This window comes from Phyllobates terribilis, unplaced genomic scaffold, assembly GCF_046119375.1.
Source record: "Phyllobates terribilis strain yellow unplaced genomic scaffold, ASM4611937v1 Scaffold_8__6_contigs__length_399053987, whole genome shotgun sequence".
Lineage (NCBI taxonomy): Eukaryota > Metazoa > Chordata > Amphibia > Anura > Dendrobatidae > Phyllobates > Phyllobates terribilis.
Genome location: NW_027362768.1, coordinates 168155936 through 168214776, shown reverse-complemented (window position 1 = coordinate 168214776; position 58841 = coordinate 168155936). Strand labels below are relative to the sequence as shown.

The 58841-nt window shown below is 46.0% G+C and overlaps 1 protein-coding gene across 1 annotated transcript; it reads left to right on the top strand.

The window, feature by feature from the left end:
* Positions 1–11253: 11253 nt before the first annotated feature.
* On the top strand, positions 11254–58087 carry TIE1 (tyrosine kinase with immunoglobulin like and EGF like domains 1). The gene is made up of 23 exons (XM_073643683.1): positions 11254–11782; positions 16760–17059; positions 38685–38795; positions 40708–40863; positions 40954–41085; positions 41587–41727; positions 42143–42271; positions 44603–44748; positions 44845–44989; positions 45528–45686; positions 48941–49078; positions 49519–49806; positions 50162–50452; positions 51844–52037; positions 52718–52928; positions 53854–53964; positions 54453–54643; positions 54942–55055; positions 56145–56215; positions 56303–56343; positions 57061–57157; positions 57242–57341; positions 57678–58087. The coding sequence occupies exons 1-23, from the start codon at positions 11722–11724 to the stop codon at positions 57747–57749; spliced, it is 3399 nt and encodes a 1132-aa protein (XP_073499784.1). The 5' UTR covers positions 11254–11721; the 3' UTR covers positions 57750–58087.
* Positions 58088–58841: the final 754 nt, after the last annotated feature.

Here is a 58841-nt window from a genome sequence, read left to right as displayed (position 1 = left end):
AATGGCCAATGCAGCCTCTTACACCCTCCCTCTCTTATTGACAGCTACAATTTCCCAAAAAACCCAAATACTTTCAGTTGGATGTCCCGCATCCAATAACTCTGTTAAAAGGAACATATTAAAATAAAAGAAGTATAAAAACATCTCCAATCAATATAAAAATGTAGAACATGTTATCAAATTGGGATAATTGTACACTTTTTTTCTAATTACATCAATATTTTGAGAGATAGATTTAACTATTCGTCCACATTTTCCACCATCATCTCCTAAAAAGTGAATAGAAATTACCCATTAATATAGATGGATACGGTTTCAAATCTCACCAAGGAAAACATTTGCAATGAGTTTGTATGTTCTCCCTGTGTTTGCTGGGTTTCCTCCGGGTTCTCCGGTTTCCTCCCATACTCCAAAGACATACTGATAGGGAATGTAGATTGTGAGCCCCTATGGGGACAGTGATGGTGATGTCTGTAAAGGGCTGTGGAATTAATGGTGCTATATAAATGAGTAAAATTAATAAAAATAAATAAATACGTCTGCAGATGATCAAACACCTAATACAAGGTAATAATCCTTTACCTTTAGTTGCAGCAGACTGGCATTGTGTACTATACCCAGGTCTACAAAAAATTTTTTTTTTCAGGTGCCAAGGTTTTTTGAATGGATTTAGGGTATTTTGAGGTTGATGAATTCAAAAATCCCATTACTTTTGCTGAATTGGTCCAATTTTTTGAAATTATTTATCCATGAAAACAATGTATTACCCCAATGCGACTTGTGTGTGATAACAGATGCAATAGCTTTTGGTCTTTTGATCTTTTGACTCTTTAACAGTGTCTTAGATAATGAAATATTCCATATAGTTATTTTGTATTTCAATTTGAAGGCTTGCAATGCTATAAAAGTGACTTTTTGAAGCCAGAATTCTACTGTAATTAGTAAATTAACTATTAAATATCTCAGAAACTAGAGCCAAACTGGCAAAACCAAAGTCATATTCTTAATCAGCATCATAAACTTAAAGTGGTTTTCCACCAGTGCAGCTGCTCCCTGCCAGCGGCGGGCAGGGAGCGATCCCTGCAGCTCCGCTGCTGACTGGAGTAGAATGGCAGCGGAGCTGAAGGGATTCCTCCTCTGCTTCCTCCCTGACCCAGGCGCGCACAGCTTGATGGAGGGAACGGGCAGAGAGGTGAGTGTTATTTTTTTTGTTTGTTTTTTTACTAATACACTAGGGAGAGGTCCAGGACAATGAGGTGTGGTGGGGGAGACAATGATGGAAGTGGGGGACACAATAATTGGGATGTGGGAGATGACAATGATGGGGATGAGGGAGAACAATGACGGAGGTGGGGGAGAGCAATAATGGAGGTGGGGGAGATGACAATGATGGATGTGGGGGACATGACAATGATGGATGTGAGGGACATGACAATGATGGAGGTGGGGGAGATGACAATGATGGGGATGGGGAGAACAATGATCAGGGGGGGAGATGACAATGATGGAGGTGGGAGATATTACAATGATGGGGATGGTGCAGAGTAATGATGAGGATGGGGGAGAGGACAATTATGGAATTGGGGGAGATGACATTGATGGAGGTGGGGTAGAACAATGATGGAGGTGGAGGAGAGGACAATGATGGAGGTGGGGGGTATGGCATTGATGGGAGTGGTGGAGAGGACAATGATGGAGGTGGAGGAGATGATATTGATGGAGGTGAGGGAGATGACAATGATGAAGGTGGGGGAGATGACAATGATGGAGGTGGGGGAGAGGACAATAATGGATGTGGGGGAGAGGACATTAATAGAGGAGGGGGAGAGGACAATGATGGAGGTGGGGGAGAACAATGATGGAGGCGGGGGAGAGGACAATGATGGATATATTTTGATTGGTGCATGGCTAATAGTATATTAATGGCGGGGTTCATATCTGTATTTAGGGGCGCAGTGCGAGGGAGACACATGTATGTATACAATATATGTGACCTTGTTATTTTTAGGGCTGCGTTGATCATCATGACAAGACGAGTCGTGGCTGGGACATGTTGACATGAAGGTCTGACCAAATGGAGAAGAAACAGAAAATGGCTCTAATCAGACAAGACGTCAGCGGTAAGTACGTAGATGTAAATTTTATTCTGCATCTGCACTGTATGACTTGGAATGATAATGTTGTCTGTAAAATCCCTTAGGCCACATTCTCACATTTGTGTGAAATGTCCGTGAGCGGCGATATTTTTTTATTGGATGGCACACGGACTCGTAGAGTTTTCTGGGTCCATTCACACATCCGTGAAAATCAAGGATCTGAGAATGAGATCCGTGAGGGTCAGAGAATGTCCTGTTCTGATCTGATTTTGAGGATCAGAATAGGACATGCTCAATGCGTTTGTAAAAGCAGGAAGCACACTGGCACTGCACAAAGATACATGAATGTAGCCTTATTATGTATAGCAGAGTCCCTTAGTATATACTGTACTCACTTATGTATAGCGCCATCCTTAGTTAAATAGTTTCCTCTTTTATTATGTATAGCACTGTCCCTTATTACGTACCATCCTCTCTAGTTATACATGGTGCTGTCCCTTATTATATAGCTTCCTTTGCTGTTATGTACAGTGCTGTCCCTTACATAGCGTATCCTTATTTTTTTCAGTCAAAGCGCCCTCTTTTATTACATAGTCATCTCTTGTTAGATATAAGATGAGTATGACTGCTGAAAAGGCAATATCTGACCAGAAGACCAGTCCATTAGCCTCCTCCATCAGAAAAGAAACTTTCCCATGCTCCATCAGCCGACATTGCATTATATATCTAACAAGAGAGGACAGTATGTGATAAAGAATAGGGCAATATAGATTATCTGATATGTAAGGGATGGAGCTGTACATAACAAGAGAGGGCACTGTTTAACAAGGGACAGCAATATACATAATAAAGGAGACTATGTAAGACATATATATTGTGACAGAGTCACTGGTATGATATATGAGGGAGGTATGTCACGCAGGTTGCTAGTCTATGTGAACTGAAACCAATAAACTTTCTGCCAGCATGTTATATGCTGGGGGTTAACTCTTTTAAAAGGTGTGGTTTTAATGGTAATGACATAGAGATGGGAGGGAAATCATTCCCCATACCTCCACTACAGGGTGTGGCTGAGCAATGTTTAAATGTTCAGTCCTGTTTTTTTTCTCTGTTGTGGTTTGGAGAGGCAAGGTCTCCAGACTGGGAGAGCTTCAGCTCAGGACAGAGCTGAAGGCTGGGATTACAACCTGTGTGGGCAAATCCCATGCTCATATGGACTCTGCTATTGTTTATTCTTTTGTTTTGTCGTTTTGCAAGTAAGGCTGTGTTTATTTTGCTAACGTGCAGAGCTTTATGCTGTTTAATAAAGCCTGAAGAGAAAACCCGGGTTCCCGAGTCTACTTCCAGAATTGGCCGTGCGAGTTGTCTTGCCACAGTTGGTGTGAGAGTGCGTGCAAGATTCCAGGAACACGTTTACCTGCCGCAGAGACTGGTGGATGTCCTGGGTGAAGGCCGCCAGCCAGAGAAGTCCAGCAGCCAGCCAGAGAAGTCCGGCAGCATGGATTAGCTCATTAAGCACCTGGTGCAGAGCCAACAACAGATGCACCATCAGCACTTGCAGAGCCAGCAGCAGCACCAGGAGACGACCAAACTATTGCTTCAACAGATCCAGTTGCAGCAAAAGGCACAGCAGCAGCACCAGCAGGAGCAGCAATAGCAGATACAGCTTCTGGCGGACGCCATCCAGAGCACGGCAACCGCCCCACCCCCAGGGCAGACTGATGACTCCCACGTCAGGAAGGTGGTAAGACGTGCCATGCAGAAGATGACCCCCGGGGGTGATGTAGAAGCATTTCTGACAATCTTTGAGAGGGTGGCAGATCGGGAGAGACTTCGACCAGAACAGTGAGCAGAGGTTCTGGCGCCATATTTTTCGGGTGAACCCCAAAAGGCATATTACAACTTGGCACTGCAGGATGCCAAGGAATATGCCAAGCTAAAGACAGAGATTTTGGCACGCCTGTGAGTGAATATGGTAGTGAGAGCCCAACGAGTCCACCACTGGGCATATGCCAGCGACAAACCCCCTCGCTCGCAGATGTTTGACCTACTGCATCTTGTTCAGAAGTGGTTGCAGCCAGAGTCTTCCACCCAGATGGTGGAGAGGGTGGTCATTGATAGATTCATGCACTCCCTTCCCAAGATGGCACAAACCTGGGTTGCTCAGGACGATCCCCAGAATGCAGATGACTTCATCGGCCTGGTAGAGAGGTACCAGGTGGTTGAGAAATCCCTCAGGAAACCAGATATAGTCACTTCTCCGTACTGAGATATCCAAAAGGGGGTGGGTCTAGAGCCATCACTGGGGGGCGTCCCACTCCCACTGAAGGTGCCACAAGGACTGTTCTTAAAGATATAGTTTGTTGGCGGTGTCACAACCCTGGACACATAGCCGCCAGGTGTCATATGTCCCTCGAGCCCATAGACTGCAGCCTAGGCAGACGGGTCTCCTATTATGCTTATCCAGCCTTCAGTGTGGACTGTCGACCCGGCGAGGGGTCGCAGGCGTGAGCCGTATCTGTGAATGGAGTAAAAGTGTTTGGACTGTTGGACTCTGGGAGTCTGGTGACCTTAATCAGAGCTACCCTTCCCCACCAGTTGATCCCTTCCAAAACTGTGGGCATTCGGTGCATCCATAGCGATGCCAAGGACTATCCCGTGGCCAAAGTGACAGTGGGAACAGACTGTGGTGCCCAGTCCCACGAGGTTGGGGTGGTTAAGGACCTGATACATCTCGTCATACTGGGCCATGATTTTTCTTTATTTTGGGACTTGTGGGGGAAGGGAACTGGACTAAGTGGCGTGGGCAAAAGCTAGGTCCCTGGAGAAGAACCCCCGACGAAGCCTCAAGTGGATGAGTTCCCACTGTGCGTCCTTGCCGGCGATGAGGGCGAGACATTGACTGAGGAGGCCGATAGATATGTCCGGAGAGAACTTTGGAACTGCTCAAGTTCGGGACCTGACCTTAAAGGGGGCGTTTGACCAGGTTACTGTATGTAATTGGGTTGCCCAAGAGGCGGGGGCCGATACCAGGTTCCCCCACTTTGCAGTTCAGGGGGAGTTGCTATATCAGGTGGCTAAACTAAGGGGCGGTGAGACAGTGGAACAGCTGTTAGTGCCGGGGCCATACAGACAGAGGGTACTGGATATGGCCCATTCACATGTTCTGGGGGGACACCTAGGGGTCGAGAAAACTCAGGAGAGGATTTTAAGAAGATTTTATTGGCCTGGGTGTTACTGAGAAATTCTTAACTATTGTAGGTCCTGCCCCACCTGCCAAATAACCACTCCCTCTCCCCACTTCCGTAGTCCATTAGTGCCACTGCCGGTGATAGAGATCCCCTTTGAGAGGATTGCTATGGACCTAGTAGGGCCCTTAGTCAAGTCAGCCCGAGGCCACCAATATATTCTGGTGATCATGGACTATGCGACCCGGTACCCAGAAGTGGTACCGCTAAGGAATTCATCAAGTAAATGCATAGCCAGGGAACTTCCCCACATCTTTGCCAGGACCAGCCTGCCGATGGAAATCCTGATGGACCAAGGAACCCTATTCATGAGCAAGGTGATGAAGGAGCTGTGTAAAGTGCTTCAAATTATCCAGCTGCGAACCTCCGTTTACCATCCACAGACCGATGGCCTAGTGGAGAGCTTTAATAAGACCCTGAAAGCGATGCTCACAAAGGTTGTCAAGAAGGATGGTTGAGACTGGGACTACCTGCTTCCGTCTCTACTTTTTTCCGTCAGGGAAGTTCCCCATGAATCCACTGGCTTCTCTCTGTTTGAGCTCCTGTATGAACGACATCCGCGAGGGCTCCTGGATATTGCTAAAGAAACCTGGGAAGCCGAGATTACACCACACCGGAGCATGGTTGAACATGTTGCCCAGATGCAGAAAAGAATAGCAAAAGTGATGCCGATCATGAAAGCGCATCTCCTCCAGGCGCAGGAAGCCCAGGCAAGGGTCTATAATCAATCGGCATGGCTGAGGCAGTTCCAGCCCGGGGACCGTGTTTTGGTGCTAATCCTTACAGTCGAGAGGAAGTTCCTGGCCAAATGGCAAGGTCTGTACAAGGTGGTGGAGAAAGTCAGCGAAGTTAATTATAAAGTCCACCAGCCGGGCCGAAGAAAGCTGCACCAAGTATACCATGTGAACTTGCTCAAGCTGTGGCGGGACCGGGAACTGGTGGAAATTCCTTGCCTGGCAGCCGCTCCCGAAGGCAAGGTGGAATAGGTCACTATAGCAGAGACTCTATCTCTGGCCGAGAAGCAATAATCTCGAGAACTACTACAGTGAAATCGGGAGTTGTTCTCAGAGTTGCCGGGGCATACTCAGGTGGCATACTCAGAGCATGACGTGCTGATAGAGCCACATGTAAGAGTGAATATGAAGTCGTACTGGATTCCGAAAGCCTGCCGGGAAGTGATCTCCAACGAGGTGAAGAGGATACTAGACCTCGGGACGATAGAGGAGTCAAAGAGTGGGTGGTCGAGCCCAATCGACCTCGTGCCAAAACCCAACAGAGAGTGGAGGTTTTGTAATGACTACCGCCGGCTGAATGAGGTATCCAAGTGTGACGCGTACCCAATGCCCCGCGTCGACTAACTCATCGAGAGGCTTGGACGGGCAAGGTACATCACAACTCTTGACCTGAAGAAGGGCTACTGACAGATCCCCATGTCCCAGACGGCCAAGGAGAAGACAGCTTTCTCGACACCTGATGGGTGCTTTCAATACACTCGGATGCCATTCGGACTACAGGGGGCCCCAGCCACCTTCCAGAGGGCTATGGATCGGATCCTAGCCCCACATAAGAAGTATGCCGCCGCCTACCTTGACGACATTGTAGTCTTTAGCCCAGACTGAGCTAGTCATCTACCTAAACTGCAAGACATTCTGGATGCGCTGAGAAAAGCGGGATTTACTATAAATCTGAGAAAATGTGCTGTTGGGAAAGAGGAGGCCAAGTACTTTTGCTATGTTGTCGGGAGAAGCAAAATAAAACCGCAAGTCAATAAAGTGGAGGCAATCCAGACCTGGCCGCAACCGCTCTGCCAGAAAAGCGAGTAAGAGTGTTCTTGGGAATGGTGGGATATTACCAGCGGTTTTTCCCAAATTTTGCCATGATCGCCGCGCCACTGACAGATCTTCTAAAAGGCATCAGGTCAACCATGGTGAAGTGGACAGAGGAAACAGAGACCGCATTTCAACTGTTGAAGTCAGCACTGTGTAAACAGCCGGTCCTGGTCACACCAGACTTTAAGAAAGGAGTTTGTGGCTCAGACGGACGCTTCAGAGGTTGGTCTAGGAGCCGTACTCTCTCAAGAGATAAATGGGGAAGAACATCCCATTCTCTATCTGAGCCGGAAGCTTTCGTCCTGTGAGAAAAACTACACAATCGTAGAAAAGGAGTGTTTAGCTATAAAGTGGGCCTTAGATACAATAAGATACTACCTACTAGGCCGGAAGTTTAAGTTGGGGTCAGACCATGTCCCATTGAGATGGTTGAGGGAAAAGAGGGGTAAAAATGCCAGGGTAACTAGATGGTCCCTAGCTCTTCAAGACTTCAACTTTCTATAGAGCATGGGCCCGGGAAGTTACACAGGAACGCTGATGCCCTTTCTAGAATTTCCTGTCTGGTATCGGAAGGTGCCCAAACCTCCGGCTTTGGGCAGAGCGGGGGGAATATGTGACAGAGTCACTGGTATGATATATGAGGGGAGGTATGGGTCACACAGGTTGCTAGCCTGTGTGAACTGAAACTAATAAACTTTCTGCCAGCATGTTATATGCTGGGGGTTAACTCTTTTAAAGGGTGTGGTTTTATAGGAATGACATAGAGATGGGAGGGACGTCATTCCCCATACCTCTACCTCAGGGTGTGGCTGAGCAACGTTTAAATGTTCAGTCCTGTTTTTTTTCTCTGTTGTGGTTTGGAGAGGCAAGGTCTCTAGACTGGGAGAGCTTCAGCTCAGGACAGAGCTGAAGGCTGGGACTACAACCTGTGTGGGCAAATCCCATGCTCATATGGACTCTGCAATCGTTAATTCTTTTGTTTTGTCATTTTGCCAGTAAGGCTGTGTTTATTTTGCTGGGGTGCAGAGCGTTATGCTGTTTCATAAAGCCTGCAGAGAAAACCTGGGTTCCTGAGTCTACTTTGGGAAGCGGCTGAGCGAGTCGTCTTGCCACTATATATATATATATATATATATATATATATATATATGTAGCTTTGTCGCCATAAAAGGAGGGAGACCCAGACACATTTCTTGCACAGGGGTCCCAAGCTGTCAGTGTCCGCTCCATGTAAAGAAAAGTATCAGCCATGGTATTTTCCAATACCGAGCCCTGTGGCTCCCATGGGTAGAGATCTAGGACTAGGAACCGTTTGTGTTTTTGGCTCATTATATCCTGGGAATTCCAGAATACGCAGAGCTCCACGGAGAGTCCAGAAAGAAACAAACCTTACTATATAGAGAACTCTCCATTGTGTCCACTAGTGATTTGTGTGTGACTGTGGAGAGAACAATCTCCTCCATGATCTCTGTGCTCAGACTTTACCTCGCTCCATTGTTCTCTATTTCCCTGGTTCTCTGACACATTTTCCGCTCCTTCTAGGACACAAGATCCATCCAAACAAAAACTGAAAAGGAATCCCAGAATCAAAGTTCCCCTGCCCTTCTGCACCGCAGACTGACGCCCGTGCTGTGCTGAAGAGACCAAATACCATGGCACAGACCGCCCTGTATTGTATATTATTTAATAGGAGATGATCGTCTGAGTGGTCATTACACAATGTACAGAACTGCACTGTTCTCCTCCAAAATGCTCACATCCCGCCACTGCCGGAGGCGATAGCAGCAGATCGGTGGGGGGCAGGTGTCAGACCCCCACCAATATTATATTAGGAGGGCCTTGTTTACCACTCTATCATAAAGCAGCATATACGGTAATGCGTCTAATACACAGGGCTATGTATACAGTGAGCGATGAGAGATGTACAAAGTGACTCCACCAGCAGAATAGTGAGTGCAGCTCTGGAGTATAATACAGGATGTAACTCAGGATCAGTACAGGATAAGTTATGTAATGTATGTACACAGTGACTCCACCAGCAGAATAGTGAGTGCAGCTCTGGAGTATAAACAGGATGTAACTCAGGATCAGTACAGGATCAGTAATGTAATGTATGTATACAGTGACTGGGAAAAGCACAATGATCTGCACCAGTTACTGTCATATTTACATATGTTTAATTAATATCTGATGAGCGGTCACTCTGGTATGGGACAGCTGTGGCTTGTCTGGTATTAGATATAGGTGGATGTGTGACATAACAATATACACTGCTCAAAAAAATAAAGGGAACACTCAAATAACACATCCTAGATGTGAATGAATGAAATATTCTCATTGAATACTTTGTTCTGTACAAAATTGAATGTGCTGACAACAAAATCACACAAAAATCATCAATGGAAATCAAATGTATTAACCAATGGAGGCCTGGATTTGGAGTCACCCCCAAAATTAAAGTGGAAAAACACACTACAGGCTGATCCAACTTTGATGTAATGTCCTTAAAACAAGTCACAACGAGTCTCAGTATTGTGTGTGGCCTCCACGTGCCTGTATGACCTCCCTACAACGCCTGGGCATGCTCCTGATGAGTCTCAGTATTGTGTGTGGCCTCCACGTGCCTGTATGACCTCCCTACAACGCCTGGGCATGCTCCTGATGAGGCTCAGTATTGTGTGTGGCCTCCACGTGCCTGTATGACCTCCCTACAACCCCTGGGCATGCTCCTGATGAGGTTGCGGATGGCCTCCTGTGGGATCTCCTCCCAGACCTGGACTAAAGCATCCGCCAACTCCTGGACAGTCTGTGGTGCAATGTGACGTTGGTGGATGGAGTGAGACATGATGTCCCAGATGTGGTCAATCGGATTCACGTCTGGAGAACGGGCGGTCAGTCCATAGCTTCAACGCCTTCATCTTGCAGGAACTGCTGACACACTCCAGCCACATGAGGTCTGGCATTGTCCTGCATTAGGAGGAACCCAGGGCCAACCGCACCAGCATATGGTCTCACGAGGGGTCTGAGGATCTCATCTCCGTACCTAATGGCAGTCAGGCTACCTCTGGTGAACACATGGAGGGCTGTGCGGCCCTCCAAAGAAATGCCACCCCACACCATTACTGACCCACTGCCAAACCGGTCATGCTGAAGGATGTTGCAGGCTGCAGATCACTCTCCACGGCGTCTCCAGACTCTGTCACGTCTGTCACATGTGCTCAGTGTGAACCTGCTTTCATCTGTGAAGAGCACAGGGCGCCAGTGGCGACTTTGCCAATCCTGGTGTTCTATGGCAAATGCCAAACGTCCTGCACGGTGTTGGGCTATGAGCACAACCCCCATCTGTGGACGTCGGGCCCTCATCCCACCCTCATGGAGTCGGTTTCTAACCGTTTGTGCAGACATATGCACATTTGTGGCCTGCTGGAGGTCATTTTGCAGGGCTCTGGCAGTGCTCCTCCTGTTCCTCCTTGCACAAAGGCGGAGGTAGCGGTCCTGCTGCTGGGTTGTTGCCCTCCTATGGCTCCCTCCACATCTCCTGGTATCTACTCCATGCTCTGGACACTGTGCTGACAGACACAGCTACCCTTCTTGCCACAGCTCGCACTGATGTGCCATCCTGGAGGAACTGCACTACCTGAGCAACTTCTGTGGGTTGTAATGTAGACACCGCCTCATGCTACTGTACCTCTAGGGGTGAGAGCAATGGCAAAATGAAAAAGTGACCAAATCAACAGCCAAAAAGGATGAGAACAGAGAAATGGTCTGTGGTCACCAGCTGCAGAACCGCTCCTTTATAGGGGGTATCTTGCTAATTGCTGATCATTTCTACCAGTTGTCTGTTCCATTTGCACAACAGCAGGAGAAGTTGATTCACAATCAGTGTTGCTTCATAACTGGACAGGTAGATTTCACAGGAGTGTTATTGACTTGGAGTTACATTGTGATGTTTAAGTGTTCCCTTTATTTTTTTGAGCAGTGTAGTTTTTTCTCTGGTGTGGTGGGGTTGGGGGATGTAGCCTTTGTCATCTTCTCTTCCCAGACTCACTACATTGTGATTTCCTATACTCTGAGGCCTTTGCACAGTGTTGAGCTCCAGTGTTTCCTGTGCCTCCCTCCTCTGTTACGCCTTTTCCTATTTCCATGGCCAAATCCCAGAAATTTGTGGAAGACCGAGGTGAGCGAACGTGAGAAAGTCGCAAAGAGTAAATCAGAGGGCACAGCTGGCGACGACTGCTTCTTGGAAATTTTTTGGGATTGGTCCTAAGAGCTGACTATCTATGGTGGTGGAGGCAATCATGTGAGAAGGGTGACCCAAGGCTGGATACATTGTAACGAGCGATTGATTATTGACGTCATCTCTCCGGGATCTGACTGTTATTGTTTTTTGGTTTGGATGGAATTTCTGGGTTGATATTTTTGGAATATTTTCGTGGATCTATTTTCGGGTTCTCTGTCTGGAGAGAAGACACGATGTGGATGTGGCAGTGATTCCTGGACACGTCGACGACACCGGGAGATTCTAACCTCTGGATCGGATTTAGGACAATGCTGAGGCTGTTCTATTCCCTCATTCTTGTGGTCGTATCTTTATTTTCCAAGGAAACAGGTAACATTGAAGAGTTAATTACACGCCAAATAATTGGGGGGCACTTATTAATCTCTGACCTCATGGGGAAAAGAACAACATCGAGAATTGTATTTCAATTTCTCATCAAATTCAGGAACCCTGTTTAATGCCAGTAAATCTCAACAGACCCTAATTTAGTCCTGCTCTCACTGCTGACTGTTTGCTACAATGTATAAATCTAGATAATCCCATGTGACCTCAACCCCAAACTCAGATCTGTCTCCTGAACTCAAGCTCCTACCTAAACATATACATTGTAACAATCTATATAATCAGAAATGGTTTCCAGCCTCTAGATATAAACTATACACAAGTACATGTATATTAAACTTTCCACTCACTGGCAACAACCAGAGACCTTGAAATGGCGAATATTGAAAAAATAAATGAACAAATTTCTAATAAACCTTACGACATCTCTGCTTGCTTTGAGTGAATATAAATATTCATTATTTATATTCAAAGGGCGCAGTTCACACATAGCGTTTTTCTTTTCTGTGCGTTTTTTCATGCAGAAAAACAAAGTGGTTTACAGTAGAAGCAAAAATGAATCATATTTCTAAAATCTCATTCACATGGTGCAGTTATTTCCCTGAGTTTCTTCTAGCTAAGGTGCGTTTTTTTTTTTTTTTTAAACTGCAAGCAGGTCAAATCTTTCAGCGTTTTTGCTGCATTGTTTACCCACTACGTTAAAAAAGCCAGAAAAACAAACCAAAAATGGATAAAAAATTGCACTGACTGTACTCTGCATTTTTCAGGCAGAAAAAAAACGCATCAAAAATCCTATGTGTGAACATGCCCAAAGGGTTGAAAACTACCCTGACTCGGATTTGTTCCAGTGTATCACTCAATGGAATTCTCTGATGAATGTTATGTAAATAACACTGGATTGGGCAACGCTGTACATATCTGTGTGTCAGTTACTGATCCTTTTCTGCTTGCAATCACTATTTCATCTCAGTTAGACCCAGAAGCCAAAAATCCATTCCTTTTTTTGTAGCTGAGGGGTGAACTGTCTATTTAATCTCAGATCCAGAAGCCAAAAATCCATTCCTTTTTTTGTAGCTGAGGGGTGAACTGTCTATTTAATCTCAGATCTAGAAGCCAAAAATCCATTCCTTTTTTGCAGCTGAGGGGTGAACTGTCTATTTAATCTCAGATCCAGAAGCCAAAAATCCATTCCTTTTTTGCAGCTGAGGGGTGAACTGTCTATTTCATCTCAGATCCAGAAGCCAAAAATCCATTCCTTTTTTTGTAGCTGAGGGGTGAACTGTCTATTTAATCTCAGATCCAGAAGCCAAAAATCCATTCCTTTTTTGCAGCTGAGGGGTGAACTGTCTATTTCATCTCAGATCCAGAAGCCAAAAATCCATTCCTTTTTTTGTAGCTTAGGGGTGAACGGTCTACCAGTGTAGAAAGCCGCTGGAAGTCAGGACGGCCACGTTCACACGTTCAGTATTTTACATCAGTATTTGTAAGCCAAACCAGGAGTGGGTGATAAATGCAGAAGTGGTGACGTGTCTCTATTATACTTTTCCTCCCATTGTTCCTCTCCTGGTTTCGGCTTACTGAAATAAAATACTGACCAAACACTGAACTGTGTGAACATGGCCGCAGAGATAGATTTATGCTCGTCTTTAGCTCACAGAGGATTGCCCATGCTGATACAAGTTCCTCCATTTCTGCTGACACACTGTAACAACTTCCAGCTGTATAAGCAGGAGGTTTTGTGTCTGTATCGTTATGTGATCTAAAATAACATGTTTCCACTCACTGACAACAAGCAGAGACTTAAAAAGTGTAACAACTTTCTAACATACTTTAAAATCCTCAACAAGTAATCTGCTTGATATGAGTGAATAGAATAAGTGAGGCTTAAAACCTGTCATCATGACCTTTCCTAGTCTGCTCACACAGCTGAGGACTTGTTACAGTGTATCAATGTCGGAAATCCTCAGTGAGCAAAAGAGGAGCATAAATCTATCTCCTACCTTGAATTCCAGTCTATTCCGATACATTGTTACTACCAAACAGGATGGGAGGTTTTATCCAATTTCATCCAATCTTCTAGATGGTATTTGGACTGTTTCCAGCACTGATTGCAAGCAGAGTTATTGAAAATATGGGGGATTGGAAATAGAAAGATCATAAGGTGGTAGAACATTTTACAATATATTGATTGGTCTTTATTTAAACAGATACCTAATGGAGTCTAAGAATACATTTCTGTATATTTTACATTTCTTTTTTTTTTTCAGGATTAGGAAAAGCATGGCTACCTTCTTCCAAAACCCTTGTTTACAGGTTGTGTGTGCTGTTCCAGCTCAGCTGCATTAAAGTGAATTACACAGAGCTGCAATACCACGCATAGCCTGTATACAAGGGTGGTGCTGTTTTTGGAAGAAGATAGCCACATTTTCCTAACCTTGCACAACACCATTATTTTTTCATTATTGTAAACAGGCAGGTGTCATATTAATAGATGTTCTGAATTATCAGATTACCAGATCAGATGATGCTGATGCTCCTTTTCATGTATAAGGCCATGCAGAGATTGGCACATACATACACAGCTATTTCAGGTTGATAGGAGAAATTCCCCGCTGCTGCAAAACAGATTAATTTATTGTTCCCTGTTATCAGCAATAATAAGTGACATTATAAGCCAATGTTGGGAGTTCTTGTAAGGCAATTCTGATCTGAAGATGTAAATTAGCTGCCAGTGGCAGTGAATAGACATGGGGTCTCCTGTATCTCTGGGAATTTACCAGTACTGTATGTCAAATAGTGGGGTCTCTAAAGGAGGAGGAGTTGTGTCAGTCATATCTGGACCTAAGGCCAAAGGGAAGACCTTAAAAATAACTGTACACAGCACATCATAGCTGGACTTCAAGCTGCGTCTCCAGTGTAAAAATATACAGATCATCTGATTACAAAATAATAGAGGCTCACGGTAGATCCTGCACAATTATATATTATTCATATACATAAATATTCTACATAAAAGTTACATCATTGTGAAGACACATTACATTACTTACCCTGTATATATCCACCAGCAGAATAGTGAGTGCAGCTCTGGAGTATAATACAGGATGTAACTCAGGATCAGTAATGTAATGTATGTACACAGTGACTGCACCAGCAGAATAGTGAGTGCAGCTCTGGAGTATAATACAGGATGTAACTCAGGATCAGTACAGGATAAGTAATGTAATGTATGTACACAGTGACTGCACCAGCAGAATAGTGAGTGCAGCTCTGGAGTATAATACAGGATGTAACTCGGGATCAGTAATGTAATGTATGTACACAGTGACTGCACCAGCAGAATAGTGAGTGCAGCTCTGGAGTATAATACAGGATGTAACTCAGGATCAGTACAGGATCAGTAATGTATGTACACAGTGACTGCACCAGCAGAATAGTGAGTGCAGCTCTGGAGTATAATACAGGATGTAACTCAGGATCAGTACAGGATAAGTAATGTAATGTATGTACACAGTGACTGCACCAGCAGAATAGTGAGTGCAGCTCTGGAGTATAATACAGGATGTAACTCGGGATCAGTAATGTAATGTATGTACACAGTGACTGCACCAGCAGAATAGTGAGTGCAGCTCTGGAGTATAATACAGAATGTAACTCAGGATCAGTACAGGATAAGTAATGTAATGTATGTACACTGATTACACCAGCAGAATAGTGAGTGCAGCTCTGGAGTATAATACAGGATGTAACTCAGGATAAGTAATGTAATGTATGTACACAGTGACTGCACCAGCAGAATAGGGAGTGCAGCTCTGGAGTATAATACAGAATGTAACTCAGGATCAGTACAGGATCAGTAATGTAATCTATGTACACAGTGACTGCCCCAGCAGAATAGGGAGTGCAGCTCTGGAGTATAATACAGGATGTAACTCAGGATCAGTACAGGATAAGTAATGTAATGTATGTACACAGTGACTGCACCAGCAGAATAGTGAGTGCAGCTCTGGAGTATAATACAGGATGTAACTCGGGATCAGTAATGTAATGTATGTACACAGTGACTGCACCAGCAGAATAGTGAGTGCAGCTCTGGAGTATAATACAGAATGTAACTCAGGATCAGTACAGGATAAGTAATGTAATGTATGTACACTGATTACACCAGCAGAATAGTGAATGCAGCTCTGGAGTATAATACAGGATGTAACTCAGGATAAGTAATGTAATGTATGTACACAGTGACTGCACCAGCAGAATAGTGAGTGCAGCTCTGGAGTATAATACAGGATGTAACTCAGGACCAGTACAGGATCAGTAATGTAATGTATGTACACAGTGACTGCCCCAGCAGAATAGTGAGTGCAGCTCTGGAGTATAATACAGAATGTAACTCAGGATCAGTACAGGATAAGTAATGTAATGTATGTACACTGATTACACCAGCAGAATAGGGAGTGCAGTTCTGGAGTATAATACAGGATGTAACTCAGGATCAGTAATGTAATGTATGTACACAGTGACTGCACCAGCAGAATAGTGAGTGCAGCTCTGGAGTATAATACAGGATGTAACTCAGGATCAGTACAGGATAAGTAATGTAATGTATGTACACAGTGACTGCACCAGCAGAATAGTGAGTGCAGCTCTGGAGTATAATACAGGATGTAACTCAGGATCAGTACAGGATCAGTAATGTAATGTATGTACACAGTGACTGCACCAGCAGAATAGTGAGTGCAGCTCTGGAGTATAATACAGAATGTAACTCAGGATCAGTACAGGATAAGTAATGTAATGTATGTACACAGTGACTGCACCAGCAGAATAGTGAGTGCAGCTCTGGAGTATAATACAGGATGTAACTCAGGATCAGTACAGGATCAGTAATGTAATTAGAGCTTTTTATATTTGGATTCAGAGCTGACATCGACTTTGTGTGACTTTGTGTCTTGGACATTGCAGGAGCTATATTAGACGTCACACTGGTGTCATTTACCTCATTTACCTCTGAGCTTCGAAAAGGGGATTTCTCGTTATCATGTGTCACCGGGGAGCGGGATATGAAGAGCTCAGATCTGCGCATTGAACGAGATAACAAGATTGTGCTCATCCCTCCTGGGGAACCATTCAAGATTAAATCGCTGGACAAGGAGCTGCACGCCAGCGGATTCTCCAGGAATGCTCTAGTGGGCGTCTTCTACTGTACTGCTCGGGGGCCGTCTGAGCAGACCAAAATACTGTACCCGTATAACAGTCCATACGGTAAGTGCAAGAACGGCGAAGAAAGCAATTAAAGGGCATCTCCAGTCATAAGTGATGAAATGGTGGGAATGGTGCCGGAAACATTTCTTGGATACATGTCAAATATCTTGTCTGTACATATTCATAATCATTTTATTTATGTGGGCTATCACTCCCATCATTCCTGAGCACAGATTTCATGATCTCTTAATTATAGGAGCAAAGTGCTTGTGTTCATTGGCGCCCCCTGCTGATTAATGAGCATGAGTGGGGGAAGGGCATTGACAACCACCATCGGTGCATTCAAATACATGGCTTGTCCATAAATTGGGTCTCGAATTGCAGCTTCAGAAACTCTGAAATCCCCCTAGGGTGATTAGGGTTGAAGTGCTCCACTAGACTTATTCTGTACAATTTTCATGTTATATGATGTTTTCTCCTGCAAATGCATAGTAGGATATAAGATGGCAGCTTCGCATCTAACACTCGTACCTGACAGTGGGGTCGGAAACTACCGTCCACTTCCAAGGGCAGAATTATGATGGCAGCTCTGGATGTGAATATGAAAGAGACTCAATCTGACACTAAACAGTAAGACAGAAGGAAATGAAAGCATCTGCAAAACTCCTCAACTTTCTATGGCTTTTATTATATACAGAAAAAGTTTGCAACTTTGTGTCTCAAGTCCTCTCCATTTATAAAATCTCTGCTTGTTGTCAGGGAATGAGAGCACTCTTGCTTTATGCCCAGTAGTTGAAAACTTGTCCTGAATAGTGTTGAGCGATACCTTCCGATATCAGGAAATATCGTATCGGATTGGATCGGGCCGATACCCAAAAAGTATCGGATATCGCCGATTCCGATACCGGAAACCAATGCAAGTCAATGGGACACAAATATCGGAATGAAAATAAACCCTTTCTTTCCTTGTAGGTTAATTCTACATGAAGTAAAACAACTAAGAATAATGTAGAATGACATGAAAAGCCGGCAATTCATCAGCGGCATACACCGGTACCCGACAATTTACAACAGAAAGAATAGAGCATCACACATAGATTAGATAGATAGAAACATGTCAGTCACATATATATGAAGTACAGTGACAGTGCTGCTTACTGTACTTGTCATTTAGTGTAAAGGATTTATTAAAAAAAATATTAGTGTTTTCGTGCACCGTCTCTTTAAAAAAGCCGGCCGGCAATTCAGCAGCGGTACCCGACAATTTATAACAGACAGAATAGAGCTTCACACATAGATTAGATAGATAGAAACATGTCAGCCACATATATAAGAAGTACAGTGACAGTGTTGCTTACTGTACTTGTCATTTAGTGTAAAGGATTTATTTAAAAAAATAATAGTGTTTTCATGCACCGTCTCTTTAAGAAAGCCGGCCGGCAATTCAGCATCTGTACCCGACAATTTAGAATAGAAAGAATAGAGAATCACACATAGATTAGATAGATAGAAACATGTCAGTCACATATATATGAAGTACAGTGATAGTGTTGATTACTGTACTTGTCATTTAGTGTTAAAATAAAGGATTTATTTAAAAAAAAATTGGCGTGGGGTTCCCCTTAATTTTAGGCTCTAGCGGAGGTTAAGCAGACAGCTGGGGCAAATGTTTGAAGCCTGGGAAGGGGGTAATACCCACGGAGCTTCCCAGGCTACTAATATCAGCCCCCAGCTGAATACCTAGCCTTTACTAGCTATTAAAATGGGGGAACCCCCCAAAAAAAATAACGTGGGGTCCCCCCTAATTTAATAGCTAGCACAGGCTAGGCAGACAGCTGGGGGCTGATATTAATAGCCCAGGAAGGGTGCCATGAATATTGGCCCCCTCCCAGGCTAGAAACACCAGCCGTCAGCCGCCCCAGAAATGGCGCATCCATAGGATGCGCCAATTCTGGCACTTAGCCTCGCTCTTCCACGCTGCCCTGGTGCGGTGGCAGGGGGTAATAGGGCTGGGGTTGATGTCAGCTTATAATGCCAGCTGACATCAAGCCCAGGTTACTAATGGAGAGGCGTCTATAAGACACCCCCATTACTAACCCCATAGTCAAAGTTAAAAGAAAACACAACACCCAGAATAAAGTCCTTTAATTGAAATAAAGACACAATCCTTTATTGTTCTAAATTAAACCATACTTACCATCACGCCCATTCCAGCTGAAGCCAACGATCTCCTGCAATAAAAGTAAAATAATAAAGCAACCTCATCCTTACCTTTCCATGGTTCCCACGACAGCTTCAGCTCTGCTACATCGAGATGACAGGCTGGACCGCAGCAGAACGCTGCCATCCAGCCTGTCATCCCGCAGACACTGAGAAGCGCAGGCATGCTTGCGCTCTGCAGTGTCTGGCTGTGACGGCATAAAGATGAGACGAGTTCATGTCCAATGAACTCAGCTCACCTCATGCACGTCACTGACAGCGTGGGAAAATTCTCATGCTGAAGTGCTGAGTGCAGGAGAATTTTCCCACGCTGTCAGTGACGTACATGAGGTGAGCTGAGTTCATTGGACATGACCTCGGCTCATCTGGATGCCGTCACAGCCAGACACTGAGGAGTGGAAGTATGCCTGCGCTTCTCAGTGTCTGCGGGATGACAGGATGGATGGCAGCGTTCTGCTGCGGTCCAGCCTGTCATCTCAATGTAGCAGAGCTGAAGCTGTCGTGGGAGCCATGGAAAGGTAAGGATGAGGTTGCTTTATTATTTTACTTTTATTGCAGGAGATCGTTGGCTTCAGCTGGAATGGGCGTGATGGTAAGTATGGTTTAATTTAGAACAATAAAGAATTGTGTCTTTATTTCAATTAAAGGACTTTTTTCTGGGTGTTGTGTTTTTTTAAATACTTTACTAGAAATTCATGGTGGTCATGTCTAATATTGGCGTGACCCCATGAATTTCGGGCTTAGGGCCAGCTGATAATGCCAAGCTGGCCTTAACCCCTTTATTACCCAGTGAGCCACCGCACCAGGGCCCTGGATGAGTTGGGTACAGCGCCAGAAGATGGCGCTTCTATGAACGCGCCATTTTCTGGGGCGGCTGCGGACTGTAATTTGCAGCGGGGGTGGCCCAGAAAGCTTGGGTCTCCCTGCGCTGCGGATTCCAGCCCCCAGCTGCCTAGTTGTATCTGGCTGGGCACAAAAATAGGGCGAAGCCCCACGCATTTTTTTTTTAAATTATTTCATGAAATTCATGGAATAATTAAGAAAAAAAGGGCTTCCCTATATTGTTGTGTCCAACCAGGTACAAATAGGCAGCTGGTGGTTGGGGGCAGCCCATTCCTGCCTGCTGTACCTGGCTGGACACAAATATAGTGCGAAGCCCCACGTCAATTTTTTTTTAATTATTTCATGAAATAATTTTTTTTAAAAAAGGGCTTCCCTATATTGTTGTGTCCGGCCAGGTACAAATAGGCAGCTGGTGGTTGGGGGCAGCCTGTTCCTGCCTGCTGTACCTGGCTGGACACAAATATAGGGCGAAGCCCCACGTCAATTTTTTTTAAAATAAATCCTTTATTTTAACACTAAATGACATTTGAGGAGTTAATAAAGATGCAGTCCCTAAATTATTATTTATTTTTTAATTAATTTTTCCCAAAACTTTTGACGTGGGCTTCGCCATATTTTTGTATGCCAGCCAGGTACAGCATCCAGCTTCTATGAACGCGCCATTTTCCGGGGTGGCTGCGGACTGCAATTTTCAGCGGGGGGGGGGCAGAAAGCTTGGGCCTCCCTGCGCTGCAGATTCCATCCCCCAGCTGCCTAGTTGTACCTGGCTGGACACAAAAATAGGGAGAAGCTTCAAGTATTTTTTTTTTTAATTATTTCATGAAATTCATGAAATAATTAAGAAAAAAAGGGCTTCCCTATATTGTTGTGTCCAACCAGGTACAAATAGGCAGCTGGTGGTTGGGGGCAGCCCGTTCCTGCCTGCTGTACCTGGCTGGACACAAATATAGTGCGAAGCCCCACGTCAATTTTTTTTAAATCATTTCAGGAAATTCATGAAATAATTAAAAAAAATTGATGTGGGGCTTCGCCCTATATTTGTGTCCAGTCAGGTACAGCAGGCAGGAACGGGCTGCCCCCAACCACCAGCAGCCTATTTGTACCTAGCCGGACACAACAATATAGGGAAGCCCTTTTTTTCTTAATTATTCCATGAATTTCATGAATTTAAAAAAAAAAACGTGGAGCTTCGCCCTATTTTTGTGTCCAGCCAGGTACAACTAGGCAGCTGGGGGCTGGAATCTGCAGCGCAGGGAGGCCCAAGCTTTCTGGGCCCCACCCGCTGCAAATTGCAGTCCGCAGCCGCCCCGGAAAATGGCGCGTTCATAGAAGCGCCATCTTCTGGCGCTGTACCCAACTCATCCAGGGCCCTGGTGCGGTGGCTCACTGGGTAATAAAGGGGTTAAGGCCAGCTTGGCATTATCAGCTGGCCCTAAGCCCGAAATTCATGGGGTCACGCCAATATTAGACATGACCACCATGAATTTCTAGTAAAGTATTTAAAAAAAACACAAACACCCAGAAAAAAGTCCTTTAATTGAAATAAACACACAATTCTTTATTGTTCTAAATTAAACCATACTTACCATCACGCCCATTCCAGCTGAAGCCAACGATCTCCTGCAATAAAAGAAAAATAATAAACCAACCTCATCCTTACCTTTCCATGGCTCCCACGACGGCTCCAGCTCTGCTACATCGAGATGACAGGCTGGACCGCAGCAGAACGCTGCCATCCAGCCTGTCATCCCGCAGACACTGAGAAGCGCAGGCATACTTCCACTCCTCAGCGTCTGGCTGTGACGGCATCCAGATGAGCCGACAATGAACTCGGCTCACCTCATGTACGTCACTGACAGCGTGGGAGAATTCTCCTGCACTCAGCGCTTCAGCGTGAGAATTTTCCCACGCTGTCAGTGACGTGCATGAGGTGAGGTCATGTCCAATGAACTCGGCGCACCTCATGCACGTCACTGACAGCGTGGGAAAATTCTCACGCTGAAGCGCTGAGTGCAGGAGAATTTTCCCACGCTGTCAGTGACGTGCATGAGGTGAGCTGAGTTCATTGGACATGACCTCCGCTCATCTGGATGCCGTCACAGCGAGACACTGAGGAGCGCAAGCATGCCTGCGCTTCTCAGTGTCTGCGGGATGACAGGCTGGATGGCAGCGTTCTGCTGCGGTCCAGCCTGTCATCTCGATGTAGCAGAGCTGAAGCTGTCCTGGGAACCATGGAAAGGTAAGGATGAGGTTGCTTTATTATTTTACTTTTATTGCAGGAGATCGTTGGCTTCAGCTGGAATGGGCGTGACTGTAAGTATGGTTTAATTTAGAACAATAAAGAATTGTGTCTTTATTTCAATTAAAGGACTTTTTTCTGGGTGTTTGTGTTTTTTTTAAATACTTTACTAGAAATTCATGGTGGTCATGTCTAATATTGGCGTGACCCCATGAATTTCGGGCTTAGGGCCAGCTGATAATGCCAAGCTGGCCTTAACCCCTTTATTACCCAGTGAGCCACCGCACCAGGGCCCTGGATGAGTTGGGTACAGCGCCAGAAGATGGCGCTTCTATGAACGCGCCATTTTCCGGGGCGGCTGCGGACTGCAATTTGCAGCGGGTGGGGCCCGGAAAGCTTGGGCCTCCCTGCGCTGCGGATTCCAGCCCCCAGCTGCCTTGTTGTACCCGGCTGGACACAAAAATAGGGCGAAGCCCCACGTATTTTTTTTTTTTAATTATTTCATGAAATTCATGGAATAATTAAGAAAAAAAGGGCTTCCCTATATTGTTGTGTCCGGCTAGGTACAAATAGGCAGCTGGTGGTTGGGGGCAGCCCGTTCCTGCCTGCTGTACCTGACTGGACACAAATATAGGGCGAAGCCCCACATAATTTTTTTTTAATTATTTCATGAATTTCCTGAAATAATTTAAAAAAAATTGACGTGGGGCTTTGCACTATATTTGGGTCCAGCCAGGTACAGCAGGCAGGAACGGGCTGCCCCCAACCACCAGCTGCCTATTTATACCTGGTTGGACACAACAATATAGGGAAGCCCTTTTTTTCTTAATTATTCCATGAATTTCATGAAATAATTAAAAAAAAAAAAACGTGGAGCTTCTCCCTATTTTTGTGTCCAGCCAGGTACAACTAGGCAGCTGGGGGATGGAATCTACAGCGCAGGGAGGCCCAAGCTTTCTGCCCCCCGCTGAAAATTGCAGTCCGCAGCCGCCCCGGAAAATGGCGCGTTCATAGAAGCTGGATGCTGTACCTGGCTGGCATACAAAAATATGGCGAAGCCCACGTCAAAAGTTTTGGGAAAAATTAATTAAAAAATAAATAATAATTTAGGGACTGCATCTTTATTAACTCCTCAAATGTCATTTAGTGTTAAAATAATGGATTTATTTAAAAAAAAAATGGCGTGGGATCCCCCATAATTTTAGTCTCTAGCGGAGGTTAAGCAGACGGCTGGGGCAGATGTTTGAAGCCTGGGAAGGGGGTAAAACCCACGGAGCTTCCCAGGCTACTAATATCAGCCCCCAGCTGAATACCTAGCCTTTACTAGCTATTAAAATGGGGGACCCCCCCAAAAAAAATGACGTGGGGTCCCCCCTATTTTAATAGCTAGCAAAGGCTAGGCAGACAGCTGGGGGCTGATATTAATAGCCCAGGAAGGGTGCCATGAATATTGGCCCCCTCCCAGGCTAGAAACACCAGTCGTCAGCCGCCCCAGAAATGGCGCATCCATAGGATGCGCCAACTCTGGCACTTAGCCTCGCTCTTCCACGCTGCCCTGGTGCGGTGGCAGGGGGTAATAGTGGTGGGGTTCATGTCAGCGCCAGCTGCCATGAAGCCCAGGTTAGTAATGATGGGCGTCTATAAGACACCCCCATTACTAACCTACAAAGTGTTAAAAAGAAAAAACACACACTACACCCAGAAAAAAATAATTTATTTGAAATAAAACACACAATTTTATTTAATTCTTAGTTTACTAAAAATAATAGTTACCTGTCCACGTTCCTGCGCTGATCTCCCATGCACAGCTGTCACATCTGGAGATGGTGACAGCTGTGCATGGCTGCTGTAAGCTCACGCTGCCGGGAACACGTCCGCTCCCGGCAGCGGGAGCCACTGACTGAGGTCACCGGAGTGCATTCAGTCAGCGCAGCTCCGGAGACCTCCTTTACGGCACTGCTGTACCGTGGGAATTTCTCACTATACAGCAGGGCCGTAAAGCAGCTAACCGGAGCAGCGCTGCCTGAACTCCGGTGAACCCGCTTATGCTGTCATTCTAGCGGCGGCAGCGGTTCAGAGCGGTCACATTCTATGTGGCTGCTCTGAACTGGAGATCTTCGTGGGACACTCGTGGACTACTACGGAGGGGTAAGGATAAGGTTGTGGTTTATTATTTTATATTTTATTACAGGAGATCGATGGCTTCGGGGAATTAGGTGTCTTGGTGAGTATAGGTGTAGTTTTTTATTTTTTACTTTATTTTAGGTGGCGATCGGCGGGGACAGGTAATGTATGAACTAATTTCTTTTAGGTAACCACTGGCCACCAATGACGTGTATTTAACATTTATTGGGGACACAGTAGGGCAATTTAAATAGCAGGATCAGTCTGATGGGAACTACTGCTCCCATTGAGCTGATCCTGCTGGCAGGAGTGGACGGGGGACAGACATAGGCCGATGGGAGTAGTAGTGTCACATCGGCCTATGTCTGCCTGCACGCACACACCCGCACACATCGCACAGACACCCCGCACACATCGCACAGACACCGCGCACACCCGCACAAACATCGCGCACACACCCCGCACACACACTAATCATGACGGGTCTGGGAGGTGAGGCTGACCTGTGCGGCCGTGGGAAAGTTCATGTGAGTTCATGCAGTCAAGCATGAACTCACATGAACCCTCTGAGGGCACCGCGGCGACTTCAAATGAACAGCTGATCGGCATCACCTGATACCTCAGCTGTTCATTTGAAATAACCGGCGGGAAAGCACAGAACGGGAAAGCCGGCGGTGAAGTCTTTTCACTGCCGGCTTCCCCGCCCGGGTCCTTCACTCCCCGCTCCTTGGAGCTGCGCTCCCCGCCCGGTCCTAACTTACGATCGGGATGGGAGGTGGCGAGGGGAGCGGAGGATCGGGGTGGGAGGCTGCGGGGAAGCAGTATGGGGCTGTGTGATTGTTTAAAAGCCGGCGGCTTTATACCGCCCGCCGGCTTTTAAACAATCAGGAGAATTCTCCCCCGCTGGGATGGCATTCTGATGACAGGCTGGATCGCGCTGCCATCCAACTTGTCATCCTTCACAGACACTACAGAGCGCAGGCATTATGGGAACTTCCGATTCCGGTATCCGATATTGTAAAAGTATCGGAATTAAGTATCGGAATTCCGATACCGCGAATATCGGCCGATACCCGATATTACAGTATCGGAATGCTCAACACTAGTCCTGAACGAATACTTCTCACAGCAGAGAATTTATTGCAATTGTATCTCCTCTATACTATGTGATCAGCAGCACAAATCTCTCTCCTGTCCTGCCCATTGTTACAATTAGTGAAGGGCAAACACTTAAATGCTCGGGTGCTTGATGCTCGGTAGTCGCTACTCGAGCATTTTTCCGGCATCCCCCCCCGGCGGTCTGCAGAGGGCCTAAAAATTGCCCAAATCAACAAATCAATGGGAACAGTGCTCAAATGACATGGGAACAGCATGGGGAAGACCCCTGGAAGCATTTCTGACTCCCAGGTCACTGCTGTCAAAAACGTTGTCAGAGTATTACATCACTTTTACGGACTCAAAATAAAACACACAAGACAAATCCAAAATGGATTGTCCTGGGAAATATGTTAAGGAACATTTTTTTCCAGGTTAATGACTTGTATATAAGGCAAAATAAATAACCAAAACCAAAAATGCTTCTCCACACCTTGGGCTATGTTCACACGTAGCGTTTTTGATGCGTTTTTTTACTTTTGCATTGCTTTCAACCAAGACAAATGCATTCACCAGGAAATTTCATTTTAACATTTTACAACTTTTATCTGGCCATGTGGCGTGTGACACATCATCAGACACATGCATACAGTGCTGAAAAGACATGGGAACAGCATGGGGAAGACCTCTGGAAGCATCTCTGACTCCCAGGTCACTGCCTAAAAGTGTGCTCATCAGAAGTGATCCATGGCGCATGCGAAGATGCCTCCCGCCATGCACCTGTCATTGCAGACTTGCAACAATCACCGTCCACGTCCTTGTCCCAGTGCAGCGTTCAGTTGTCCCTACCCCATTCCTTGGAATGCAAGAGCAAGTATGCAGCCAGCCACCCACCCACCCACAGGCTGCAATACTATACTGCCAAATTTTTGACAGCTGCTTGCACTTGAAATGTGGCCTTTTAGGCTCGTGGAGGCAGAAGCTGTCCACAACCTCATGGTGGCGGCCGCGTGTCCATACTCGGTCCCCAGCCGCCACTATTTCTCCCGGTGTCGTCTCCTCCTTCCACAAGCACGGATCCCATAACATTACCCGTGCCCTCCCCAGCGCACTTACTAAGAAGTACCGCCTAACCACAAACACGTGGTCAAGTGAATGTGGCCAGGGATGGTACGGAGCCAGTCCACATTCAAAATGCAGTCATAGAGTGTCCGGGAACCTTCCCACACACTTTTATTAGCCAGGTCTGCTTCTCGGCAGAGTTGGACGGGCCCACCAGAGAACCGGAGACTCCTCCGGCGGGCCCTGGCTTCTCCTTCAGGAGAGTTCATAGGGCTGAAGTGAGGCCATGATGATGATAGAGGCCACCATCTGCTTAGTTTTCTGTTACTTGGAATGCAAGCGCAAATATGCAGCCAGCCACCCACCCACAGGTCGCAATAGTAAACTGCCAGATTTATGGGCAGCTCTTTGCACTTGAAATGTGGCCTTTTAGGCTCGTGGAGACGAAAGCTTTTTACAACCTCATGGTGGCGGCAGCCGGGTGTCCATACATGGTCCCCAGCTGCCACTATTTGTCCCGGTGTCGTCTCCGCCTTCCACAAGCACGGGTCCCACAACATTACCCGTGCCATCCCCAGTGCACTTACTGGAAAGGACCGCCTACCCCCAAACACGTGGTCAAGTGAATGTGGCCAGGGATGGTACGGAGCCAGTCCACAGCTTGTCAGTGAGTTGTATTTCACCACAGCCATATTTTTTAGCTCGGTGAAAGGACTGACTTTTGGGAAACCGTATCTACTCCGGCTGTCATTTCTCAGTCAGCAGGTTCCGCCCATTGTCACACATGACCATGCCTGGCTGTATGTTTAGTGGTGAAGCCACAGATCAGGCTGCTGTGTAACAGCTTTCTACAGCTCTGCAGCAGTGGGCGGTTTGTCACCTAAGCATTTAGCATGCTATTTTCAGCACAGCCTGTTGCTACTTGGCCAAGGCAGTGCTGTAGTGCTTTCAGCAAGTGACAGATGTGGTCTTTCGGAGATGGAGGCCGAACCGGAGGAGGAGGTGCAGGAGCTGAACAATGTGATTACATTGAGGTTACATTGGCGACTCTGGTTTTTATACTAAAGAAAGATCCTACTGTGTATTTATTTTTTTACGTTATTTTTTAAGACACATGCATTCACTGGGAAATGTCATTTTAACATTTTACAACCTTATCTGGCCATGTGGTGTGTGACACATCATCAGACACATCCTGTTTCATTTATGATGGAGGGACTCTGAAAGTCATAAACCTATTTTTATAGGGCCATCAGGTGGCCCTTGCTATTCTTAAAGGGCCAGCAGTCGCCCCTCGCTATTGTTAGAGAGCCATCAGCCGGCTATGCTTTGTTTTTCCCATTATTAACAAGTGTGTCTTGTAGCACCCTGAGGATTCGGCTGCTACAGGGGTATTGCACCTCAAGCCAGAGGTGTGGTATTCCACTCCCGGGTAAGGATGGAGTGTGGAACTGAGCTCAGTAGGCTGCATGCACTACATACATCCCATTTCCGGGGGACAGATCAATGGTACTCCCACTAGGTATATGTGCAGGTACGACAGTGTCTGTCCCTGGCTGGAGTGGGAGGGGGGTGGAACATCCCAGTAGTGTAGGGGCAGATAGGGGGAGCAGTCTGGGTAATGCTAGGAGCTCATTGGGTGCTGGTCACCTGAGCTCACACATAGAGGGAGTATATAAGGTGGGAACCATCTTAGATCAGGGTCAGACAGGCAGACAGTTACCAGTCAGTCTTTTGTAGAGGGTCAAGCAGTCCTGAAAGAAGAGAGAGAGGAGAAGAGAAGGACCCAGAGGGGAAGAAGAGGGAACCCCAAGAGCCCAAATACAACCAGAAGGGTGAAGGGTTGGCACAAGGGTACCGGATCCCAAGCTGGTGGAGGGCACTAATCCTCAGCCAGAGACCGGAGGTTGTGGGCAGGATCTGCCACGACCCCCCACTAAATCCACTGCGAAGGCACACCAAGTATAGGGTCAGGGAACCCAGAGACAAGGGTTTTACCAACAAGAGGCCCGAGGGAGCCGGACATAAGTGGATCCCTGGTGGGGAAGGCCAGAGAAAAGGAACGTCAGAGAGGGAGCTCAGGATCACGCTCCAGAATTACCTGGGGGTTGGCCGAGTCCAGGACCTGGTGGACGCAGCACGGCTCGGGCGGTCACTCAAGGCCGGAGTGACCAGCACAACAGCAGTAAGTAAAAACCCTGAACTGCACAGCCCGACTCTGAGTCTTATTACCATCCTCACTGCACCACCACAACCACCACCCTCTACAACTGACCCCCTGAGGCTATACCCCTCCCGTTGGGGGTTATACTACCAGAAGCTGCACACACACCACCAGCCTCAGCGGACCCTGCTGCAGCGGCGGCCGTATTGACCGCAAATCAACGGGTGGCGTAGTCGACACTAAAGAACATCCAGCAACATCTGTAGGACTGCCACACACTGAGCTTGACACCCTGGGCACGGACCGGGTCACCGCCACTCGGAGACTACAACCCCCATCTGATCCGGCTCCGGGTATCCCCCAAACAACACTGGCCCAGGGGGCGCGTCAACTTTGGCGTAGTCGGCAGGATAACGTGCCCGCAACAACCGGGTACTGCGTGCCTGAAGAAAAGTTCACCGTTACCTCAAAAAGAAGTCTCCCGCCGGTTCCGGAGGGTCCCCGCCAACGGACCCCATCACAGGTCGTTTCCCGCCGGTTATCCGCCATTTGCAGCTTTTTCCCGCCATCCATGGAGTTTCCCGCCACTGGGAGACGATTCCCGCCATTTCCAAAGATTTCCCGCCTTGGAAGAGCGGACGCCATTATGGGCGTGCCAGAGGGTGGCAGAAGGCCACCTCCCATCGTGGGCCAGGTCGAAGAATGGCGCCAAAAGCGGAAACCGCGCCCACCAACAGAGACTGTGATGCTGGAAGTGTCCATCAGCGTGAGAGAACTGCCCCTGGAACTGACAATCACAAAGTTGCCCCGGGACCACCCTCAGTGTGGGCGGAGACGGAACAAAGAGAGCGAAGATGGGTGCAGCCTGGAGGAGTCTGGAGAGAGCGCACCCGGAGACAAGAAGTCTGGAGAGGAGTCCAGAGAAAGCGTACCCGGAGATGGAGGGAGAGACAGGCAGCACCGACCCAGTGGTCAGGAGCCTGCTGCAAGCAACAACCCCACTAGGCTTAGTGGAGATCCTAGCACAGCTCCCCCGAGACCGGGAGTGTGCACAGACCGCGCTGGAGGGCCTCGCACGGAGGATGGCCCAGGTGCAGCAAGACACGCTGACGGAGTGGAGCCGTGAGATGGCCCAGCAGACCGGAACCCGTCAGCGGAGCACGCCACCCGAGACGAGGAGACAGACCGCCTCTGAGGATGGTGCAGGAGGAGTGAAGGCCGGAGACGGCGCCGAGAAGGGAGCTGGACAACTGGAGGCAGGTAAAGGGGACGTCACTACCCCGAGCCGAGAAACCGTGAGCCTGCCCCAGCTCCCCGTCGCAGAGCCCGAAATTCCCCCTGCCGTGCCCGTCGCTGCATCGTCACCGTGCCGGACTAGGCCTCAAGTAGAAGCCGCGGCCGCGACCCCTGTGACGTCATACGCCTCGACCCTGAGCGCGGCGAAGCAGGAAATACCATCGGCCTGGTCGCAAGGTCTAGTACCTCCGGGCGCCGCAATTCCAACAGCGCCCCCTACCTCCGCGGAGCCACCGGCCTGGTCGCAGGGCCGAGTACCCCCGGGCGCCGCCGTCCTTACGGTGCCCTTTACCTTTAAGGTGCCCCAAGCCTGGTCGCAAGGCCTGGTCAACCCGGGCGCCGCTACCATCAACGCGCCCTCAACATCTCGAGTGCCGCACCTTGGCGAAGATCTATTTGCCCAGCACACGTGCCCGGATGGGCAGCCCTTTGTATGGCCCCAGGAGTACTACCAACTGGAACTCCAAAGAGCAAGGCCCCTGTGCGAGCCCCTGATTCCGGCTCCGAAGCCCGTCAGGAGAACCCCGCTCCCGCTAGAAGAAGCACAATTCGAGTGGGACCCCACCGGAGGAGACCTCATGGGGTTCACTCAAGAAACGCGGGCAGCCGCAGCAGAGCGAGTGGAGTGCTGCCGCCAGCAGTTGGCAGCCTTCGAGCAAGAGCGGAAAGAGAGGCGGATCCGTGAGCAGCGGCTGCAGGAACAGAGCGCAGGGCAGAAGAGCCGGACCAGGAGGAACCCCCGTGCAGCTCATGGTCCCCGTACCACCGGGACTGTGATTAAATTCAACCTGCAGCATGGGTGGGGCTTCATAAGAGACCATCATACCCCCGGCGACGTCTTTGTAATCCGCAGAGACGTAGAAAGCCATCTGCCGGAGGGACACAGAGGTCGTGACCTGTACGTAGGGGACGAGGTCACGTTCACCCGGCACAAGTGTGCCAAAGGACCCTACGCCCTCCATGTGCATCGCCTGACGGAGGAGGAGCTGCGGTGTGAGGAGGAGCAAGAGGACCCGGACGGGTGTGAAGACAAAGAAGGAGCAGGAGGACGCCGTCGTTAAAGTACGGTAAAGAGACTGTACATAGTTACCCGTCAGGGTATATGCCATGCTGCTAACTTAAAATATAGTCCCCGTTGGGACCAGCAAATTGAACTGTTAACCCGTGTGTCCCTTAATCCCACTGACCGAGGACTGAGAGCGGTCATTCCTTCCTTATACCTGGCCGAGGACTGAGAGCGGCCACTTTCCCCCTGTATATAGTTGCGCTTTCTAAGGCGCCCCCTACTGGTTTTATAAGGAAACCGTTTTTCTACAAGAGACTGTCGCACTTTACCCGGTCACAAGTCGCACCGTGGCCGGAGGAGCAAGAGTGTTAATATATATATAATGTTTTATATGTTATTGTTGTTATGAAAATTTGTATGTTTGATGTTTTTATTCTCTTACAGCCCAAGGACGTGCTGTGATTTACCAGGGGGGAATGTAGCACCCTGAGGATTCGGCTGCTACAGGGGTATTGCACCTCAAGCCAGAGGTGTGGTATTCCACTCCCGGGTAAGGATGGAGTGTGGAACTGAGCTCAATAGGCTGCATGCACTACATACATCCTATTTCCGGGGGACAGATCAATGGTACTCCCACTAGGTATATGTGCAGGTACGACAGTGTCTGTCCCTGGCTGGAGTGGGAGGGGGGTGGAACATCCCAGTAGTGTAGGGGCAGATAGGGGGAGCAGTCTGGGTAATGCTAGGAGCTCATTGGGTGCTGGTCACCTGAGCTCACACATAGAGGGAGTATATAAGGTGGGAACCATCTTAGATCAGGGTCAGACAGGCAGACAGTTACCAGTCAGTCTTTTGTAGAGGGTCAAGCAGTCCTGAAAGAAGAGAGAGAGGAGAAGAGAAGGACCCAGAGGGGAAGAAGAGGGAACCCCAAGAGCCCAAATACAACCAGAAGGGTGAAGGGTTGGCACAAGGGTACCGGATCCCAAGCTGGTGGAGGGCACTAATCCTCAGCCAGAGACCGGAGGTTGTGGGCAGGATCTGCCACGACCCCCCACTAAATCCACTGCGAAGGCACACCAAGTATAGGGTCAGGGAACCCAGAGACAAGGGTTTTACCAACAAGAGGCCCGAGGGAGCCGGACATAAGTGGATCCCTGGTGGGGAAGGCCAGAGAAAAGGAACGTCAGAGAGGGAGCTCAGGATCACGCTCCAGAATTACCTGGGGGTTGGCCGAGTCCAGGACCTGGTGGACGCAGCACGGCTCGGGCGGTCACTCAAGGCCGGAGTGACCAGCACAACAGCAGTAAGTAAAAACCCTGAACTGCACAGCCCGACTCTGAGTCTTATTACCATCCTCACTGCACCACCACAACCACCACCCTCTACAACTGACCCCCTGAGGCTATACCCCTCCCGTTGGGGGTTATACTACCAGAAGCTGCACACACACCACCAGCCTCAGCGGACCCTGCTGCAGCGGCGGCCGTATTGACCGCAAATCAACGGGTGGCGTAGTCGACACTAAAGAACATCCAGCAACATCTGTAGGACTGCCACACACTGAGCTTGACACCCTGGGCACGGACCGGGTCACCGCCACTCGGAGACTACAACCCCCATCTGATCCGGCTCCGGGTATCCCCCAAACAACACTGGCCCAGGGGGCGCGTCATGTCTCCTATACTGTTATTGCGTATGCAGTGACTGCAAGGGCTGACAAAAATTTGGAGGCACTCCAATGTCCCGTGCAATAGACGTAGAGATCAGAGAGCCTCCTAAAAACAATGTTCCCATTATTAGGAAGTGATTGCCAATGTAGTGAAGCAATGGCTGCCAAAAATTTGGAGGAACTCCAATGCCCCTTGCAAGAGACGTAGACGTCAGAGAGCCTCCTAAAAACAATGTTCCCAGTATTAGGAAGTGAGTCTCCCATAGTGTTTGCCTATGCAGTGAAGCAATGACTGCCAAAAATTTGGAGGAACTCCAATGCCCCTTGCAAGAGACGTAGATATGTTGATATGGTGGTGAAAGAAACTGTGTTTGAGTTTATGTTACACTGCTATCATTCAGTGGTGTTGAGAAGTCTGGCCCAATCCAGCCCTTGTTCATGTTTATAAGAGTCAGCCTGTCAGCATTTTGAGTTGACAAGCACATGTGCCTATCGGTTATAATTCCACCGGCGGCACTAAAAACCTGCTCTGACAAAATGCTAGTGGCAGGGCAGGCCAGGACCTCCAAGGCATAGAGAGCGAGTTCATGCCATGTGTCCAGCTTGGATACCCAATAATTATAAGGTACAGAGGAATCACGGCGGACGTTGGTATGGTCGGCAAGGTAATCCCTCACCATCTTCCGAAACTTTGCACTCCTTGTGAGAGTCCTCAGGGCCTGTGCGATGGGAGGGTCTGAGAAAACTGTCCCAGAACTTTGACAGTGTTCCCCTGCCTCTGCTGGATTGCATTTGTGGCTCTCTCGCCTGTACTCCTTGGTTGTCCAACGAACTGTGATCTCTGCCACCAGTGTTTTCAGATTGGATTTTTTTTAACTAATTCCGCAACAAGGGACTTCTCGTACTGCCCCATTTCATTAGGCCTGTCCTGCAAAGGAATAAGAGACATAAAGTTCTCCCTGTAGCATGGGTCTAGAAGCATCACCAACCAGTAATGAGTGTCACACAAAATTTGGACAACGCGAGGGTCACGGGAAAGGCAGCGTAACATAAACTCAGCCATGTGTGCCAGACTGCAAAGAGGCAAGACTTCTGTGTCCTCACCAAGAGGACAACTGACCATGCTCTCCTGCTCATCCTCCTCTTTCTCCTCCTCCCTGTCCTCAGGCCATCCACGCTGAACAGACGGTATGGCAGTTGTGCAGTTAGTACCGTCTATAGCGCAGGAAACTAGCTCCTATTCTTCCTCCTCTTCCTCATTGTCACCCAATTCACGTTGGGATGAGATGAGGCTGGGCTGTGAGTAATCACCCTGTATGGTTCCTTGCTCCATCTCATCGTGCTCCGTCTGCAATGCATCCTCTTTGATTGTGAGCAGAGAGCGTTTCAGTAGACAGATAAGCGGGATGGTGATGCTAATTATGTCATCATCGACGCTCACCATCTTTGTTGAGTCCTCAAAGTTTTGGAGGAGGGTACAGATGTCTGACATCCAAGCCCACTCCTGAGGTTTTATGTGAGGAGTCTGACCTGAATACCGACGGCCTTGTTGATGCAGGTAGTCAACAACTGCCCTCTTCTGCTCATAAATCCTTCCCAACATCTGCAATGTAGAGTTCCAATGCGTGGGGACATCACACACCAGTCGGTGAGCCGGAAGCTGCAAACGCTGCTGAAGCATGGCAAGAGCGACGGAGGCTGCAGCTGACTTTCTAAAATGGGCACACAGGTAGCATACTTTGACAAGCAGATCTGACAGATCCGGGTGGGTTTTGAGAAACCGCTGAACCACGAGGTTAAGCACATGTGCCAGGCATGGTATGTGTGTGAGTTCGCCTCACCTCAGAGCCGCCACCAGGTTCCGGCCATTGTCACACGCGACCATGCCTGGCTGTAGGTTCTGCCGTGTCAGCCACATATCTGCCTGCTTTTTCAGAGCTGTCCACAACTCTTCAGCATTGTGTGGTTTGTCACATAAGCATATTAGCTTCATAACAGCCCGTTGCCGCTTCGCCGAGGCAGTGCTGCAGTGCTTCCAGCTTGCGATTGATGTGGTCATTTCGGAGATGGATGCTGAAGAGGAGGAGGAGTTGCAGGAGCTGTAGAATGTGGGGGCAACCCTGATTGATCCAGGGCCCGCAATCCTTGGCGTCGGGAGGATGTGTTCCATCCCAAGGTCTGACTGGGTCCCAGCTTCCACAATGTTAACCCAGTGTGCCGTCAGCGAGATGTACTGTCCCTGCCCACAAGCACTTGTCCACGTGTTTAGGTGGACTTTCCCGGTAACTGCGTTGTTGAAGGCACGGCTAATGTTGTGGGACACGTGCTTGTGTAATGTGGGGACAGCACACCGGGAGAAATAGTGTCGGCTGGGAAACGAGTACTGAGGGACAGTCGCCGCCATGAGGTTGCGGAAAGCTTCCGTCTCCACGAGCCTAAAAGGCAACATTTTGAGCACAAGCAATCGCGAAATATGTAAATTGAGTAGTGTGGCCTGTGGGGCGTTAGCTGCGTATTTGCATTTGCATTCCAAGAACTGGGGTATGGACAACTGAACGCTGCGCTGGGACAAGGACGTGGACGTTCTTGCTGATGGTGCTAGTTGAGAGTGTTCAACGACAGGTGCAGGGCAGGAGGCATCTTGGAATGCACCATGGACAGGGGATTGGCATTCACGCACAACAGTGGAACAAGCAGTGATGTCACCCACAGACACTGTTGCTGGACCCTGGGGTTCGGCCCATTTAGTCAGGTGCTTTGCTGGAATGTGCCTGATTATGCTGGTGGTGGTCAGGCAGGTAGTTTTGCTACCCCTGCTGATGCTGGCCTTGCAGATGGTGCAAATGGCCTGTTTGGGGTTATCTGCAGAGTCTTTAAAAAACAACCAGACCCGGGAAGACCTAACAGTTGTACCGGCAACTTCCGTTGTGTTGATGTTACAGGGAACGGTTGCCCGCCTTCTGTCTGCAGCCACCACACTGCTTGTTCTTGCCTGTTGTGGTGCTATGCCTCCCTCCCCCTGTGTGCTGCTGTCCTCGCTCTGCATGTCACCTTGCCAGGTTGGGTCAGTAACTTCATCGTCCACCAATTCATCTTCCACTTCTGCACCCTGGTCCTCCTCCTGACTTTCTGGCAATTGTGTCTCATCATCATCCACCTCTTGTGACAGTTTCCCACTGTTGCCTTCATGTGACCGTGGCTGCTCAAATATTTGGGCATCGCTACACGCGATCTCCTCTTGCCCCGCTTCAAGTGGACCGGGCGAGAGGCCCGAATCTATAAATGGAAAAGTGAACAGCTCTTCAGAGTGTCCAAGTGTGGGATCAGTTGTCTCTGGGTACTTGGCATGGTGGGAGGAAGGAGGATCAGGGTGAGGAATATGCGGTCCAGACTCACGGCTACTGAGACTTGACCGTGTGGAAGACAGGGTGGTGGTGGTGGTGGACGCTAAGTGACTGGAAGCATTATCTGCTATCCAACCAATAACCTTTTCACACTGCTCTGTGTTCAAGTTCTGAGGTCCCCTATTAATTGGGACAGGAAGGTTGAGCAAGAAGATGTGGGTGTTTGTTGTGGCACAATTTCAGCTTGCCCACGGCCTCGGCCTCATCCTCTGCATGCACCATCTTCACCATCACGTCCACTTCCCCGTCCCTTGCTCATTTTAAATGGAGGACAATATTTTCCACGTTCACTATAAATGGCTGGATTTGAACCGCAGTGATATGTGATCCGTGTGATGGAAAACCACAGTTTTAAATAGCTGGCATGTAGGTTACTATTTTTCACAACGACCTGGTGTCAATAACTTCACTGATACACTGCAACAAAATTTAAATGGTGGCCTGAAATGCCTGAATTTGGAGCACACTTATATGTGATCCGTGTGACGGACCAACCACAGTTTTAAATAGCTGGATTTTTAGTGCTGTAATATGGAAAGGATCTGGCTGTATTCTGAAGTGCCAACAAGCAAATGGCGCAGAAAAACGGTGTTCTCTGGATTGCTTTTAAAGCAAATAATCAGGATTAAGATCCAAAAAAAATTATTCCTGGCCCCTGAGACCTGGGGCTACTTCTACAAATATCTGTAAAAGCACCAGCAGCAGCAGCAGACAGAACTGGAATGAACCCTCTTGCTATATGCACTGCAGGCTGCCACATACACTGCCTGCCTGCCTACATACACTGCCTAACACTGATATCTATGCACATGGATTAGTCCTCAGAAGGACTTTTAGTTGAGATGAATATGTGTATAATATATTGTGGTATACCTACACTAACTAAGAAACAAGCAAATCTCTCCCTAGCTCAGCAGCACCTCTCCCTACACTGTCTGATCCGGAGTGACTGTGACGAGCATGGCGGCGCCAGGTCTGATATAGACCTGATGACGCTGTGCGACCAGCCAATCACTGTAATGCCACAACCAACATGGCTACGGCATTACAGTGAGTTGCAGGCAATCCCTGCATGTTCATTGACTCTCTAAAGAGAGCCAAACATGCAGTGAGGAGACCCGAGCTCCCGCAGAGCAACCCCGGAAATACTTGACGAGCGCTGAGCATCTCGAGCAGTGACATGCGAGCACCGAGCAGTAGCGAGCATGCTCGCTCATCACTAGTTACAATGTATCAGTGCAGATTGGAAACCCTAAATTGTGAAAAGTATTATGGCCGGATGAGTTTTGAACAGATTTCCCTAACAGCAAGCAAAATCCTTGTAAACAGGGATGGATTGAAACACAAAGGACCACATTAATTTGGAAGTTTCTAGCAGTGTTTGATGCAAAACGGCACAAACAAAATGGTTGCAAATCGTGAAATTAGATAAATGGCTCCAATTTTTTCTCTTTTTTGGAAAAGGAAAAAATAGTCGGTCTAGCCTCTGGGCAGTTGTTGTGGTCTCCAAGTTTAAGCCAAATTTATTAAGTAGAAGTTTGGCAGTTGCAGATTTCATTTTCTGACTCTAGGACAATCAAAATGTGCCAAAATTATTAAAGCACACCGACTTTCTTTTATCTTATACTAGAGTAAGAAGCAGCGCAGTTTATAACTTTTCCAAACTTGTTGTGTCTCGTGCTGTATTTTGAAATTACTTCTTTAGTGATAGTATTCATGCTTCTTCTATTCCTCCAGAGCTGAAATCCTCCTGTCACTGATTGTGTTTGCTTCCTTCTGTACGGTAGCGGTGATCTTATCGCTTCTCTGATAAATGCAGTAAATAACTAAACTCCTGGGTTCCCAGGAAGAAAAAAAAACGAGTGAAACGTTTAATTGATGGCGATTAATTTGCAAGGAAGCAACTTTTGCTTTACGGGAGAAATTCTCTGATAATTGTAAAGAGCAGGAAAGGAAAAGAACGTGAGATAAGAACCCTGAGACTAAAGAGAGAAAACAAGGAAGTGCCCAGAGAATGAGACGTCTGGAGCTTTTAGATTATTTGGCTTTAAAAATATTGAAAGTGTTTAAAGGGAATCTCCACTTTTATCATGTTGTTTTATGACCAGGATTCTGTGCGGATTAATTCCGTAATAAAATTTTAATTTGATCCGACTCCTATTTTTTTTTTAAAGAGAAATCTAAATCCCCTGTATAAACATAGAGAGCAATGCTAAAAAAGGTTTCTACCCTCAGTCACCTCTAGGTGGAGTCTCAGAATGCGTGTTAGTTGGAAATGTTGTATGCAGTGAGCTCCCTCTAGTGGTGACTGCAGGTAGACAAAATTTTATTATTTAAATTCTGAAACATGTGTTCCTGTCTTAAAGGGCCCTTAATGCCAACCAAGCCTCATGAACAGGAGATAAGCAGTGGTTGGATATGTGTGTTGCAGGTTATCCCCAGGGCTAAAATGTAACCTGTGTGATCTTAGTTCCCCAATTGGTGGATGCCAAACTTCATGTAGCCTCACTTCTTGACTCGTAGTCACCAGTCCCAAGTAATAACTTCTGTGTTTTGTCTTCAGCCGATCTAATTCCAGTTTCAGTGACGGTGACCGTCAGCCTGAACCAAGATGCGCAACTACAAGCCAAAGTCGTAAAGCCATGGCACCCAGACATCTTATGGAAGTACAATGGTGGGTAGTGGCATCTGCTATGTTTTATCTATGGGACAAAACCTGAGAAAAATAATACGGCTGAGGGTTAAAATGTCCTACAGCCAGGAAATGCTAAAGGGGCACAGAAGCAGCAGAGGTACCTAGGTCCTACTGCTAAAGGGGTCCAGAGCCTTCTCTACCCCATAAGACTCCAATATTACGAATGGTGGGGTGTGGACATCATACAGATAAAACAGTGGATTCCAGGAGCTTCACAAAACTATATATCTGTATCTAGTGTGTATGAGTATATATCTGTATCCAGTGTGTACGAGTATATATCTGTATCCATATTATATATGGCTCCATTGTATCAGAGGAAAGTCAAACCAACCATCAATGACTGCTCACTGTTCAATTAGTCATCAACCTAGAGAACATAAGAGCTTGTTCTCCACATCAGCCCGGACCACAAGTACAAAGATTGGCCTGAAAACTTCCCTTGAGTCCATGCTGGTCATTAATGGTCATCTCTGGCAATCACATCCAAGTGTTCACCAGCTGAACGCTCCACATCCATAGAGCCCAGACCTCCCTCCAGAAGACCTCCATCCTCTAGCCATGGACCATCTATCCAGAAATTCTTACTTATAATGACGGAACATTGTGGATAGCGACGCTATTTCCTCACTAGTGAGAATATATTCTGGTATCACTTCCATGTTCACTGAGGGTCGACCACCATTCTAAACCTACAGAATACCAATATAATGTCTCGTCCTCGTTGTATGGGGCTTTGCAGGGAGAAGTCTCTGCTACTCGGCGCATACATCGTATGTGGGTAAACCAGAGATGCCAGACTAAACACAACACCTATGCTGATGGGAAGCAGTAGAGGACAATGGTGGCGATGGGTAAACATGACTGGCCCTAGACCACCAGGGATATCCGCTTTAGCCACTTCACCATTGTAAGCCACAATAGCTGTTACCTTTACTGCTTTCATTACATCACCACATCAGGGATGTATCATTAACCTCTTCATTGCCCTAGCCCACCAGGGATGTTGTAATTAACTCCTTCACTACCATAGCTCACCAAGGATGACATAATTAATACATTTCCTGCCATAGCCCATAAGGGATCAATCATTAACTCATTTACCTCCCTAGCCCATTAGGGATTTATAATTAATATCTTTACTGCCATAGATTACCCATGACGTTATAATTAACACCTTCACTGTCCTAGCCCACAAAAGCTACCATTAATCAATCATACTACCCTATCCCACCAGGGGTGCTATTAGTAGCATCTACCCTGCTATATCCCATAAGGGATGCTATCATCAACCTCTTTACTGCCAGGGATCTTATAATAAACATCTTGAGCTAACCCTAAACCACCAGGGATCTTATAATAAACATCTTGAGCTAACCCTAGCCCACCAGAGATGTTATTAACACCATGTACTATGTGAACCCACCAGGGATGTTATCAAGAACCCTCTGCACTATGTAAGCCCACCAGGGACATTAAAATTAATGTCTTCCAGGCCCTAGACTACCAGGTCTGTTATCTGCAGGGGAGAATCAGAATATATAGCCATTTTCCAGAGATATTACAGCAGAGCCTATTTGTTTGAGTCACTGTCTGATTATTTTGGAAGGGGGCAGACATATTGTATGTACGTAGGAGCACTCAGTTTGTGCCCTACCCTGCATCATGGGCATCATCATCCAAGTCACTGAGTACCTGGAAGACTTGAGGTGGGAATGGGACACTCTGGAGAGATCTGATTCATTAGATTGGTCTGTGTCGGCTCAATCTGAGGAATCATTACTCAATGTTCCACTTGGTGACTTGAGTCCCTGATGGGGATTGCATGAAAATTTGGGAGTCATTGTTCCAATGTCTATTTATGTCTCACACCTTAACTCTTACATTCTAGGCACCTTCTTGAAGACAACATACAAGAACGATGTAAGTAGTGGGATAGTCCAGCTCAACTTCCATGCAGTGCAGCACAGTCAAGCTGGAGTTTACAGCGCCGGCTTCATGGGGGCCACCCCCCTCGTCAATGCCTTCTTCAGACTCATCGTAAGAGGTCAGATATGATGTAAGCTTAGATACATCGTAAGTCCCAGAATTGTGGGATGGATTTCCACTGTAATTGCCCCCATTTTGTCTCCTACAGGGTGTCCGGCTGATAAATGGGGTCCATCATGTCAGAAGGAATGTCTGGACTGCCTAAATGGTGGAGTGTGCCATGATAGCAGCGGAGAATGCATCTGCGCCCCAGGTTTCATGGGAACGCTCTGTGAAAAGGGTAAGCCAACACTTTTTGGGAATCTACATGGATTGAGTTAAAAAATAAACCATATCAGACTCGATTCTTGTGTAATTTTTTGCTTCATGACCGATAATTATTGAATGTTCCTCCGGAATGTCTCATCTCGTGTTTGGACCTTGAGGTTTCTCAGTGGCTTCAGGTACTTTTCACCATCCACATTTCTTCTGTGGAACTTTTCTGATGGCACCAAAGAACAAAAGTATTGGGAATGTTGAAATTTAACAAGTCTCTCCCAGCATAGACCTTAGTGACCAATCCCACCAGCGTAGACGTGATGTGGCCAATGCTGGTGGAGTTGTGATGGAGCAATGTGGCTGCCATGAATGATTATTGTGTAGAGCAATTACCATCCTAGATGCTTGATGATCTCGGCAGACTCTTATGTAATGTGTATGGGTGACTCAAGTGTGGTCACGTCAGGTTGATGGTTGGACTTGTCATGTAATCATTCCACCATTATTGTCTTGTATTCTGCAGCTTGTAGAGAAGGAAACTTTGGCAGAAATTGTCAGGAGATGTGTAAGAGAGAAAATGGCTGCAAGGGCCTCACCTTCTGTCTTCCCGACCCCTATGGATGTTCCTGTGGAAGTGGCTGGACCGGGACACATTGCCAAACAGGTACTGGCTCATAGGAGATGCCAATGTTAGTGTGAACATGCATGTTGTGGCCTGCGGGCTTCAGGTCAGACTTGCTCATTGGAGGATCCTCAAGCCTCTAGGTATGGGGCTTCCATAATGACAATAGAGGACAGCGATGGGCAACCCTCTGACAACCCATCTAGGCCAGAAGAATAATGGAAGGTTGTCACAGTCTCACATACTTTTTGCTTTTCACATTACAAAAGCAAATAATTCAGGGAGAAAGCTAATGAAAGCGTACCCCATATCGGGTATCACCAGCCCCGGCAATTCTGTGGATGCAGATTTGTTTTATTCCATTGATTGCTTAACTGGTTTTGAGTATTTGAGGATGTGTTGGCATCGCCCTGGCTTTTCACACTTCTTTCCTGCATTTTGTTTCTACACTTTATAGAGTGTCCTCCAGGAATGTATGGAGCAAACTGCGCCCTGAAGTGCGAGTGCAAGAACGGGGGGTCCTGTAACAGGTTCAGTGGCTGCGTGTGCCCCAATGGCTGGCATGGGCAGCACTGCGAGAAGTCAGGTAAGATTGCTCTATACAGTGGGTACGGAAAGTATTCAGACCCCTTTAAAATTTTCACTCTTTGTTTCATTGCAGCCATTTGGTAAATTCTAAAAAGTATTTTTTTTTCTCATTAAAGTACTCTCTGCACCCCATCTTGACTGAAAACAACCAGAAATGTAGAAATTTTTGCAAATTTATTAAAAAAGAAAAACTGAAATATCACATGGTCATAAGTATTCAGACCTGTCTATATTAGACCTCACAGCTCACAGTGCATGTCAGACCAAATGAGAATCATGAGCTAAAAGGAACTGCCCAAGGAGCTCAGAGACAGAATTGTGGCAATGCACAGATCTGGCCAAGGTTACAAAAGAATTTCTACATTACTCAAGGTTCCTAAGAGCACAGTGGCCTCCATAATCCTTAAATGGAAGAAGTTTGGGACCACCAGAAGTCATCCTAGACCTGGCCGTCCAGCCAAACTGAGAAATCGTGGGAGAAAAGCCTTGGCGAGAGAGGTAAAGAAGAACCCCGAGATCAATGTGACTGAGCTCCAGAGATGGAGTAGGGAGATGGGAGAAAGTTCCACAAAGCCAACTATCACTGCAGCCCTCCACCAGGTGGGCCTTTATGACAGAGTGGCCCGACGGAAGCCTCTCCTCAGTGCAAGACATATGAGAGCCTGCATAGAGTTTACTCAAAAACACAAGAAGGACTCCCAGACTATGAGAAATAAGATTCTTTGGTCTGATGAGACAAATATAGAACTTTTTGGTGATAATTCTAAGTGGTATGTGTGGAGAAAACCAGGCACTGCTCATCACCTGCCCAGTACAATCCCAACAGTGAAACATGGTGGTGGCTGCATCATGCTATGGGGTGTTTTTCAGCTGCAGGGACAGGATGACTGGTTGCAATTGAAGGAAACATGAATGCGGCCAAGTACATAGATATCCTGGATGAAAACCTCTTCCAGAGTGCTCTGGACCTCAGACTTGGCCAAAGGTTCACCTTCCAACAAGAAAATGACCCTAAGCACACAGCTAAAATAACAAAGGAGTGGCTTCAGAACAACTCTGTGACCATTCTTGACTGGCCCAGCCAGAGCCCTGACCTAAACCCAATTGAGCATCTAAGGGGAGAGACCTGAAAATGGCTGTCCACCAACGTTCACCATCCAACCTGACGGAACTGGAGAGGATCTGCAAGGAAGAATGGCAGAGGATCCCCAAATCCAGGTGTGAAAAACTTGTTGCATCATTCCCAAGAAGACTCATGGCTGTACTAGCTCAAAAGGGGGCTACTACTCAATACTGAGCAAGGGGTCCGAATACTTATGACCATGTGATATTTCAGTTCTTTCTTTTTTAATAAATTTGCAAAAATTTCTACATTTCTGTTTTTTTTCAGTTAAGATGGGGTGCAGAGTGTACTTTAATGAGAAAAAAATGAACTTTTTAGAATGGCTGCAATGAAACAAAGAATGAAAAATTTAAAAGGGTCTGAATACTTTTCTTACCCACTGTAGAACAGCTTCCAAAAGAATGATCACAGCAGTACAGAGTATTTCAGGAGAGATGTGTGCTGATCTTGCAGCAGAGCTCCCAGCAGCACAAAGTATTTCAGGAGAGAACTTGAGAGTGTGTGTGTGTGGGTGTGGGGAGGGGGGGGGGGAGTTAACTAATGAAAGGAGCAGAGTATCCCAGAAGAACAGAACATATTAGGAAAGCTTTTGTGAAGGATACAAGCAGAGAGTTGTAAAGTGGAAAGAGCAAGGCCCCAGCAGCACAAAGTATTTAAGGAGTCACTGAGAGGTACATTGTGTGGCTTGAAGACCTTGCTCCGTCCACTGAGTATTTTCGGGGAGGTCTTGTTGAAGTTGCAAACTGAGAGCTACATAGTGGAAACAGCAGGGGTCCCTTCAGCACAGAGTATTTCAGGAGAGGCGCGTGCTGATCTTGTGGGGATTACACAGAATATTTAAGGAGAGAGATCATGTAAGGGAAAGTGAGGTCATATACTGAGAAATATGAGTATTATAGAATGAAATGGGCAGAAGCCCTAGCAGCACAGAGTATTTCAGGAGTAGGAGCGATCCTGTGGGAGACCACAATATAGTCAAAGGAACAGGATCCTCCAGAAGCACAGAATATGTAAGAAGAGATCGTGTGTGGTTATATACTGAGAATTATAGAATGGAAAGGAGTCCTAGCAGCACAGAGTGTTTCAGGCAGAACAGTGAACATTATGGAGGCCCCAACATGAGAATGACATAATAGGATGAGTAGGGTCCCACAGCAGCACAGTGTAAGAATAACTGTATCTGACCACTGCCCTTCCTCCTCGCAGATCATCTTCCGCAGATCATTGATCTTCCGATCCAGGTTGAGTTCAATCTGAATTCCCCAGCGGTCTTGAGCTGTGCCGCATCTGGGAAGCCGCAGCCGGTGCGGGAGAGTATAGTGCTGCGCCGGCCGGACGGGTCTGTCCTGAGTGTAAGTCCCAGGACTTGTAGTCCCACAGTTATCATGTCCAGCCTCGATCACAGGAGTTATCTGCTGATGACCCTTCTCCTGTCCTCTCTCCGTCAGGCCAGTCAGGCTGTGCTGGACTCGGAGCGCAGCACATGTAAGTTCAATGTACCTGCACTGACAGTGTCCGACCACGGATTCTGGGAATGCCGTGTCTCCACCAGTGGGGGGCAGGACAGCCGCAAATTCCAAGTTGTTGTCAGAGGTAATGATCTTGAATAGAACTTGTCTCATACTTCTTATCTGATACAATTTATACTTTGCGTTCGTTTTTTTCACTATTTTCAAGATCTCTGTTTGTTGTCAGTGAATAAGAATACAAAACCTGTGTACTCCGATTGTTACAATGTAACAGTGTCGTAAGAATTCTCAGAACTGGGGAGAGACTTGGGATCATTGTTGGATGGCTTTTCCTTTTCTGGATGTAAACCATGAATGTTACCATTGCCTGACAGCTAGCAGAGTAATGGAAGATACAAAGTATAATAGACTTCATAGTTTCTTTCTACAATCACATATAAATAGATAAAGAGTTCAGTAATTGGACCTTATAATGTGCTAATTACAACATGTCATAAAGCGCAATAGCTTGTCTCACTGGACACCCGGTGTCCACAGCTGGTACTGCATGTTTTAAAACTGGATAATATTCCACATTGTACTTGGGGGAATTTTAAGATCCCATTTTAGACATTGTCCTCCTGTACCGATGCTGTAATTGTCATTATGTTCTCTCTCTGCAGTTCCTCCAAAACCTCTGGAGCCCCCACGTTTGCTTGATCGGGGGAGCAGACATCTGATCCTCGCTCCACTTCATAATTTTACTGGAGATGGGCCAATTTCATCTATTAAATTGCTGTATCGACCCAAGAAAAGTACAAGCTTCTGGTCCAACATTGTAGGTAGGAAACCCTTACTGTAACCTAAAGTCATAGGTCAAGTATTGAGTATGTCAGAAAAAATACTCAAAGGAAAAAAAGGTACAAAAACTCAATTGAAAGAGTAACCGTCATTTTTACTTCTCTTTTTTTCTTCATAAATTACTAATACACATGAAAATAAGAAATGTTTTTAATAAATCTTATTCGAGAAATCCACTTATTTCTCCTCCTGGACTGATCGTTTACTCTCAAAATTCTCAATTCGGTGATTACAGATTTTCCCATTACTGAGATGCAAGATGACAGTTGGTGCTCATGAAGTTCTATGGAACTAGCAGCAAAATGTCTGTATTTGCCTCTAGCTACTTCCCTCTTCTCCCACTTCATAGAACGTTAAGAGCACTAACTGTCATCTCCTATCTCAGTACTGGGGAAATTTGTCTTCATTGAATTCAGTTCTAACCAATGAATTGAAAGTGACAGATCAGTCCAGGAGGAGAAAGAAGTGAATTTCTCTGAAAAGCTAAATTACTACACTGTGTTCCAAATTATTATGCAAATAATATTTTCTCAGATTTTCCCAAATTACCTATATGAATTGCAGTCATTGTAATTTTCCAGTCAAATAACTATTAGAGTACAATTGAAAGGTTTTTGTACAAACTGCCTATGATAACAGGATATTTTTAAACAAATAAAACACTCAAACTGCATTCAAAATGCATGTTCCAAATTATTATGCAAAGCAGAGTTTTCAACCTTTTCATTTTAATAAAGAACAAAAAAATGGTAATTTCTGAAATTATAAGCATTAGCGGGTTATTACAAACTGAAATCAAACAGTTTTCAACTCAAAACTTTATTCTAGGTGATGTTACATTTGCACATAGGACCGCTTGTTCGAAAGGAGCTTCTGAACTCTCTCGTCCATTGAATTTGTCAGGTTTTGGATGGTTTCTGCTTTAATTGTTTTGCATGAGGACAGAATACCCTCCCAGAGCTGTTGCTTAGATGTGAACTGCCTCCCGCCATCATAGACACTGCTTTTGATGATGCTCCAGAGGTTCTCAATGGGGTAGAGGTCAGGGGAGCATGGGTGCCACACCATAAGTTTGTCCCCTTTTATGCCCATAGCAGCCAGAGATGCAGATGTGTTATGTGCAGCATGAGACGGGGCATTATCATGCAGAAAAATGATCTTGCTGCGGAATGCACGGTTCTTCTTCTTGAACCATGGCAGGAAGTGCTGTTTGAGAAACTCAACATACATTATGGAGTTCATCTTTACCCCTTCAGGGATCCTAAAAGGGCCGACAATCTCTCTCCCCATGATTCCAGCCCAAAACATTACTCCACCTCCTCCTTGTTAGCGCCGTAGCCGTGTTTGCATGGGGTGTTCATCAACCAGCCATCCTCCACTCCATCCATCTGGACCATCGAGATAATTTCATGCATGATAATGCCCCGTCTCATGCTGCACATAACACATCTGCATCTCTGGCTGCTATGGGCATAAAAGGGGACAAACTTATGGTGTGGCACCCATGCATCCCTGACCTCAACCCCATTGAGAACCTCTGGAGCATCATCAAAAGGAGTGTCTATGATGGTGGGAGGCAGTTCACATCTAAGCAACAGCTCTGGGAGGGTTTTCTGTCCTCATGCAAAACAATTGAAGCAGAAACCATCCAAAACCTGACAAATTCAATGGACGAGAGAGTTCAGAAGCTCCTTTCGAACAAGCGGTCCTATGTGCAAATGTAACATCACCTAGAATAAAGTTTTGAGTTGAAAACTGTTTGATTTCAGTGTGTAATAACCTGCTAATGCTTATAATTTCAAAAATGACCATTTTTTTGTTCTTTATTAAAATGAAAAGGTTGAAAACTCTGCTGTGCATAATAATTTGGAACATGCATTTTGAGTGCAGTTTGAGTTTTTTATTTTTTTAAAAATATCCTGTTATCATAGGCACTTTGTACAAAAACCTTTCAATTGTACTCTAATAGTTATTTGACTGGAAAATTACAATGACTGCAATTCATATAGGTAATTTGAGAAAATCTGAGAAAATATTATTTGCATAATAATTTGGAACACAGTGTATATATAATGCAGGATATAACTCAGGATCAGTACAGGATAAGTAATGTAATGTATGTACACAGTGACTGCACCAGCAGAATAGTGAGTGCAGCTCTGGAGTATAATACAGGATGTAACTCAGGATCAGTACAGGATCAGTAATGTAATGTATGTACACAGTGACTGCACCAGCAGAATAGTGAGTGCAGCTCTGGAGTATAATACAGGATGTAACTCAGGATCAGTACAGGATCAGTAATGTAATGTATGTACACAGTGACTGCACCAGCAGAATAGTGAGTGCAGCTCTGGAGTATAATACAGGATGTAACTCAGGATCAGTACAGGATCAGTAATGTAATGTATGTACACAGTGACTGCACCAGCAGAATAGTGAGTGCAGCTCTGGAGTATAATACAGGATGTAACTCAGGATCAGTACAGGATCAGTAATGTAATGTATGTACACAGTGACTGCACCAGCAGAATAGTGAGTGCAGCTCTGGGGTATAATACAGGATGTAACTCAGGATCAGTACAGGATAAGTAATGTAATGTATGTACACAGTGACTGCACCAGCAGAATAGTGAGTGCAGCTCTGGAGTATAATACAGGATGTAACTCAGGATCAGTACAGGATCAGTAATGTAATGTATGTACACAGTGACTGCACCAGCAGAATAGTGAGTGCAGCTCTGGAGTATAATACAGGATGTAACTCAGGATCAGTACAGGATCAGTAATGTAATGTATGTACACAGTGACTGCACCAGCAGAATAGTGAGTGCAGCTCTGGAGTATAATACAGGATGTAACTCAGGATCAGTACAGGATCAGTAATGTAATGTATGTACACAGTGACTGCACCAGCAGAATAGTGAGTGCAGCTCTGGAGTATAATACAGGATGTAACTCAGGATCAGTACAGGATCAGTAATGTAATGTATGTACACAGTGACTGCACCAGCAGAATAGTGAGTGCAGCTCTGGAGTATAATACAGGATGTAACTCAGGATCAGTACAGGATCAGTAATGTAATGTATGTACACAGTGACTAAGCTTCTTATCTAGGTCGTATATACAGAAAACTGCTGGAATCCGCCTGTGTGGTGCAGGTATATAAATACAATCAGCAGAGACTTATCTGTAAATTGAATCAATCATAGATTAATCTTCTTGCATTTCTAGTGGATCCAAAAGACAACATAACACTTCCTAACCTGAAGCCGGTCACTGCTTACCTGGTGCAGTTTCAGTTGAGTCGACCAGGAGCTGGAGGAGAAGGACCCCTGGGACCAGTGGCCGTGCTACATACTGACTGTATAGGTAAATATCCATGTATATTGCTTGTCTATATTTCAAGAATTTGTGATGTTTCTTTTAGTTTCTTTGTATTAGTACTAGGTTTCTGGTATTTACATAACAGAGAAATATAAACGTCCACAGACATTTCTCCATGATGCAGAACATTGTCCCAGATAGGTAGATAACACATGCAGTACCAGCTATGACCACCAGGAGGATTCATGCGTTTACAGACCATGGCGCAGTTCTATCGTGTAGTCGTGCTATCCGCCTCCTCTTCTTGTATGCTATAGAGAAGTGAAGAAGTAACCCCAAGACTATCAGGCTACACAGGGATTGTTTGCAGTCTGTAACCATGGCAATACATAGATTTGCATTAGAGCTGTATACACACAGCAGTAAGAGATTTTTTAGTGGGAATATTTGCCAGGTTGGTTCATTTTGTTGTTTCTTTTCTACAGAACCCACAGTGAAGCCAGAGATTAAGGGCTACTCCATAGAAGATAACACATTACACATAAACTGGCAGCTGCCCTCCTATAGCACTGTGGGGAGCGGGTACCTGCTCAGGATCTATCATCCCGCCAACCATCTTTTCGGCCAGGAGAACATAACCTCCATAGACGTCCTGTCCGCCAAGATTTCTGGCCTCAGCTCCAAAACCGAGTTCACCTTCAGAGTCCTCATATATCACTGCACCAGCCTGGGACCCCCATCCGACCCCTACATTATCATACTGAACAGCAAAGGTGAGAGCGGCCCCTTGCTCTAATGGACAACACAAATCCCCTCATAGGAATAATAATAATATATATACAGTATATATCTATTTAATGAAGATCTGCAACTCTGTAATCTCCTTGGTTTGCGGAGCTTCTGCTACAATGTATCATTATAGACAGTCATCTCTGAGCTGAGCACAAATCCCCAGACATCCAGGTCTTGTACAAGATTCTGGCTCTTGCCTTCTCTGAGACACTGTAACAGACTCTCAGCTGTGAGTGATAAGTGACTTTTTAAAGACCATGGAGCCTTCATCCTTAGCTTTTCTTGTAGCTTCTTTGCTTTCTTCCCATTTCTCTACTACATCTACTGTGTCCACAGGTCCGTCACCCCCCAAGGATGTCCACGCCGACCCCTTGTCCAGGGAGAGCGTGAAGTTGATCTGGTCTCCTCCCGATGATCCTAATGGGGGAATCATTAAATATACGGTGGAGAGCCGGAGGCTGGGGGCTCCCGGGGGGCAACAGTGGGCAGACACGGAGGGCCACAACCAGACCTGGCACGTCATCAGCGGCCTGAACACCAGCACCCTGTACCAGTTCAGAGTCCGAGCCAACTCCAGAGTCCCCGGAGAATGGAGCCACATTGTGACGGCAGCCACGTACAGCGACGGTAACTGTGCTGTCTGCTTTGTACTACTAGCGGGTGTATTACTAATGATACTATTACTGCCACGAGTATTACTGACATTAATACAGCTAATACCAATATTATTGCTGGGAAAGGCAGATGCAGATGGCCGTATATTCTTTCATTTGAGAAAAATGAGCTGATTATGCTAATCGTACTCTGATCAGAGTGAGTGTGATCGGTGTGTGATCAGAGTGTGATCCAATTCTTGGATGAGGAGAAGATGAAAAAAACTATTTCCCCATCTTCTCCATTCTGTCAGTCCGGGGAAATCGGACTGCACTCAGATGTCATCCGCGTGCAGTCCGATGGTTTCCATTTGCATGACCGATTGCAATCCAAATATTGGTTGCAAATCGTGCATCGTGCAATTTTATTTCTTCGGGCCAAACTGCTCATTAGACATGTTCACTGCCCCATAGAATAACATTGGTTCAAGTGGAATCCGATTGTACTTGGACCAAAAATATGGGACTGCTGATATTAAAGCTACTGTTAGTGCTAATAATATTAAAGGGTTTGTCACATCTTATTAATTGTAAAAAATTGCAAATTTGCAATTTAATTATTATTAAAAATCCTCTCCTCTCTTTTCTTAAGAACAGAAAGACTTTTAATTGTATAGATTATAGCTTGTTACCAGCCACCTCCGAGGTGGAGCGCGGGCTTGCAAGCTCTGTTCTATACATCTCAGTGGTTAGCACTGTTGCTTTGCAGCTCTGGGGTCCTGGGAGCAAATCCCACCAAAGACAAGTTCTGCAAGGAGTTTGTATGTTCTCCCAATGTCCTCGTGGGCTTCCTCCCCCACGCCAAAGACACAGCGATAGGGAATGTAGATTGTGAGCCCCAATGGGGACAGTGATGACGACATCTGTAAAACGCTGCAAAATACGATGCCACTATATAAGTGAGTAAAATGAATACAGCTTGCAGCGACGCTCTATTCAGGCTGCTTTAGACCCCCTGTACTTTTCTAATGCTGCAGAGTCAAAGTTGCATCATATGACAGCACTCAGTTCAGACTAGAGGTCCAAGCTGTCACGGTGCACCCCGATGATAGAAACACAGGACAACCCCTTTAAAAATGACACTAGTATTTCTGATTCTTGTGTCAATATTAATATTCAGAAATGAAAGATAACTCTATCAGTGACAATCACAACATTACTTCTAGTTATTATCATCATAGTCTGATACATAATAATATAATCTACCAAGGGATTTAAAACATCTGTTCTTTATTAAATATTACAATAATTAATCATTTGTTTTTTTCTGTATTGGCCCCTTACACGGCCCCTCATCTCCTCTCCTCCGTCTGTGGCTTTAATTTTGTTTAGTAATTTTGCAGTAAACTTATCTTATCTCCGCAGAGCCCCCCGTCATGGCCACCAGCGAGGAGGTCCGGAGTTTCAAAGCCTCCAGTTCTGGGCAGCAGCTCATCCTGGCGATCATCGGCTCCGTATCCGTCACATGTTTCACCATTATTGTCGCGCTTCTCGCTCTTTTCTGCATCAAAAAGAATTTATTCCGTCGCAGGAGAATGTTCACATATAATTCCGGATCTGTAAGTCACCCCTCCGATATCAGATTTACTGGGACATTACGGACAGCTGAGAAGTAGAGGGCACGACGCAAATGGGTCAAATGTCCCATACGAGAACAGTATTATGAATAGTAATGGATTTTGTGTTTCAGGGACCAGGAGATTTAGGCTAGACAGATGGAAAGAGAGGAGTTTCCCCAAATCTAAAAGTATTTCCACATCAGTCCACTAGGGGGCAGCTTATCCATCCGCTATATTTTTTACTCCAGCTAAAAAATAAACCTGCTGGAGCTTATAACAGAGCAGGAGCGTTATAAGAGGAGCAGCTGATATCCGGCACATACGGATGTATTTTACCCTAAAGATTCTTAGCATTAGAGATAAGACTGGTAATGGAGATACCAGAGAACAGTAGATTTTTTTTAGCTATCCTACAGTCAGTTTCTCCCTGGTCTGAAATGACTGAAAACAGAGAACAATGGATAAAGTTAATTTCCACAGTGTAACGTTTTCTGAATGACATTTAAGAATGAACCAAACTGTAACATTAGCAAAAACATCAAACAGGTTTGTATCTCACAGCAGAGCCCGGAACATGATTAACTGAACTGGCTGATAACAGAGGGCAATAGCTTTACTGATCTTATATTGAGTCATATTGCGCTGCTGCTGATGATACTTGTGAATCATTCACTTCTAAGGGAGAAGAAACCATCCTGCAGTTCAGTTCGGGGACGCTGACCCTCACCCGGCGGCCGAGACCCCAGACTGAGCCCTTCTCGTACCCCATCCTGGACTGGACCGACATCAAGTTTGAAGATGTGATAGGAGAAGGGAACTTCGGTCAAGTCATTAAGGCCATGATAAAAAAAGATGGGGTGCGGATGAACGCAGCCATCAAAATGCTAAAAGGTGAGGAAGTGATCACCAGAAATAGCGGACTGTAGATCTGCAATGTGTCCGGCAGAAGAAGGGGGGAGTTTGCATGCACTGAAACCTGTGGAGCCACAATGTACATTCCCCTTTAAAAACAATTTTTGGTCTATAATTATCCTGTACTGAGTGAGATTTACAATTATTTTCCAATCACAAGCGGAGCTGAACTCAAATTTCTGCTGTTACATCATATCTATAATGCATTAGTCACATCCAGAGCTGAATCCAGGTTTCTGCTGTTATATCATGTCCTATGTATTAATTACATCCAGAGCTGCTCTCCCTATTCTACCATTATATCATGTCCTGTGTATTAGTCAGTTTTAGAGCTTCACTCAGAATTCTGCAGTTACATCACATCTAAAGCATAAATCACATCCGGAGCTGAATTCTGTATTCAACTGTTACATCATGTCCTATGTATTAATTACATCCAGAGCTGTACTCAGTAATCTGTTAATAGTTTGCATTACTCACATCCAGAGCTGCACTCGGAATTCTGCAGTTACATCACATCTAATGCATTAGTCACATCTGGAGCTGAATTCAGTATTCTGCTGTTACATCATGTCTTATGTATTAATTACAATCAGATCTCCACTCAGTAATCTGTTATAGTATGCATTACTCACATCCAGAACTGAACTCACAATTCTGCAGTTACATTACATCTAATGCATTAGTCACATCCAGAGCTGAACTCACAATTCTGCAGTTACATCATGTCTTATGTAATGTGAGCAGGACTGGGCTGAACGTAATAAATAAAAATGTTTTCATTCACTGACAGCCAGCAGAGATCTTGATAATGGTGAAAAATGGAAATACAAAAAGACAAGACTTTTTTTTTTCAAGTAAAATCTGTTGACTCAATTCAATCTTACTGTCATCTTTTTTTCAGAATTTGCATCGGAGAACGACCACAGAGACTTTGCCGGAGAACTTGAAGTCCTATGTAAACTGGGGCATCACCCAAATATCATCAATCTGCTGGGTGCTTGTGAGAACAGAGGTAACGCGCACCCTGTAGTGCCAGACACTCTCCACCAGGGTATAGCACCTTGCCGCCATCTTTTGCAGAATTTCCCTATCAGTTTTTAGTTGAGATTTATGGTCAAAATGAATGGAAACATCCGAAGGCTGAAAACCGACCCCAACCTAGTAATTCTCACAGCTGATGGTTTGCTACAATTGTATCAAGTCCAGACAATCCTCTGAGAGCTAAACCTTTTGGACTCTGTGCTAATCCATCTTTACTGCACTGACACATTGTAGCAAACTTTTAGGACCGGAGATCTGTGTTGCTGTTGTACATTATCTTTTAGAGAATTGTCTAGATAAACTTTTAGCAGAACCTCAGATGTACTATGATGCATTAGATCCGGACGGGTTTTCAGTCTCCGGTTCCGTTCACTGACAGTAAGCAGAGATTTTCTCCATGTCCTGGGGATTTCAGCCTCTCATTCTTCTGCACTGGTGCTTTGCTCACCTGTCTTGTAGGATATCTCTATATCGCCACTGAATTTGCCCCATTTGGGAATCTACTGGATTACTTACGAAAAAGCCGAGTCCTGGAGACTGATCCTGCCTTCGCCAAGGAGCACGGGACGGCGTCCACCCTAACCTCCCAGCAGCTCCTGCAGTTTGCCTCAGATGTAGCAAAAGGCATGCAGTACCTGAGCGAGAAGCAGGTGAGATGATGATGGTTGTTGTCCTTCTAGGCAGCGATGGCTACAGGTACAGGGTGACCACCACTAATGGGAGCCCATAGGACATGCCACCCAGCTCTCCACAGACTCTGCACAACACTAAACCTGCTGTATAATGCAGTTACATTCCTCCCTGCCCCTTCTCTTATGTCACCTGCTTGTGTGAATGTCCCTATCCTGTTGGTCTGGAATGATGTTCATGCACCAGGAAGAGCAGGATGAACAGTGCTATAGATAGGTGTTTGATTATGTCTGTACTTTATCTTTGTTGTCTTCTTAGTTTATTCATAGGGATCTAGCTGCCAGAAACGTTCTTGTTGGGGAAAATATGGCTGCTAAGATTGCAGATTTTGGCCTTTCAAGAGGTGAAGAGGTTTATGTGAAGAAGACGATGGTAAGTGATGTAAATGGCCGCACTGACGTATAACCATAAGGGAAACCAATAAACGAATGCAACCGTCTGTTATACTAATAACATAGTGATAATTACATTACTTATCCTGCACTCACTATTTTGCTGGTGTAGTCAATAAGTACATACCGTAAATTACATTACTGATCCTGTACTGATCCTGAGTTACATCCTGTATTATACTCCAGAGCTGCACTCACTATTCTGCTGGTGCAGTCACTGTGTACATACATTACATTACTGATCCTGTACTGATCCTGAGTTACATCCTGTATTATACTCCAGAGCTGCACTCACTATTCTGCTGGTGCAGTCACTGTGTACATACATTACATTACTTATCCTGTACTGATCCTGAGTTACATCCTGTATTATACTCCAGAGCTGCACTCACTATTCTGCTGGTGCAGTCACTGTGTACATACATTACATTACTGATCCTGAGTTACATCCTGTATTATACTCCAGAGCTGCACTCACTATTCTGCTGGTGCAGTCACTGTGTACATACATTACATTACTGATCCTGTACTGATCCTGAGTTACATCCTGTATTATACTCCAGAGCTGCACTCACTATTCTGCTGGTGCAGTCACTGTGTACATACATTACATTACTTATCCTTTACTGATCCTGAGTTACATCCTGTATTATACCCCAGAGCTGCACTCACTATTCTGCTGGTGCAGTCACTGTGTACATACATTACATTACTGATCCTGAGTTACATCCTGTATTATACTCCAGAGCTGCACTCACTATTCTGCTGGTGCAGTCACTGTGTACATACATTACATTGCTGATCCTGTACTGATCCTGAGTTACCTCCTGTATTATACTCCAGAGCTGCACTCACTATTCTGCTGGTGTAATCACTGTGTACAGACATTTTCTTACATTAGGTGACTGTACAGTATCGGGTGTAAAGGATAATGGGAGTTTTTCCATTGGCAGCTGCACACAGTGATGTAATAACTTAACACCCCCGGAACGGAAAAATTAGAAAAATGGAGAAATGATTTTGGCTGTTTAGTTTGTTCTTTGTACTAATGATGGTTTCCGTTACTCAGGGTCGCCTCCCGGTGCGATGGATGGCCATCGAGTCCCTCAATTACAGTGTCTATACTACAAAGAGCGATGTGTAAGTGCCACCCATGGAAGTATTCATACTGTGGTCGGAGCTATTTCAGCAGGTCTATAATATCTGTTTCTCTCTTTACCATAACAGCTGGTCCTTTGGGGTTCTCCTCTGGGAGATTGTCAGTTTGGGTAAGTGAAGAATCTTTTGTTTGTTTCATTTAGAAGGAAATGATAAAATCCTAAAATTCCAGAATATTGAAATCAGTTTGTTTGTTTTATAAGCAGAAGATTATTTTAAAAATTTTGATATTACGTGTTAGCATAATAGTTTCCACACTGATACATATGGAGACAGTTCCTGTTTTCTGCAGTTTGTGCATCAGCTAAGCTTTATAGACTGGGACAGAAGAAGCAGAGTCATCTCATTATCATCAGACGTTGGGGAAGTTTGTGGCAGGAAAGTAACACTGCACACACAGATAAAACCCTGTCTGCAAGTCCCCTCTCTTTTTTCATCACTTTCTGCACACCATATTAATTTAGGACTTTGCTGCACTCTCTATGTAGGAAGGACGTGTGGGTCTCCAATATGGCCGAATATGGAGAAGGTTTAAAAAAATTAAAAAATTACAACTTTTTTGAAAATCGAAACAAACTTATTTCTCCTCAACTAAAGAAAATCTAATAAATGCAGTGAAATCACACATATGGGACATTTCCTTTAAAAATGTACCTATGATTATATAGTCCGGAGAATTAAAGGGGATGGCCAATTTTGAAAACCTCATTCCAGATGGGAAGAATTTCTGGTCATTGGGGGACCTAGCTTCAATGTTGGACCCTCCGCTGCTACAATGCTATAAGAGCCAGTGCATTTCTAACAATCTCTGTCATATATGTTTCCAGGTGGGACACCATACTGTGGAATGACCTGTGCGGAGCTCTATGAAAAATTACCGCAGGGATACAGGATGGAAAAACCCCGGAACTGCGATGACGAAGTGTAAGTGAAGACACGGCACCGCTCGTTCCCCCCCATGTCCTGACCTGGGTGGGGGTCCTATCTGATGATGTGTGTTTGTTTCAGGTATGAGCTGATGCGCCAGTGCTGGAGGGATCGTCCCTATGAGCGGCCTCCATTTACCCAGATATCCTTGCAGCTCATCCGCATGTTGGAGGCCAGGAAGGTAAGGCTGAGATCGGTGGTCCCCATACTGAGAAGAATCAGGGGTAGCATTACAACTCCCCCCAAATATTGCACCTGGGAAATGAAGGCTGAATATTCGGTGACCCTATACCTGCAGTCGTTCATCACTAAATATTTAGCATATTGCACCCACACTTGAGTTCAGGTAGCAAGGCAAGAAATAAGGGTGCAAGGAATTTTACAATAGTGTGTGATTAAAGGGGAGCTGTTTGGGGGGTCTATCATAGCCTGGGTAGACATGCTGGTCATCGATCAGTGCCTGCTGTGATAGGAGGAGCTCGGTGACCCTATCGCATCTCGTATTCGTCTCTTTCAGGCCTATGTGAACATGGCTTTATTTGAGAATTTCACGTATGCTGGAATTGATGCGACAGCTGAAGAGGCGTAAAAGAGAGAAGACTGAGGATGTAATGGACTCTGCACACTTGGAGATAAGGACTCTGTACATAAGGACTAATGTTCTCGCGGTCTCTCTGGAGAGGAGGACTGCGGAGAGCAGCGGAGCCCATAGCTGGATCTCGGCCTTCTGTACTGTCAATCATCTCTGGCTCGGTCCACAGACCACAAGAGTGGGTAACATGAGATGTCAATGAGTGCGGCTGGAGGAGAGTGATAAGAGCGTCTCCTCCCCGCTACAGCTCCACACTGCCATATGTAAAGCCCCCCTCTGCCCCTGTACAGTCATCCCCACCTATACTGCCACAATAAACCTCATTACTATTTGTAGCCTGTCTTACTTTTCATTCATTGTATCTCATCATCTTACTACAGACACAAAAGTATCAACTACAAGTCATCAGAATGTGAAAAGAGATTCACTGGGGCCTCCTAGTGCTGGCTGTATCAGGCTTTATACACACAGAGGGTTTTTGGAGGGGGTCCGCAACAAATAACGCCTGAAATATCGCATCAAAGATGCTTGAAAGACTCTACTTATTCGTTTCCATCGTAAAACCCCTTTGGTCGTCGTATGTTGGGTGTTTTTTTTTCCGCTTCAGGTTTCGAAAAATGTCTGATGGGAGAAAACAAAGTGCACATCACTTCTATGAAGCAACTCCTGATGGAGAATGCTCCAAAAAAGGCACTGTCCAATCAAAAGGCTGAAAAGAAAAGAAACGCTCCAGGAAAAGAAAACCAAAACCAATTAATGAAATGGAAAAACTTCTCCAAAATCTCCACAAAGAAGGAGCATTTCCTGAAGCTGTTTCCATTAGAGAACTCCTCATTTTTGGCCACCTTAAAAAACTTTGCGTGCCCATAGCCCAAGTCTAATGGATGGAGCTGCGATCAAAAAACAAAGATGTCGGTTCCATAAACGAATACTCTCAGTTGTTACGGTGTCTCCCATTGACTGTAAAGAGGAAATGTCCACTCTCCTGACTGTAAAAAGTACTTTAACTCGGCATAATATCAAAATTCAGAAATATCTTTTTTCTTAAACTCTGCATGTTGCTGGTTCCTCTGTCATTCTTCCAGGAAA

Excerpts from the sequence above, each read along its gene's own strand:
- TIE1 (XM_073643683.1), top strand. The coding sequence starts at position 11,722 with ATGCTGAGGCTGTTCTATTCCCTCATTCTTGTGGTCGTATCTTTATTT. Across the intron at positions 41,728-42,142 it reads CGGGACACATTGCCAAACAG|AGTGTCCTCCAGGAATGTAT; the intron begins GTACTGGCTCAT and ends TACACTTTATAG. Across the intron at positions 49,079-49,518 it reads GCTACATACTGACTGTATAG|AACCCACAGTGAAGCCAGAG; the intron begins GTAAATATCCAT and ends TCTTTTCTACAG.